Below are 69,073 nucleotides of genomic sequence, written 5' to 3' on the forward strand. Positions count from 1 at the left end.
AACTACCACTGATTTCTGAAATGAGGGAATGCTTCTTCATATGATTAATCAGTAGTGGTGATACAGTGACACCAGTGTGAGGATACATGGTTGCCAAAAGGGCTCACAATGTTGGATGCAATTTGGTTATAGTAACAGCTTTGAGTTCACCACTGCAGTCAGGATGCATGGAACCTGAACATGGGTCATCACTTGTCCTCTAAACATATCAATTGATAAGTCATCAGCAAGGTTTTGGCAGTGCACCCTCCTGTTGGATCAGTGATTTTATGTGGATGGAAATCTCCACATCAGTGGCATCTAGATGTTTTGAATGGACCAGTCTAAGCATCAACATTCATTAGATCACTTGCATCACATGCTGACTGTTTTATTTCATGTAAGTGAGTGAGATTGTCCCTTGTCCAGAGTGCTGTTCCGGACATGGGATGCACCCTGAACCCTGTGTCTGACACTGAGCTTAGATGGCCACTCTAGCAAACCACGGTACCGGTGGCGCGTGGCGAGCTCGAAACACGGCCTTCAATGGCGATGGAAGCGAGTTTATTGTATCATAATCAATATGCTGCAGTAAGTAAAGTGTTTTTGAAAGTGCTTTTATGGAATGCATAGTGGGTGATAAGCAAAGGCTAGGGTCCAGGTAAATTTCAGCTCAAGAGCATGCTGTATGTATGGCAGCACAGAAATCAAGTGTTTGCAAGCGAATGCTAGTGCTGCAAACATTTGCAATCGCATTGCTCACTTCCAGCCATATGGAACGTGACCGTATCGCGAGAGGTTTGTTTTCTGATGTTCCCTTGGTCACACGTGGTCGAGTACCATCTGGTCACGCCTGGTCACACCTGGTCTGATGTTGAACCACCTCCAGGCCACACCTGGTCTAGTACCATCTGGTCACACCTGATCACACCTAGTCTGATGTTCCCTCCTGGAACCTTATCCGGCCCACTCGTGGTCCAGTGTTTAAGTGAAAGCGCCCCGGCCAATGCAGCCCCAAAGAACGTCCAAGACTCCACGATGGTGGCAAAGCACGTCACAACCGTGTATTCTAGAGTGGAGTCGACAGAGAGGAGATTACGGCACGGTGTCATTTACGCCGTATTATATGCAGTTTAACTTCTTGCTGGGACTGTAACCACTGCTCGATAACTGCCATTCCAGTTAAACCAACATGGCGGCTGACATTTCTAGCTGTGCAGGACCGCTAAGAGATCTTTTCGTGGCGCTCAGTGCCACATCGCGACCACACAGAGCCCTAAACCAGGACCATCTCATCTGGCCAGCGTCCAGTCGCCTTTTGTAGGCCGGCCAAGCCCCATACTGGCCGCTTTCTGGGTTTTGCACCAGCGCTGGTTAATCACAGGCTCGACATTTTTCCGCTGGCCTCGGCGATGCCAATCTGTAGTGTCGGCAGATATTGCGTCATGCTCGAGCCTTGGCCTTCTCAGTAGCACTTCCTCGTCTGTCCACGGCCGGCGACGTGCTATTAGTCATTCCTCGAAGCTGAATTAGTGTTGTGTGGAAAGGGTGGCTGCCCAGGTGACGCCCGAGGGGCGTGGCACACGTAGGGCGCCTGCTGGCAGTCCTAGCGCCGGTATCGCCCGCCAGGCCGGCTGCTGTTCAGGGACCTAAAACAACATTACATCCCAAACACAAGCTCTCTCTGAACAGTTCCTGAACGGATGTGCTGTCTGCGCGTTCACGTGTTGGTCGGCGTTCTCCGCGCCGTGTTGACGTACAGAGTGTCGGTACCGGTGGTCTCGCCCTTGGTCTCCGGATGGCCACGACTCGCGCTCGTATTGGGCGGTGGTCCGTGTCCCCAGTCGTGCAATTGTGCTGTCGGGCATCATTGATTAGCCAGTGGCGAAGCGTGTCTGGACGCTTGGCGAGCCATGCACATGTGATCATGGCCACTTGCCTGATAGACAAATGAGTCAACCTGTTTTTATGCTGTTAATTCACAACACTAGTTGAGGTCATCCTCATATGTCGGCTGCCAGCGAACGTGTCACGTTGCCGGGATGGGCGTTTTGTTTGTCAGGACAAAGGATTAGCTGTGGCGACACGAACATTTGCTTTCTGCTGATTGTTGAAAATCGCCCATGCTTGTTTCCCTGCAATCGGCAAGTCTGCGAAACACTGTTCGATCAGACCAAAGTAATATTTATCAGGCAAATGAGCTTGATAGGCTATGAATGGTCATGACCCTGGACCATGTGCTTCACGCTGAAAGGTAGTTTCCTGGAAGCGATCTAGTTTAATGATGCACTTGTCAACGTTGAAGCGGGAACACACGGCATCAGACGCGGCGGCGTACCAGACTATAAGTTCGGTCTCACCGTATGTTATCATTTAACGTCAAGTGGGGTGAATATGCATAGCAATGCATTGCAACAGTAGTAACACGCTAATCCCATCCAAGGCCTAAATAGTAAATATTTCTGCCAAAATATTTTGACCTAATAAAGTAAGCTTGTTCGCCGCTTTAATCATATGGGCCAGATGTATGTTGGTTTGGTTTGGATGGTTTTGATTCACTCCGATTTGATGCACGAGCCGGAGGTGTTTCGGGAGGTCAGGTCGAGATCACAGAATAGATAATACTGCGATTATCCCTGCGTGCTTCAAAGGGAAAGAAACAGATCTGGAGCGGGCCCTGGGATAATTGAGGCTAGCAAAATGGTTTCCTGAGATTGTGGGAATGTGATCACATTTGAGCCTGACATTCTGATGAGACGGCGTGACACGTGCTGTGGAGCACGTGCTGTCGGCTCACGCGCGAACATCAGCAGCATCTGGCGCGCCGGCAGACCTGCTGCTGTACCGCCGCCCGGTGCGCGTGTACGGGCCGACGATGGCTCGCCGGCCGTCCAGTCGCGGCCCCGATCGACACCTACCTGGACACGCTGGGCCTGTACCGGCTCAAGGTGCCGCCGCAGGAGCCGCTCTTTCCGCATCGTGGCCGAACAGTTGAAGCGCTGCCCCGCATTGTGACGATGTTCTCCTTTTGTGTGCGGTACGGCGGGGTACGCGGAGTGTGGCGCGTGTTGTAATCGCAGCCGGCGTGTGAAGAACGACACGTGAGGAGGGGCTTTTCACAATGGATGACAATTGGTCAGTCACACGAGCAGTGTGCTGAGTCGCGGCCCTCGTTCTCTGAGCACCGGTTACGTGTTTTCAGCTGTGTTTTACGCAAACGGAGTATCCCAAGTTTAAGCGGATGACGTGTCAGCGACTTCTGTTGAAGCAGGAAGAGTATGCTCAGGTAAGATGGCCACCCCTTCCGTCATGAGTACGTTAAGGCCTGCTGTGTATCCATAGTGGTTTCCTGGATGTCGCTGGTGGCCAGAAAGTTGTCTCCGGTTTTGTATTTTGAGTGTCCACTGCTAGTGATACTGTTGGGGGTTTAGGGATAGCATGGGGTATGCAGCTGCCGGTCGATCCATCTGATCTGCGTCTTGGCCTCTGCCCCTTGCATTTGCCGTCCCAGCGGCGATAGTTGCTCTTGTCTTTCAAATAACTGTTTGTGTTTTCTTTCATTCTATTCATCCGAATGTTGTGGGGTGATTCGGTGCGTTGCAGATCATCCTGTCCTTGTTAGTCTGTCTGCGGTGAGCCGAGGTCTAAGTGAGATATTACTGTGGCTGCAGTGTTTTTGGCGTCTGACTGTCAGAGGCCACACCCTCTCCCTCACCGCTTCCTCATCACGCTGCTGCGGTAGGAGACTGGGCCGTGAGCCGCGACCGCCACACATCGTGCCATGTGGATATGTCGTACGCTGCACCGTCTCCCGACCGGAAGCCGGCGCAGGCCATGCTCGGATGGGGTCCAGGGGGTGCCGTGCCGGCCTGGCGCTGACTCTTGTGCTCGGCGGCCGGCAGTACACGTCGGAGCCGATGTCGGAGCACGTGGTGAAGCTGCAGGAGGGCCGCCTGACGGCCGGCCTGGTCGAGATGATGGCGCTGGCTGACATCACCAGGTGCGGCGCTGTGACTTCACGGCCGCTGGGGTGGACACGGTGACATCACGGCCGGTGGGGGAGGGACTTGTGACGTCACAGCCGGTCACTTGGGCCGTCACGGCCGGTGACTTGCTGCCGTCACGACCGGTGGAGGAGTGACTTGGTGACGGCTCGCCGGAGGTGCCCTCTCTCCCTCTAACGTCTCGTCGGATGGGGCTAGGTCAAGCGGGGGCCCGGCCATCGGGACGTGCCCAGCAGGTCATCGACACGGGCGGGAGAGCGGTCGGCACGCGTGTGCGGCCGGTTAGTCACGGCCGCAGCTGTCGGGCCCGACACTGTCGTCACAGTTGTGTCGCCTAGCGGGCGGGGCGAGCCACGGCGCTGGCGTGGGGTGTGACGGCGCGCCGCCCGGCTGTCTGCCGCCAGGTACGACTTCTGGGTGTACAAGGACATCGACCAGCCGCCGACCAATGTGACCAACCGCGGCTTTCAGCCGGTGGGATCCAGGTGGCCGGCGGGGATTCGAGCCACTACGATCTGGTCATCAGCAAACAGGAGGCCACCGACCGAGCCATGGGGCAGTGGTGAGCGCACGCAGGCGGCCGCTGCTGCAGCGGCTGGGCATTGTCTGGGGCAGTGCGGCAGGAGAGCTGCGAGGGCGGTGGATAGTGAGTCGTCGTATGTGTAGAGGCGGGGTAACTCAGTGCCGGAGGAAGCGGGCCTTTTTACCGTCCCTGCTTTCACTGCTTGTGAACCGTTTATCATTCAGATATTCAGGCTCTTCCGAAATATGTACTGTCCTTAGCCTCTTTGGAATGTATTTACTTCAGTTTCAGATCAGGGTTGTGCATTGTGTCCTCGTTTGGCAAGTAACCTTTTTGTTTCGTACAGCGATGCTGTACCACACGCTGTACACATCGGTGTACAATCTCCAAAACGTGGAGCACGCGGTGGACAAGATGCTGTACGACAAGGAGTACGCCCGCACGCGCAAGGAGAGCCTGTGCAGCCAGGATGGCACGCTTGCCGCCATGATCGGCAAGATGGCCGACTCGCCGGAGCACGAGAGCTCGAGCGGGTCAGTGCAGCGGCGGGCTGAGGCGTGGGGCCTGGGGAAGGAGGCGACTGGGAGCGACTGCAGTGTCGTCCCTCCCTGCACCATTATGTCGGCTGTTTAGAGGACCAAAACCTGTAATCGACAGTGTTGTTGCAGGCTGTGTGCTTGCTATCGCAGCCGGCGGATTTACCGCATTAATCACGCCCGCGGTCAGATGCTGGCGGTTCGACAGCATTTGGCTCATTTAAGCTATTTACGACACACTTTCCCAGCAAGCGGTCGCGGCACGCCGCGGCTGCACTGCGTCCGTGTCCATGTATTTTAACGACTTCGTCCTTGGTAATGTTTGAGTACGTCGTGGCCACAGTCTGACGGGGTTTGTGTCTCGGAGTCCGAGCACGTACACCTGATTCCGATTGACAATCCGAGGCTGCTTCGCCTCTTCAGGGATGTGCTTTTCACCAAGGAAGCAGAACTTCAACACGGCAATACCGCGACGGAATCTCTTAACACTAAAAACAGTGGGGCGTCATACAAACCCTCAGCGTACTACAAACTGTGTAAAACAAATTCTACAGATGTAACGCCGCGATACACGCGCCTGCGCGACCCCAGGTGGGCGTGGGGGCCGCCGTGTGACGAGCCGGACCGCCGCAGGAGCGCTGGCCTGTACGCCACCTCCGACGAGGAGCCCTGTGACGTGATGGACATCCTCGACCGCAACATGGTGCCGTTCCCGTACAAGACGGCCAAGGCGCTGGACGGCACGCACTACCGCAACCTGCCGCAGGACGTCTGGACGGAGCTCGTCAAAGGTCAGACGAACGGCCGGCAGGGCCGCTGGCCGGTCGGTGACGGGCCAGGGCTCGTGGCGCGGTCACCGGGGATGGCTCGCGCCCTGTGGCACGCAGTGCGAGATCTGCGAGTTCGACAGATGCTCGGACTGCATGGGGACTGTCTGTTCTGACTGACTGGCTGGACTGACCTCGCCTGTTTGAGATTGTCGGTCGGTCCTCGGTTTTGTGCCGTGGAGAATCTGCTGCCTTTCTACTGATGTGATCACTATAAACCTGTTCATCAGCGGTAATGGCTGGTCGGCTCAAGCTATCCTTTCCGCTGCCCAGCTCGGAGTGATCAGATGTCGCGAACTTTAACATGAGTGCAATCCACTCCCATGTTGAGTGCGCGGACGTCGGCGCCGGGAAGTGCCGTCGGGCGTGACTGACCGCAGTCCGGCGGCGGTCGTGACGCCGTCTGACCTCCCCCCTCCCCCCTCCCTGCGCTGTCCCCCAGAGCGGCGGCGCGAGCAGCAGCGGCCCGACTGTAACGGCTTCCTGGCGGGCATCAAGTGCCTGGTGGAGCTGGGGCCGGTGCTGGGCGCCGCCGAGCTGTCGCAGCTGGAGTCGGAGGCGCGGCCCGAGCACCGCCACCTCTCCGAGACGGGCTCCAACCTGTACGTGGCGCACATCCAGGAGATGGCGCCCAACCAGGGGCCCGTCTGCTGCTACGTCGAGCCGCTCGGCAAAAAGTACGTCACGCGCCGGGTGGTGGAGCTGAGGCGCCAAGTGGGCAAGGCGATCGTGGGCGCGGGGGACCTTTTGGCCTACGCATGGTTGGCGTTGCACCTGACAGCCTTGCGGATCACCGGGCAGACTGTTCCGTTTGACCGTCGCTTCCCGTCGCTGAGATTTATCCGCAGTCGTGCGTGTATGAGGCCGTGTACCGTGTCCTGCTCTCCGGCCGTGAGGCCGCGTGCCGTGTCTGTTTGGACTCGCGTTGGCATGTTACGTGATCATCCATGCGTGCCGTGATGGCCATGTAGCATTGATCAAAACGTTCGCGAAGTGGTTGTTCGCCAAGACGATGTCGCACATGTGCTGGGCCTCCTTCAGATTGTTTCTTTATAGAGTTGTCCTGGTGCCCGCCGACCGCATTGCCGCCACGCTTCAGCAACATCATTTCATGGATGGTTGGGAGCGCGGGAGTATACTTTCCTACTCATTTGGGTGGATCTCAGCCCCTTCCTTAACTTTGGGAAGGAATTGGGTCAAATCCGGGAAGGAAACTGGTGTAAATTTTGGGGGTAGGTTTGGTTAACTTTTACTGTTCACCCCCTCCCCCCTCGCAACTCATCTTGCGAAACTACACCCGTGCATTAGCGTGCCGGCCGCCCAGCGCCTGCTGCGAGCCACCCTCCCGTGTTGTTCCGTGCAAACGTGTGGCGGCCGGTGTGTGACCTGTGGGCGGCCGTTTGCAGGCTGACCGTGCCGTACGACAGTCTGCGGCCGCTCTGTTCCACACCGGTTGCCGTGCCCGGTGTCGCCGTCGCCGGCGGGAGCGCGCGCCAGAACTCCCGGTATGTGGGCCGACCCCATCCCGCCGACCCGCCTGACAGTGGCAGTCCGGCTCCCTTGCAATGCCCTGAGTACCATGTATGTCTTTTTCTGGACATTGTCAAACTGTTAAGGCGACTGATTAATGATTTCGTCCATTAGCAGTTCATGCATGGTGTGTGCATTGCTTCGTGAGTAATGTATGCACTGTGACGTTCACCATTATTGCATGGTTCAGTCGTAAGTATAGTCGTGTTTTGCTTTTTTACTCAATTATTACACAGTCAATTCATATCCCTTGTATTTGTGTATGCAATATTTATTCGTGACTCCTCATACATTCAGTGGTGTCTGGATGATTTCCATACCTTATTTATTTATCATTTATCAATCACTTACTTTTTTCAGTCATTCCTATTCGTTCCATTCATTCGTCATCCATTCATTCATACATCCATTCATTCATTCACTTCACTCACCCACCCATTCATCCATCCATCGAAAGAACTCTGGCGGGTTAACATATGGGGTCCCCGGCCATAGCGTTTAGAGCCTTGTGTGCGAATGGGAAGAATTCGTTCCAAGCACCTGCAAAGCAATGAAGGGCAAGCTGGAAGACTCCTTGCGCTCGAATTGCCCCGCAAGTGGATATATGGAGCCCCCGGTAACAGCCAAGGGCCGTGGGATAGCTCGTAATGAGTCTTGATATTTGCAATCACCACCCGCTCACTCAGCGAATTATTATTTTTGTCTACTCATGGATCTTTTACTTTCGCTTGCGACTGATCTAGGCCGCCGGGGGGCCCAAAGGCGTACAATTGTGTTGCGTTTCGTGTTAAAAAAGCTGCGTCTGTGCAGCAGACCATAGATCCATTCTGGTCTAAGGAAGGGAGGCATGGCTCCGTGCCCCCCCCCCCCCCCTCGCTTTGGACCTGCCACTTGTGATGATGAGTTTTGTGCTGAATATAACGAACATGAGTTTGCTGGGAGGCACTGGTTAAAATACATGTAAATCACTGGGGTACATTATGAGAATGCTGGACGTTTTAAGGTAATTCAACCAGTACCTTCCGGCATGTTGGAAGGTCAGTCATTTTCCGCATAGGAACCCACAATCCCGAAAAATCAATAGTTTGAGGCATTTCTCGCCGGTGTGAAGTAACGCTGCACCTTTCATTCGCCCATCAGGCGGTAGATTTTCGGGCTGCATCTGGTACCATTGAGCCACCTCATACTTGCTCCGGTCGCGACTCGACGTGGCCGCGGTATGTTGCGTGTCCTGTGTGTCGTTGTGTGACCACGTGACTATGACCGCCAGGCCGCCGCCGTTCCCGGCACAGCACGTCCGAGCGCTCCTCGTGCGGCGAGCGTCACCTCTCGCACACCGACTCTTCGTGCAGCACACCCCAGGTGAGAGGCGCCGGCCGCCGCACAGCCGCCGGTGAACGGGCGGCGCCGGCCGGTCCAGCCCTGTGAACAGGCACACTCTGCCTGGGAATGTGGCGTCGGGCCATGTGCTGTGTGCGGCAGAATAGAGAACAGTCCTGCCGTGGCCGCCTACGTCTGCGCACACCCGCGCGGCAGTGCTGTGTGCAGGACGGCTGGGCGCAGGGCGGCGCGTCTACGGCGTCCGTTGCGCGCGGCATGGGACCTCTGATGTCTGTTGTGTGCGGTGCAGAGCCTCAGATCGGTGGCCGCTGCGATAGGGATAAGATCTCCCAGCTTTGCACAACATATCTGGGCGGTACCTGCGGTGGGCGGGTTGGGGCCCCTGAACGATACCCACCACGTGCAGGATGAGATACCCCGGCTATGGCTTCTGTGTGCGGCAGAGCACCTCTGAGCGATGTCCCCTGTGTGTGATGCTGAAGCGCCACAGCGGGCCGGCTGCGCTCTGGACGGCACCTCTGAGCGGCGTGTCCTAACACGGAGCACCTCTCGCCAGGAGGTGTGCTGGTCACACGGTGCGGGAGATGTGCTGCTCACATGTTGCGGGAGATGTGCTGGTCACACGGAGCCGGGAGATGTGCTGGTCACACCGGGATTGGCGGGGAGATGTGCTGGTCACACGGGGCGGGAGATGTGCTGGTCACACGGGGCGGGAGATGTGCTTGTTCACACGAGGCGGGAGATATGCTGGTCAACACGGGGCGCCTCCCGCCAGGACATGTGCTGGTCGACACCGAGTTACATGATGAGCGAGCCGCCGGCCGGCATCATGTCGCCGGTGGCGCTGGCGCCGGCCCACTGTGAGCCCTCACTCGCCCAGTCCCCGCTCGTCCAGATGGGCTCGCCCACCGCCGCTCAGCCCTACGGCATGCACCTTGTGGGCTCGCCCATCTTCTCACAGCAGGTGTGTTCAGTAACGCGCTCAGGGAGGCGGCTGTCGCCGGAGCCAGACGATTTTGGTGGAAGGGAAGCCTTGCGGATGCTTTGACGACCGATGTTTTGGACAGACTTCGCGTAGGCTGGACAAGGTACCACCCCTGTATTTCACATGAATAGCCGTATTCGTGTGCGAGAGTATTGAAAGACCTCTTGGTTTACGGTCGAGTGCTATTTTATTCTTTATGAGCATGTGTTTTAGGTATTTTCGGTTGCAAATTGAATGGGATAGCTGCAGCAGCAATTACAGAATACCCTTCAGACGCGTCTCACTCCGGAGCGTACGCCCGTTGTATCCCCACCGGGGAGCACGAGCGGCCTTGTAGTCGTCGCCGTCTGACGTGATTCCGTGCCGTGTCGGCCAGTTTCTGCCGCCGGGCGCCGGGCTCGGTCTGGAGCAGCGGCTGCACTCGCTGGCGCTGGCCGGCTCGCGCGGCTCCGAGACGCCGCCCGTGGCGCCGGTCATCATGAGCCCGTCCGTTCACGGCGCCGCGCCGGGCGCAGTTCGGCGCCGCCGACCCGGCCGAGCTGATGTACCCGCCGGCCGGTGGCTGGCACCTGGTGCCGGGCCCCGGCGGCGGGCCGCCGCTCGTGCTCTCGCCCGGCACGCCGCCCGTGCCGCTGGCCGTCAGCAGCCCCCAGTCGCCGTACGCGCCGGCGGCGGGTCAGCCGTACGGCCCGCCGCCGCCGCCTCCTCCGCCGCCGCCACAGCAGCAGCAGCCGCAGCAGCCGCAGCAGCCGCAGCAGTACTACGCCGGCTACGCCATGCCCGGTCCTTACGAGGTGCGTGGTGACGTCGGTGTGTTTCCAGCCGGGTGTGGCGCGTGGAGGCGTGCCGCGCGCGTGCCCTTTGCCTACACTGGGCTGGCTCGGACGGAAAAGTTTGCGCTGTGTCGGCGGTCGGGGTTTGGGGCGCACGGTGGGCCCACCGACAGATGGTGCGGGTGGTCGGCCGGTGTGCGCGTCACGCGCTGACGGGGCTCCGCCGCGTGTCTGCCGTCGGCTGGCACGGACGTCTGACCAGCCCGAGTTGATTGCAGTTGCAGTTGCAGTGGCGGCGGCAGCAACAGCTCGTGCACCGCCTCCCGTGCGTGACTGCGTCCGCCTGCTTGTGCAAATGCCTGACCACATCCATCGTACCCCTGCAGCAACAGCAGCAGCAACACCACCAGCAGCAGCACCAGCAGCAGCAGCGGATGGGGCGCGGCGCGCCGACCTGCCCGACCGCCATGTACCCGCTGGAGGTGATGCCGCCGGCGCCGGTGTTCGCCGTGGCCGAGTCGCCGGACCCCGGTGGCTTCTACAGCCCCGGCTCGGCCGAGGAGTCCGGCTACCGCTCCCGCAACGCCTCTCACTCGTCCAACAACTCCGGGGACGGCTCGGGTGAGTGGCCGCGTGCGCCGGGGTGACAGACAGCGGCCACGCTGGTGTGCGCTGTGTCGGTGGAGCCGTCGGACTTAATGGTCCCCAGCCGGGGGCAATGCGCTGCGTGGAATTAGTGTGAAAGACGTACTGGTGTACGTGCAGTGCGTGCCTGTTACCTGCTGGTCGTACCGTGTCACGTATGTTCTTGGATGCTGCGCCACAGGGCACCCGTGCGTTTTTCTCGATAATTCATGGGAGTGCGTAATGGGGGTATGTATGCGCTGGTAGACTGCTGTGGACGCGTGGCCGATGTGTGTCTGTGATCTGTTGGCGTGGCCGGTGTGTGCCCTTGACCTGTTGACGTGGCCGGTCTGTGCCCTTGACCTGTCGACGCGCCTGGCGTGTGTCTGTGACCTGTTGGCGTGGCCAGTGTGTGCCCTTGACCTGTTGATGTGGCCAGTGTGTGCCCTTGACCTGTTGATGTGGCCAGTGTGTGCCCTTGACCTGTTGGTGTGGCCGGTGTGTGCTCTTGACCTGTTTGACGTGGCCGGTCTGTGCTCTTGACCTGTTGGCGGGCCCGGCTGACCGACGCCTTTGACGTCTGCCGCAGTCGGCGACGTCAACTCGCCGCACGTCCGCAACGGGGCGCCGCGCCGCTGGCCGTCCCGCCGCGCGTCCGACGAAGGCAGCCGCAGCCGCCGCGCAACCTGCCGCCGCGGCTCAGCAAGTACTCCGGCCCGCCCGCCGCAGCCGCTGCCGCAGCCGCGGCCTCCCGCCGCCGCCGCCGCCGGCCGCGCCGCTGCTGTACGCCATGGCGCCGCCCTTCTTCTACCCGGCAGGCGCGGCCGAGCCTGGCGGCCAACGGCTGCTGCTGGCCGACAATGGCAGCTACTACCTGGCACCGCCGGCCGGGCCGCCGCCGCCGAGCGCCGGCTATTTCTACCTGCCGCCGCAGTACCCGTACCCGGGCTCCGGCCAGTAGGCGCGCGCCGCGCGCCGCCCGCCGCCGCCGCCCGCGCCCGCTTACGGCGGCTGCCTCCCCATCGGCCGATAAGGCCACATCATGTTATTCTTTTTAGGTGGTTTTGGGTGCGCGTATGAGGGACACATGGATCATGAGGTCAGAGCTTACTGTCGCGGCCGGCGTGGTTAGAATTCGACTCAGGTGCCTGTGCTGTTGTGTGCGCAGGCGCGCGCGCGGTCCCCGCCAGGGCTCGCGTCTCCGCTGCCCGCGCCGTCTCGGCCGCCGTTTTAGGGGTAGCTGAGCTCGGCGACAACTGCCACTGCCTTGTAGTTGACGGCGACCTGCCCCGTTCGTCCCGCGTTTGCCGATGTGCTGTGTGCTTCGCGGAGATTTGCGGGCTCATGCAGGTGCAGTTTTAGTGTGCCACTGTGTCTGAAGGTGAGGGACGAAATTGAGTCGCCCGACCCAGTTAAAGTAAACCGGGGGAACACGTTAAAATTTCGCCGTCGTTACCAATATTTTACAGGACTGCTTGAATGAGTTTTAAAAAGCTTCCGGCCCAAATCGCGGATCCCATGCATTTTACGCCGGTTTCTGACGCTTTTTAGCCCGTCAGTATTGGACCACTAGGGAAGCACTAACCCACAATCAAGCATGAACGGAGCGTGGTGTGAGCCGTCCGGCCGTGCACCGCTTTGGCTGACCGCGGCGGCCGACTCCCCTGGCCGCCGCTCACCCAGCCGCCGGCGCCGCGTCTGTCGGCGACCCCTCTGGCCTGGCTCGCGGTGCCCGGTGTCCGATCATGTGGGCTGATTGCTGGCGCGCCACCCGCCTCGCTCCCTGTGGCGGCTTGCTCGGCCGCCCTGCAGGCGGACGTGGTGCCTTACCGGCGCACAGCGGGGCATGTCCAGCGTGGCCCGCTGTGGTCCCGGCGCTGCGGGGTGCGCGGCCAACCAGGCGGCACGCGCAGCTGGTTCTCTTCTTACGTCTCGATCATTTTAGATGATGGTATTTTCCCGTGTTTCACGTCCGTGGGATTTCGCGGAGTCCAATTTGGCTTCCGGCTTGTTGAGACCGCCTCCGCTGGGCCGCGGTGGAAGCTGTGTGGCCCTGCTCAAATAGTGCTCCTCTTTGCAGAAGTAGCGGTATTTTGACAAGTGTCTCATTGTCTGGCTTGCTCGGACGTTGGGGCCGCATCCCACTTCCTGTCCCTCCGGCGAGAGGTGTCCCCCCGCCTGTCCCCACATCAGTGAGCTCACCCAGCGCCGAGCCGCGCGGAAACGTCCACGCACCCACAGCAATCCTGCCGTAGAAGTGACTGGTCTGACCGTCCGGGTGTCCGGCTGGTCACACTTCCGTGACGGTGTAGCCCAGCCCCATGTAAGGTGTCTGCATTCAAGCCTCCTCCCCGGGGGCGTTCCGCGGCGCACGCCATCTGTTGCCGACCGGTGACATTGGATTGGGCCTTTTGTCGCGCGCGCGCGCGCGCGTGTGTGTTAGCTTGTGGTGGCTCACGTTCAGCCAAGTATGTTTGCTATGATCTGGTGGGGCTGTCGGCGGGCGCACTGCCCGTCCCGCAATCAATCAAATGACGCGGCTGGCGGCCGGTCTGAGGGGTCCCAGGCGGCCGGTTCACGGGGTCCCAGGCGGCTGGCGGCCGGTCTGTGGGTCCCAGGCGGCCGGTTCACGGGGTCCCAGGCGGCTGGTGGTCGGTCCGTGGGGTCCCAGGCGGCCGTGGTCGGTTCGTGGGGTCCCAGGCGGCTGGCGGCCGGTCCGTGGGGGTCCCAGGCGGCCGGCGGTCGGTCCGTGGGGCCCGGCGGCCGGCCCCTGTGGTCACAGGCGGCTGGCGGGATCCGCGGAGGCGGCTGCTGGCTGGACTCGCGCGGAGACGGGTCCTCGCTGCGCTGTGTGCAGCCTACCTCAGCGGGGGGATGGGGTGGGGGAGGGGGTGAGCGTGTGCGGGACGCCCGGGTGGCAGGAGCGGGGTGTTGGTCGTGATCTTTCTGCGGCCGGTACATCGCAGTGGCTCGTCGCACACGTTTTTGTCCAGTTCGCTCCGCACGACGTTTGGGTATTTCCGAGACTGTGTCGTTCCTTTGTTTTTTTTTTGTAGTTCTTTAGAGGAAGCATTTATGTTTCGTCCGTGGGCGTGTCTGTGTATATATTCGTATCCCGCTTGGCGTTAAGCCCAGCGCCGTACTTTATCGGCGAACCTTTGCGTGACGTCACTGGGTGTCGGTGGTTGTGTTGCGGCCGTGTGGCTGGGTGCGGGTGACGAGGCGGCTGTGGTTTGTGAGCGGATTGGTCGTGATGTCAGGCTGTAGTGGGGACGTGCTGGTGGGGCGGGATCGACTGGCGCGCGCGGGTGGCGCCTCTGTCGCCGCCCGGCCATCCTGTCAGCGCCGCAATAAAGAACCATGTTTTCTACTGTGGCGTTCGCTATATGTGGTCGCGGCGCGTGACTGGACGGAAGGCGCGAGCGTGACGTCACTTCGCCACAAACTTTCGAAAAGATCAAATGAGTCATCAACTGATGAAAAATGCGAGTCAGTGGATCAGCTTCGTTGCCTTACTCAAGTCAAACCTAGCAATGAACGCCAGGAGCGGATGAGAACCAAAGGAATAGTAGTCACTGTAGATAACTTGGTGGGCCACTAGACATCCGACCAATGCGGCCAGCGTCGGGTCGGGTCGGGTGGGGTCACGTCCCTGAGATCGCCCAGTTGCAACTTGTCAGGGACATACAAACTTTCAACGCATCGTTCAACTGTAATAGCTCTGTTCGGTGCTGGAACACATTCTTCGACAATAAGCTATGTGTGGCAGGCACTGATCCCAGAGCCATCCTTGCCAAATATTTGATTGAGGTTATCTCGCAAAACCGGGTCACGAGCCGACGGAAATGTGCAAAGTCCCGAGCAGGGGCGCTGCAACTGAGGCGTGGATGGCCGTCAGCTGACGTTACGCTCATGTGTGCGGCAGGCTGGCACTCAGCCGGTTCCGTGCCCGACCAACGCTTTCGCCTTAGCGCGCGGGATGTTCACTGCCATCAGAACAGACGGGAGAGGGGGGGGGGGGGGTCAAATTACTTGCGCGTCCGTTAACCCGGCACGAACACAACGGTCTGACTAGAGATAACTCAATGTCAATACTGACGCCGAGGGGTGTGCAGCACAGGCCAAGAAAAGATCCAACAGTGGGAAATGTTGCACATCGAAGGCGCGATATAGCCTAGGATCCAGCGCATTTAAGCCACAAAAAAGATTACAGTATTGGAGCACCCAATTGCTGTGAGAGCACCATGCTGACGAGGAAAACATCAACGGCATCCGTCGATTGGCGCTCATTACGGTGTCCAGGGTGAGACAGTGAGGCAATTTAGGGCCGTGTTACCACACAATCAGCGCGTGATGTTCGTTTTCACACCAGGCACCGCGGCATAAGTTGACGACCTGCCACTCTCGGTATTCCTCAGCTCGACTGGACTGTGGTCTGCATATTTGTAACATAACACTGGTTTCCAAGCGTAACATTGCTCACCTGTAAACATGTGCTCACGATGGCGTAGTGATGCCGTGAAATTAGCACGGGCAACCGGCTGCGGATTGGCGACAACCAGGGAATAATGCTACAAACTATCGCAGGCCTGTTCGAGTGAGTTACGACGAAGTCGTGCGCCGGATGCAGGCTAAGCAAGTCAGTTCTTCGCAGAGCCCGTACCCGGATGTTGTCCGTCAGTCGAGACATACGACTCGCCACGGAGCAGCGTTGGTCGGACCTGCAATCTTCGCATCGCTCTTCCCGCCGTCTCATCCTTCTTTGACATCATATGGTTTGATTTTTCCGGTTGAGAATATTGGAAGGAGCCCAAGCCAGCGTTGGGGGGAGGGAGGGGAGGGGCAACTCAACATTAGGGGCATACGGCCCCACAAATGGATACTTCTTTGTATATACCTAAAAAGTGGCATCACGAAGGAGGTAAAGGTTAACGGCGCATCTGAGACGTATTTTTCGTGCGCAGGTTATTGCCTTGAATGACCTGAATTCGCTTGAGACCAAGGCTTTCATTGAGGCCGTCGATGTGCAGGGCGTGGAATGTCCGGGTTCCTGGAGACGCCACGTCGGGACATGATCTAGATTGAAGCAAAACATGGCAATGCCTGTAGAGAAGGTTTCTGTTCATACGCTGAAGCCTGTGACTAGTGAGGACAGTTTGAATAAAGAAGCGTCCTATCTGCTGTCGTTTGAGGTTAGTCCAGATTATGTTACATATATACCAAAATGTCTTAGACACATACCACATGGTGATTTAGTTAATAGCCAGCCTTCAGTGTGGGGCAGACACTTCACAATATTCTCATGGTACCCAGGCCATGATGTGTCTTGTGACTTTTCAGACCTGAAACCAGGAAATCTGTTAGGTGCTTGTGCTGACCTGACATGATCTTGCAGTTTAAAATTGACCAAAGTATGATTAATTCTAAAAAGATGTTTAAAGATAAAAACTCACAATGTGATCAGCAACACAACTATATCTTAAGTGGTCTGCCAACTGGCATGCAGCACTTCAATCAGAATCATGGGTGTACACTAGGGTGTAACCACTGGAGGTTGGAGACATTCACTCACCCCCATTTTTGTGGAATTGGTTTTTTGTTACCCTTCATGACTCTAGGCCTGACTTTATGAAATTGTCTGATGCTGAACATGCACATCATAATAGTAGCATCCAGCAGTGTTGTGACCACAATTGCAGCACAGGCATGCAGTAAATTGGAGAGCTCTGAGTGTGGCACATGGTTGGTACCAGTTTCAGGACAGCAAGAGGCAGTGTTTCAGGAAATCATGATCTGTCAAAGATAGTCACAGTTAAAAATGCTCAAAATATTTTTGCATTGAAATAATTTGAAAATTCAGCACAATTTAACTCAGCCTGATTTTGGTGCAGGTAAGGGTAAAATTCAGTACACTTATGCTGAGTCAGTGTTATGTGCAGTGGATGCATTTTTGGAGACTGGATTGTAGAATGCAGTTCTTTCATGCCTCAAAATTCACAGATGTAGTTGTGCAGGGTGTGGACAACTGACAACTCATGGGTGTGCGCAACTGATTCCACCTTAAAGTCTGTTGGTTCAGAAAATATATAAGTAGTGAAAAAAGTAAGGAAAGTAAAAGAGAAAAGGAAATCTCAGTAAGCATCAGTAAGCAAGCAAGCAAAGAGCAGGAAGCAGGTAAAGGAAGTAAGTAAGTATGCAAGTAAGCCCAAAGCAAGCAAGCAAGAGAAAAGCAGAATCAGTGAGCAATTAGCAGTGGCATTAGCATTAAGCAGACAAAGAGAGGGCATAAGCGTAAGCAACAGCAATAAGCAGTAAACAAGCAAAAAGAAGGCATCAGTGGAAGAAAGCCCAGAAAAAATTATGCATGACAACCACCTTTTTGTCCTCATATAGATCACCTACATGTCAGAGGCTGCCTTTAATCTTAACACATTCCTGGCAGGTTTTTAAAAGAAATTTATTCTCTCTGATTATGGCACAGGTCACTCTGGATAAACCTTCTCCTGTGAAGTCTGTGTTTGGAAACATTTTCCTAGAAAGATAATATCTGTTTGGCCCATGATTGAGCAGGGAAATGTGAGAGAAAGGCAGACATGCTGCTTTCATTGAGAGAAAGCCAACAGCATCCGGTTTTACAATGTCAAAACATTTTTAAAACTAAGAATTGAAAACCCTCTGGTTTCTGAGCTAGCTGCTCAGGAACTTGTGCAGCCTAATTTTGTTTAGACTCTTCCAATTCACCCTGGCTTGCATGACTATAAGAATGTTATGTGAATACTGCTAGCCTGTTGGGCCATGCTATGCTCGAGACCAATATAAATATAATGGTTAGCTATTTGTGTCTGACATTTTTCCAGCATGATTCAGCACCAGGATGATTTTTGGCGTCAACATAGTTCAGTTGGCTTTAAGCATTGTAATGCATGCAGTGCAAGACCCGACCACGAGTCAGGCTCTGTGCGACATAATACGGGAAGTTGAACATTGGTACTAGTTATGACGGAAGCAAGACCGGGAGTAGATAACTTAAGAAAAGTGCCGCAACGAAGCACGTGATTTCAAGTTAACAACATCAAATCAAGGACGAAAGGAAATGTTCGACATTTGGAGATAGTGAAGTAAACATCAGGCTGGATGAAGGAAGCTTACTTATAATTATTGATGCGCGTAGGTGGAAAAGATCATCCTAGACAACACAGTTCCTTTATTTAGTGAATATGCTTCTCCTATGTCATTGGTGGATTTTCATAGAACATTTTGGATAACGTTGTGGTGTCTTCAAAATAGCGTGTGAAATTGCTGACCTAGCACTCTCGTGTAGTAGCCGCCGGGACACGGCAGTGACGGTGCGGAAAAAACTCGCTGAGCCAAATGTCGTGATTTGCCCGTGTTTTGAGCCTTTTCTTGTGGTGTTTCATCGATATTTACCCATGAGTTTAAGATGTTTCTTGAGTCGCACACTCAGGTGGGCGCAAAATGACCATTGAAATCGACACGACCCCAAAACACCAAGAACAACACACCCGGGTATGGCGCTTTAATCGAAGAAAATCATCAAATATGATGAAATAAACTTACTTATGGCTATTGGTGGTACTTTAAGTGGAAAAGGCCGTTCTGGAAAACACAATTTCTCTGTCTAGTAAAACATGCTCCTCAATGCGTTATTGTTGATTACATCATTGTACCTTGCACAACATTTATTGAGAGCTAAGCGCCGGCCGTTTTGTCCGGAAATTGTGCTCACGAACACCAGATATGAATGAATCGAGTGTATTCGTCCCGGCCTTGATCGCCGTATCGTTAATGGAGTGGCATGATTTATATGACGTTCTTATGGCGTCATGGCAGCCTGGGTGACCTTGAAATAATCTTCCCGAAGGAGTCTTCAGGCTCGCGGGGCGTGTGGTTCAGAAAATAGGGCGGCTTAGATCTCAGGGAGGGCATGGCTGTGAATTGCAATCGTACGACCTTCAAGATAGCGATTTCAGGTCAAAAACCCCCACACAAATGTGGAACACTCCTTTTAAAGGGAGCTAAAGGAACAAACTGGGAGGGATAAAGTCTCGGTTGGGACCATGGACGGCCAGCTGCCGTAAGGTGAAGCGGGATGAAGGTAGCGCTATGCCGCCTGAGAATAGCACATACAGACGCGACTCACAGGTGCTTGTTATGTTGGGAAGGCCGACCACGATGTCTTTGTTGTGGGGAACGTTACGGCGACGGCCGTACTGCATGCGTTGATGGGTTGTACCCACCTCGCTTTGGGAACACATACGTCATTTCGGGCCAGGGTCCGTGCGTCAACGCGCTCAGGTGTCATTGTAGATGACTCGAGTTTGGTAAAGGACGGTCATGTTTTGAGTTTAAATTGAAGCACACTTTATAAATCGGAACCCCCTCCCCACCTTCTAAATTGGGTAGACTCATGCTCGTGAATAGTAGTTTATAGCATTTCATTTGATTTCAGTGATGCCACGTCGTAACATGTTTCCACTTTCCGTGGGATGAATTCCGTTTGAATTCTGTTTCATGGCCTTGCTTGCTAACCACATTCACTCTGTGAATAGTAACCAGTACACAATCCTGAGTTCTGCCCACATTCGATCCGGGACCGTTTGGCAGATGTGCCGATCGCACAGCAGCGCGGCTGGTCATAGCGGCGGCGTCCTGCTGTTACAGCGGCGCCAGTCGGCCGGGCAGCTAGCAGCCTCACCGCTGCTGGTCCAGGTCCCAGCACAGCGGCTGGACGCTCTGATTGGCCAGCTGTCCAGCCTGCGCGAAACCAGCTGGGCGCGCTGGCGAGGCGCTCCTGAGCCGGACACGGCCGCTCGTCGGCCGACCCCACATGGGCCGGCTGCTCCGGGGTCATCTGGGTCAGCCGCCCCTGGCGTCTGGGCCAGCCACACCCTCAGCCCGGCCGCCTCCGCGTCAGCCTGCCTGGAGTCCGTACGCTCCTGAGTTGGCCATCCTTCCGTTCCTGGGTGAGCCGTGGTCTAGCCAGCCGCTTCAGAGCCAGCTGAGGCGACCACTCCAGAGCCAGCTGAGGTGACCCGCTCCTGAGCCAGCTGAGGTGCCCCCAGCCCGCGTCTGAGCCGGCCCGCTCCAGAGCCAGCTGAGGTGGACCAGCTCCTGAGCCAGCTGAGGTGACCGCTCCTGAGCCAGCTGAGGTGACCGCTCCTGGAGCCAGCTGAGGTGACCGCTCCTGAGCCAGCTGAGGTCATCGCCCCTGAGCCAGCTGAGGTCATCGCCCCTGAGCCAGCTGGGGTGGCCGTTCCTGAGCCAGCTGAGGTGACCCTCCAGCCTGCGTCTGAGCCGGCCGCTCCCAGGGTCGCCGGTGCCCATGTCGGGCCACCACCGGAAGCGCGGCCGCTGGGCGGCGGCGGCGGCGGCGGCGGCCGAGCCGGACCACGTGCGCCGCCAGGTGGAGGCGCTGTTTAGCCGCCGGTTCGACTTCTGCGCGGCCGAGCACGACTGGAGGCTGCCGGAGCCGGAGCACATGTTCCCTGATGACGAGTGGCAGGGTGAGGCGCCCTCTCCAGGCGCGGAGGACGCCGGCGGCACGTCGTGGCAGAGAGTCAGAGGTGCTGCAACCACGCGGCCTGAACTGCCGCCAGAGCGTGGCTACCTGTACCTCAGTGAGCAGGCCCTGTATTAGAGAAACGAAGTGTGTAAATGCAGATGTATTTGTGTTTCGAAAGAGGGCTTTTATTTTACGGCGATTTACAGTCCCGAGGATAGCTTGGCTTTTGTGGGTGGTTCAGCCATCTCTCTGCCCGGTTATGTATCACCTCTCACCAGTTCCTGATTTTCACCTCCAGGTGGCAGAGCTGCAGACTATGAAGCACGAGCTGAACGCCGTCAAGGCGCTGCTTAGTGACAAGGACATCTCCACCTGGCACGAGCACACATCGGCCACAAACCGGGCTGGCCTGGTGGTGCCCACAGTCAAGCGTCACATTCGGCCCGAGATGGGCACACAGGTGCGTCGCTGGGCCTCGGCTCGACCTGAGGCCGGCTCGGCTCTGCTCGAGGCCGGCCCGGCCCGGCTCCAGGCCGGCCCGGCCCGGCTCGAGGCCAGCCCGGCCCGGCTCTAGACTGGCTCGGCTCGGCTCGGCTCCGCTCTGCTCGAGGCCGACCCGGCCCTGCTCGGCTCGGCCCGGGGTGGCGGCCATGGGACGGTTGGCTAGAAGCGCGGTCAGGACGCGGTCGGGTCCGCACTCCGAAAACGAAATGGTGACATTACGAGCTTGGGGATCACGGCCTGCAGACGTATGGGCTAGAATGGTTGTATTTTGCCTGATTCTGATTTGTAAATCACGAGCTGCAGCTGTCAGGGGTTTTAAGTCGTCTTTGGAACGTACGCCAGCGGAGCGCGTTTTAGAAGTGCGTAGGCCCACAAATGTTTTTGGGGGTAGATTCGGTCTGGCCCGCCGCGTGAAACGCCTGAAAGTGATCTATACTTATTGTTCCTTTTTGCGGCCAAGAAATGTACTAGGTTCTCAAAAAGGCTTGACAGTTTTTGCCATATGTTATTGAACGATCTCGTTTGTGTAGCATTGCGGCGCCAGTTTTACGTGTGTGCTCTGGCGGCCAGGCGTGGTGCAAGTTTTACGAGCTGCTGAGCCTGGGCTCTGTGCTGCCGCCGGCCTGTGCGGACGGCGGCCGGCTGGTGTCGCTGCATCTCTGCGAGGCTCCCGGCGCCTTCGTCACCGCTCTCAACCACTACTGCATCCTGAACGGTGTCGAGGAGGTCAGTACCGCCCCGTCGCTGCCGGGACCGCTGGTTGTCACGGCTTGTAAAGAGCGCTTGCGTGGTTTCTGTGTGCAGTTGGTTTGAGAGTGGTTGTCAGAAGGAGAATGCCGCATTGGTGTTCATATTTCATTCCATGACAGGTGTCATAAAATACGGTGCTTGGACTATCACATCCACATACGCAACAGAACGGCGAGGTATATGTTTTACACGGCGTTGTTTCCGTGCGCCGCGGAGACCACTCCGGCCCTGAAAAACATGAAACCGTGCCGACTCGAGAGCCCATCGGGGTCAGATCGGAAGGCGCCGGCGCGCGGCAGCGGCCGCTGCCGGATCAAGGCACAGGGTGTGGACGGCTGGTGTCGGCCGCCGCGCTTGGACGGCCGGCCGTCAGCGGTGCCGGGCGGCGTCGCCGCCGCCACTCGGCGCTAGTTGCTGTCGCGCTCGAAGAACATGTAGCCGATGAGGAAGGTGGCGCCGAAGAGCGTCGCCTTGGTGGCCGGGTCGAGGCCGTGCGGGAAGGTGACGCCGAACGTGGAGGCGTCGGTGAACACCTCCTTGGTCATGCCGCCCCACTGCTTGGTGATGGTGCCCACCTGGCGGCTGCCGTCGGCCGACATCACGGGGAAGTCGACGTCCGCGCAGCACTTGCAGACACAGCAGGGGCCGTGGATCTGCAGGCGCACCTGGCCGTCGGGACCGCGCACGCTGAAGCTCGGCTTCATCACCGACCACTCCTGCGTGACGGTGCCCATCGGCATACCGCCGGCGCTCACCTCCAGCTCCTGCAGACAGCAGAAGCAGCAGCAGCACTGGCACCTGCCGGCGGCGGGCGCGGCGTGTCAAGCGGGCGGGCGGCGCGGCGGACGCGCGGCCCTACGGCAGGCTAGGCGAGTGTGCTCGACACGGCGGCCGGTTTGGGTGTGGCAGCGGGTCTGGCTATGTCTGGTTGGTGTGCGTCCAGCAGCTGGGTGAAAGCGGCATGCTTGTTTTTACCTTTGCATAAACAAATTTGGTGGGATAAATTTCGCCCCGGTAAAAAATGTTCTTGAGCTGTGCACATTACGCTGCGTAGTGCTGTAAGAAATAAGCTCCATTGAATGTGGTATCGATGGAGATTGCGGTGCATTATGGTTGCATCAACGCGAGACCTGTGCCGTGAGTTATTACAATGAACAGAAAATCGCCTCTCCTGAGCATTTTTAGTTTGCTAGAACAGGTGAGGTACATAGTTCTACCTTTGCACGGCTTCTGCTGCCGGGTTTACTGTAAAAGAGCATTCTGTCCATGGTTTGCTTCCACTCGCTTACCTCGTTCGGTATCCCAGTGGTGTTGTCGTCTGCCCCCCCCCCCCCCCCCCCACACACACACGCTCCTTCTCTCTGACATCTCGCTCTCTCGCCTCCCATTCCACCACGCTGTCAGACTCTGCACACCTCCACATGCCCGCCACTGCATCAGCCCGGGGCGGCCGTGGTGCCGGCCGCCGCCAGCCGCTGTGCTGCTCGGCGGCGGTCCCTTCACGGCCTCCTGCTTACTTGAGCGGCCGGTCCATGGAGAGCACCTCCACCTGCGCGGCGTCCACGACGCTCATGCGGAACGGTCGGCCGCGGCCGCAGCAGCAGCGCGTGCAGCAGCCGCTCTGTTCGGCCGCGTAGTACACCGCCTGGCCGGTGGACGTCTTGATCACGTACTTGTTGGCCGTCTCAAAGCCGGTGAACGCCTCCAGCAGCTCCATCTGGCGGCGCAGAGCGGAGCGACTGCGGCTCTGACTTGGGGCGACGCTGACGCAAGGGCTCGGACGTGCGGTGGTTGTGCTGGGACGGCGGAGAGGGCGTGGCAAGGGTGTACGACGGGGCGGCTCTGGCTTGGGTCGTGCGACGCTGACGCAAGATTCTGACGCAGGGCTTCAGTATGGGGTAGTTGTGCTGGCATCTGAGAGAGGCCGAGAAGGAAGATGACAAGGCGACTTGGGCTCGGGGGCAAAAGACTCGCCGGTAGGATGTTGGCACTACGGTCCCGTCTGGCTTCCGGCGACTCAGAGAGCCTGGATGCCGGCCCACTCCAGCGCAGGACCTTTACAAACCCGGGCTACGACGGGGCTGGGCAACATCTGTCATTCAGTGCTATCACATACGCGCACTGTTTCCATTAGGTGGTTCACACCTGCCCGGTCGGTTCTGGACCGATGCCGCGGCGCACCCTCCGCCCGTTACCGGGGCTGCTCTGGTCACACAACCAAAGATGAGCACAAGGCTTCGTATGCCCTCGACCAGCAGCGGAGCGGTCCACCCAGGGACTGTGGCGCCATGTAGGCACGCGACGGGGTCACCGCGAAGCTGACCTTTTGTTGGACCACGAGCTGGTCGGCATAGGCCAGCGCCTCCAGACCTGAAATCGACATGTTTGGTGTTGTCACAGATGCAAGCAGCATGTGGCGTCATCAGCAGCATGTGATGCGGTTGTGACGTCACCAGCAGCATGTGACGCGATTCAACGCTTCGTGCGTTTGGGCTGCGTCGACGCTTGAGTGCGTTTGGGCTGCGAAATGATTGTGATGCATTCGAAGAGCCTGTTGCATTGGTCTATTCTACGCGGGACTCTTGGCCCTATGGGAGCGGAGCTTGTTCCACAAGTGCTGCGAATGCGAGCAGGTCACCATGACAGGCGCTGTGACGATCGTATGGGGGCGGAGCTTGTTCCACAAATGTTGCAAGCAGGTCACCATGGCAAGCGTCGCGGCGACTGAACGGCCGTTTGCTTTTCATTATGCCGGGCGTCGCCCGTGGCTCCGTTGCCAACGTTACTGGCTGGTAGTTCGGCATGTCTCGCTGTTTGCAGGTAATTGAGCTCCTGTCAGGGAGTATCGCACATCTAAAAAGAACCCGAAAGCTCAAAACAGTAGCAAGATGATAGAGCTTCACCTGCAGAAGGGTCCAGCAGCACAGAAGAACGCTCTCACCCTTCTGTTCACGGGAAATAAAAGCGACTCTGGAAGGCTAGGCAGATGTAGGGTATCGTCCTTCACTCAGCTCATACTTAACACTGGACACCAGCCTGTCCTCGACACCACAGGTGTAGGAGCAGGGGCGGGGGGGGGGGGCGACGAAGACCACTGACCTCGTGGCCAGCCAGGCGCCGTGGTCTGGAGCGTGCCCTGTTGGGCGACCAGCATTGGCTGTCCGCCGGCCATCACCAGCCCGAGCGGCTGCGGCTGCTGCATGGTCGGAGCCGGCCCCACCTGTGACGGCACCATCATCGCTGCGAGCCGTCCGAAACGTTCGCACGGTCCGCTCCGTCCGCCTCTCCTGAGGTCGTCCGTTCCGCTCGTTTCGTTTGTTCTGTTAGCTCCGCACGTTCCGTCAGCAGCTGCGCCCGTCCGCTGCCGTCCCGTCCGCTCCGCCCGTCCGCTCCGCCCGGGCCGCCGAGTAGCGACTGCCGTTGCCCGCTGCCTGGGTAACGGCGGGCCCGGTATTGACGTTATATCGAGGAGGCGGCGTCGCCGTGTGGTCATTGTCGTGGCCCGGCAGTCACCAACTAGCGGTGTCATTGGGGCTTTCTACGCCTTCAGTAGCTGGGATTATGGTGTCTCTCGCTTACCTCTCACTCTGGCGGAAAGGACGGGAACCGCGCAGAATCGAACCCCGTACCCCCGGTTTCCCAGACTCGCAGGTGAACCGCTAAAAAAAAAACGCCACGAGCGCCCCGTCCGGCCAGCGCGGCGTGTTCCATGATCGGGGCGAAGGAGGGTTACGGCCCGGTGGCGACCGTCATGTGTGCGTAATGGCCAGCATGTGCACTCTGAGCACTTCGCCCTGATCCGATTGCCATTTGACCATTCCTCCTGAGATGCAGACCGGGCGTGTATTTACACTGAACAAGCGCAGGTACTCGGAACAGGTGGATCGATGTGTGCTGACGTCGACTCCACGCTGACGGAACGCGTGCTCCACACCCATTTGCGGACTCACGTGGCTGTTGGCAGTTAATTTGCCCTACATTTACCCGTATCGCGTAAGATTTGTGTTCTGGGGCCAGTTTTATAATAAAAATTTATCACCGCTCCTTGCCAAAAAAAAAATAACTCAACCAAAAAAAATTCCGCCGCTTACGGAGTTTTATTAACGGTCCTGCCACCCAACATTAATTTCTCTGATGAAGGCTTTTCTAAACGCAGTCAGCTGTTGCCTGTCAGAAGTGCCAGATGCTATCGTATCGCAAACAAACATTTGTTTATTTTTGCGACGGTCGATTATGCTCATTGAGAACGACAAATAGTTTTGTTACTTCTTAAGTGAATACTTAACCACAAGCATGCCACAAGTAATTCAATGAAAACATTGACGTGCATACTTTGAATAAATTACCCAGTTATTATATCATTGGCGAAATATTGCACACAAAATTAGGGGAATGGCGTTTGAATTATGGTACCATGTGATAAGGCACCTATCCACTACCATTGACTGAAATCCCATGGCATATGCCCCCCGCCCCCTTGTCCGATCCATCTCCTGGTTTAATGACGCCGCTTGCAGCCCCGCGTATGAATATTTCACTGTTTGGCGCATGCGTGCACGGTACCTACCTACCAAGGAATACACCTGGGTATCCCATCCTCCCCTGATCTCCCCATAACCAACTTACCCTGGTGGCAGAGAAATTGAAAGAAGGTCGTAGAATCTAAGCAAATGGGTGTAGTGGGATGTAGAATACAGGCAGGCGGGTAGGCTTCTGTCCAGGCACACAACCAGGTACAGTTACGCATGTCTTCACTCGAAGCAACGCGAGGCCGTTGGTGTCGCTCTGCCTAGGCGTCCATTATCACGTTCTAAGGAGCTCAGGGTTTTACTGTGGCGAATATTTCCTATTTTTACAACAGTTCAAACCTGACAAGCGTATTATTCCTTTTGTTCGCTTCCATCCTTTTCAGCCCAAATTTTAGCCCGCATTTATCCGTTGCCAATCACAACCCTCAGCTGCAACCCCGCCGCCAAAACTGATACCACCGGCAGCTGCTGTTTCAAGGACGGCGTGCGCCGAATGCGTCAACGACAGGGTTGACAACGACGCTTGGCGCTGGGGAACAGAAACAAAAATTGTACTACTTGGCGCATGGGCACCTAAGGGGTGCCATGGTTAGCGCCGACGGCGGGCCGTTCGAGAGCCAACGCGCGTTTTACAGGTGCCTGAGAGGACAATGCATCCTAGCATGGTCATGTAGGTAGACTTCTAGCTACCTACTACCAATGCATAACGCCTACCTTCCCAATGACACGGTTACCACACAAACTGGTAGCCTTTGCTGAATATGCCAGATATCTACCCTGATTGCGTTACATAGCAATGGTGTCCCACCTCTACTTTCGCAAGCTATTTGAACACAAATTAGGCGGAGGCAGGTCTTTGTTTTTTAGAAAAAAAATGCCGACATGGTAACAGAAAAAAACGCTGTATTTTGCTCACGGCAATGCCAACAACATTTAAAGTTCCAAGCAGTTTGCATGATCTTGCTGTCGCTGCCAGTTGATGGACCTGATGAGGGCGTTCGACACCGGGACCTCGAAATCGGATAGCGTCTGCTGTCTTTGATCTGCAACCAGAGACAGAGCACCAATCATGGAATGCATTGGTTTTACTCATATCGTCATCAGAGTTGCGTATACACTTGCCGGAATATCTGCAGGTCGTTACACTCTACCTACATGTCCAGTTTACATGCGGAATATATATTAGTTGAACACAAGTGCATACAACAGCGATAGGGGAGGGGGTGTTCAACAATCACCTTAAAATGCAAAAACCTTGAGTTCGAAATGGAATAGGAATGATATTAATGGTGGGGACTTATACCCGATTAGATTTAGTACCTCCAAACCCACCAGTGAAAGATAAAATTAAGGTCTCATAAAAATCATGGAACACTGTGTCCTGATCTTCCAGTCCCACGTGCAGCCTCAAGCAATCTGTGGCCCACAACATCGCCGAGGAGCCCACAGCGAACATTAGTTAAAAGTGATGGAAAACAGGGGCGCAGTAGGGTTTCATAGGGGCTGCCCTGTTTAATTATGTGCTGTGGCAATATAATTAACATTGTCAATAGCAAAATATGCTATCAGTCTAATGATTGGGGAACAGTCACAGCCTTAGCCTGTTCTCATTGTATTAGTGTCATTGCATGTATGGGAACTTGACAACGCGGAGGTGTGCATCAACTTAGCTGCTTTGATCCGGAGGGTAGCCTTTGCCCTCCCCTTTTTGTTTGTTATATTGCTATTTCATACCAAAATATAAGCAGTACAGTTATGCATACTTGGACAAGGTACTTAAGCACATGAGGGCAAATCTGAATGAATGCAGCCATTAGTCGCGGTTTCGTCACAACTTAGTCAGCACATGGGTGAGAGAGGCTATCTGGTGCACCAGGGGTTAGGGGGGGGGGGGGGGAGCAACAGGTAACTTCATCATAGAAACTATTGAACCTATGCTGCTGCCAAGGAGTGTAAAGGTGGTGGGCCGGATGTGGAGGGGGGGGGGGGGGCTGCCACTAGATAAATCACTAACTTCACAGAAAGAGGGGCAAGCAATCGCAACCAGGGAAGCAAATAGCAAATGCCATCTAAGTTGCATATAAAAAGAAGACATTTAGTCTACTGTATACATCTAAGATGACTAGTTCAAAGGGCCTTTTAAGATATCTATCCGCTGAAGCATTGTGTTGTTCCCCTTTCCCTAACCACTAGAAATAATACAAATGCTTCAGGTACTCATTCACGACTTCAGACCACTGGTTACCACCCAAGCATGGGCCATGAATGGGGAGGGAGAGGAGGTGGGGGCAGGGAGAACTGTCGCACAAATAAGGGCAAGCTTTGACATAAACTCCCCCTCCCCTCCATCCAGCATCTAGAGAGGTTGCACTGCTACGGCCGCCCCCCCCCCGTGGGGGGGGGGGGGGCGGCGTAGTGTCTGTGTCTTAGCGTGCTACAAGCAGCAAGATGTTGAAATGTGGGTAAAGCTGTGATTTATCCAGCAAAAGCGCAAATATCTATAAATCGAGGCCCACCTGTACGCTGTAGCATGTTCCTGAATCCTGGGCAATGTTTTCAGCGACGTTCCTTGTAGTCTATGCTTGTGCGTCTTACACGCATGGGGTGGAACCAAGGTACCACATAGGCATCTCGGAGCATGATGTACACCGCTGGTCCTCATCAGTAGCCTGTTGCCCTTAGCCTGATGTAGCCTTATTTTGATTTCACCATCAATCGGGTGGGGACAAAACGATACAAGCCAAGCAATGTAGATGCATGCACCCTGAAGCTAGGTTTCTGAGCCATTGCAAACCTACTTAGGGCGCATTTTGATAAAAGTACGTCGGCCTTGATTAAAAAAACGCAGCGACGAGGTTGATTTTTTATCGGCCCATTTTCTACAATAACTGCGCATTTACCATTGCGCTTCTCGCCGCACAATTTGTTTATAAAACTCGATGGTGAAAAAGCGCTTCCGACGACGGAGGATTTTCATGGAGGATAATTTTTTTACTCCGTGCTTTATAAAACTCGGAGGAGGAAGATCTGAGAAAAATTGCCTGCGCTGAGGGTATTCTTTTTATAAAACTGGCCTCTGATCCCTTTTTAGCGGTAGTTTAACCGTTATCACGACATTGATGTTACGGCAAAAACTCCTTCCGACAGGAGTGCCGCACGACAAAATTATGCCTCAGAAGCTTATACACTTCATTACATCTACTGCAAGAACTTATATAGTCTTTACGTGTATTCGACGTTACTTCCACTGCAAAAACTCATGCACGACATGAGTGGTTCACGACCAGACTTATACTGCAAAAAGCTATACCCGTCAATGCTTCTGTAGCAGGCTTATACAACATTCCCTTTACTCACATGTGACGTACTTCTACTCCGAGGAGCTATATGTGACTTTAGTGCTGTACCAGGGACGTAGTTTCACGAAATGAGATGGGTGTAGGTGGTGGCTGAACCGTGAAAAAAATGACCCAACCCACACTTAAAGTATGCCAAGGAGCCGGTTTCTCCCAGATTTGGCCCATTTTCTTCCGAAGGTTTTGGGGCTTCATCCCCTTGCCCCAACTAAAAAGGAAGCTACACCCCTGTGCTACTCAACAGAGCTTGAAAAGCAATCAAAAACTTCTATTAAGAGATTATGGCCTTCATTTTTCCTGTTGCAGAAACCTATACAGTCCTTACGTATGTTCGATATTACTTCTCGCACAAAGACTACGCGATATGGGCGCAAGTTTAACCATCAGTGCTCCAACCCATGAATTAAGCCTGGCCAAAGTTCCGGAGGAAAAGAACTCATCGCAACACTTGGCTGGGCGAAGTCAGGCTGGAGGTGCCCACTCCATGGAATCGAAACATTATTCCTGCCGTAAACATTGCGAGCGCTAAACCTATGACGGCAATTCATCTTTTTTACCGAACAGAGGTGTGGTTCACTGTCGTGGAGTTGCAGAACGAGCGTGGAAGCTGAACAGGGGGAAACAACCAAACCTGCCCCAAAATACGCTATACGCGGTGTTTGCCCCGAATGTGGCACACCTTCATATCACAGATGAATTGTGAATGGGGTCTCCCACTGAATACAAAGCTAAACCACTGATCTGGTCTTCATTGAGGCGTGTCATTACTTCAAATGCAATTATTTATATAATGCTCAAGTACAAGTTTTCTAATAGTGGTACCAAGTTTTGTCGCGTATCATATATCATGCTCCAGTACAGGTTTTCTAGTACTGGTGTCGGGTTTTGTCGCGTAGCATATATAATGCTCCAGTGCAAGTTTTCTAGTACTGGCACCAAGTTTTGTCGCGTAGGACCAATGTGTGTAACTATTGGCAGTAGAAGTTGGGTCGTAGCACAGCTGTCAGAAGTTTTTGCTGCAGCACTAATGTTGTGCAGTCGGTGGCACTGATTTGGAGTCAGTTTAAACACCGCCGCGCAGCGTGATGATGCGCAGATTGGGCAGGTGTCAGATGTTTGGTTCAAGTCCGTCTCTGAAGGATCTCACACTGTTCGGGAGTTGGCAGCACTGAGGAGCGATCGCCTGGACCCGCGATCAACACTGCGCCAACTGCAGCGCCCGCGCCAGCGGGCTCGCGGGTACTGCCGGCCATAAACAGCGCCTTTGGCCCCGGGACGCGTCCTCTGGAAGCGGGCTGACCATGGGTCACAGGAGCGCTCCTTCCCGCCAGGGCTAGGAGATCTGCACCGCCGGCTGCGTGCCAGCCGGCCTTGACGGGCGTCTGGACGGCGGTGTAGTGATCAAGACTGCACCGCAGGGATGCCGAGCACCGCACCGCCGTGCTTGATGGGCCAATGCTGCGACATTAGCCAGATCACCTTTGTGATGTCACCCAGAAATTAGAGTTGTCTAGCTCATGCGCATTACATCAATTGGGAGATGGGCGGATTGCGGTGGGTTGTAATGCTAGGGGCCTTCATCGGCTGTACGGTATTACCTCTGCGATCGGCTGTAGTGTGAGCGGCCTTCAGGGTCTGTACGGTAGTACCTCAGCAATTCGGTTGTAGCATGAGAGGCCCTCAGCGGCTGTACAGTCTTACCTCTACAATTCGGCTGCGCATACATGTGGTGTGCGGGGATGGCTGCTGATCGATATTTGCACGTGCTAGCAAAGCTCTTCGCGCTCAAAATAGTCATTTCAGCGTCCGGAGCCCATCATCAATCGATTTTGTGGATTGATCGGATTTGTCGCACGCGGCCAGGTTTCCGGGCCACCATTGTACCAGTAAGTACCACGTTGAGGCGAAGGAGCTGCGAGGTTCTCAAGTGCGCGCCATGCGGGCGGTTTGGGACCTCTGGCACGGATACTTCGGGAAAGTCCAGCTTGAAGCCGCGCCGCAGAGCCGGCCGGTGGCGAAGGTGTCCTTGACGGCCTCCGTGACGTCCGTCGCGCATCGGTCCAGCTTGAAGCCGCGCCGCAGACCCTGCCGGTGGCGAAGGTGTCGTTGACGGCCTCCGTGACGTCCGTCGCTCATCAGTCCAGCTTGAAGCCGCACCGCAGACCCGGCCGGTGGCGAAGGTGTCCGCGACGTCCGTCACACATGGGTCCACCTTTGCCGACGCCGTTACCACGTCGCCGTTAACTCGATATGCTCAGCATTCAGAGTTCATTGCGGTCGTGTGTATCGGTCGCCAGGCAACAAGGTCAATGGCTCAATACTCTGACGTCCCCGGCTTTCGCGGTCTCTTTCTGTCCCGAGTTTTGTGTGACGAGTCGGGCCGGTCGTCGGACCGGGACAATGCGGCCGTGAATACGCAGCAGCGCATGCGGCAGCCGGGCTCTCGGTTGTATGCTCGCGACATTGGCGAAGGCCGCGGCCGGGAATCGATGACCGTTGTTCTTTGGTGTTGTCGGACGAAAAGGAAGGGGCTCCCGTGGGTCTCGCCTTGGTTATGCAGCATGGTGCAAAGGAGCTCTTGTGATGTTTTTTGTTCGAATGGTGAATTATCAGAAGTCTCGAAACAGCTGCTCATTTGACGTCGGCCTTTGAAGCATGCACTTATGGAGAAGCGCGTAACGTTTCTCAAGATTTCCCCGGACGGGTCATTAGTGTAAGTAAACGAAACCGCTGACACCTCCGTGCAGCTGTGTTCTCCAATATCACACCCGAGAAGCCCGTGAAACCCCGTACTCCGCCCCGTCAACAGTGGGACTGGCATGCTACCCACGCTGAACCCGTACTACGAGGCCAACCCGCTGAGCCGTATGATCTCGGACGACCGGTTCATCCTGCACACCCTGTCACGCTGGCACTTCGGCGCCGACGACACGGGCGACCTGATGAACCCGGCCAACGCCGACCACCTGATCGAGGTCACCGGCGCCGGGGTCAACCTGGTGACGGCCGACGGCAGCGTGGACTGTCAGGTCAGTGGCCGGGGCGCGGGTCAGATGTCAGACGCCGCGGGCTAGCCAGGGCGGGGGAGGGCGGCACGAGATTCACGGGTGAAGGCGGAGGCAGGCTCGGTGACTCGCGACGGGGGAGATAGGCCGTGGGTTAGGGACGGAGAGGAGGCAGAGACCGGCGAGCGTGGCCGGACAGGTAAGCGGGCTCGGGGCCGTGACGTGCGGTTGTACCGGGAAGAGGGTAGAGACCGGTGAGCGTAGCCGAACAGGTAAGCGGGCTCGGGGCCGTGACGTGTGGTTGTACCGGGAAGAGGGTAGAGACCGGTGAGCGTGGCCGAACAGGTAAGCGGGCTCGGGGCCGTGACGTGTGGTTGTACCGGGAAGAGGGCAGAGACCGGTGAGCGTGGCCGGACAGGTAAGCGGGCTCGGGGCCGTGACGTGTGGTTGTACCGGGAAGAGGGTAGAGACCGGTGAGCGTGGCCGGACAGGTAAGCGGGCTCGGGGCCGTGACGTGTGGTTGTACCGGGAAGAGGGTAGAGACCGGTGAGCGTGGCCGGACATGTAAGGAGGCCCGGGGCCGTGACGTGTGGTTGTACCGGGAAGAGGGTAGAGACCGGCGAGCGTAGCCGAACAGGTAAGCGGGCTCGGGGCCGTGACGTTGGGTTGTACCGGGAAGATGGCAGAGACCGGTGAGCGTGGCCGGACATGTAAGGAGGGCCCTGGGCCCCGACGTGGCGGCGTGGCGGGGAAGGGGAGGGGGGGGGGCAAAAAACCGGTGAGCAGGCTCGGAACCCTGGCGTGGCGTTGTACCGGGGAGGGGGGGGGGGGGGGGGGGGGGTGGCAGAGACCGGTGAGCGTAGCCGAGCAGGTGAGCAGGCTCGGAGCCCTGGTGTGGCGTTGGTACCGGGGAGGGGGGGGGGACAGAGACCGGTGAGCGTAGCCGAGCAGGTGAGCAGGCTCGAGCCCTGGCGCGGCGTTGTACCGGGGAGGGGGGGGGGGGACAGAGACCGGTGAGCGTAGCCGAGCAGGTGAGCAGGCTCGGAACCTGGCGTGGCGTTGTACCCTGGAGGGGAGGGGGGGGGGGGGGGGGGCAGAGATCGGTGAGCGTAGCCGAGCAGATGAGCACGCTCGGGGCCCTGACGTGGCGTTGTATCGGGGAGGGGGGGGGGGGGGGCAGAGACCAGTGAGCGTAGCCGAGCAGATGAGCACGCTCGGGGCCCTGACATAGCGTTGTACCGGGGAGGGGGGGGGGGGGCAGAGACCAGTGAGCGTAGCCAAGCAGATGAGCACGCTCGGGGCCCTGACGTGGCGTTGTATCGGGGAGGGAAGGGGTGGGGACCGGCGAGTGTAGCCATGGATGTAAGCAGCCCCGGGGCCCTGACGTGGCGGCGTGTCGGGGAGAGGAGGGGAGAGGACAGAGGCTGGCAAGCGTAGCCGCACATGTAAGAAGGCCCGGGGCCTTGACTTGGCGGCGTGTCGGGGGAGAGGAGGGGTGGAGACCTGTGAGTGAGCCGGTGGGTGACCAGGCCCTGACGTGGCGGCGTGTCGGGGGAGGGGAGGGAGTGGAGACCTGTGAGTGAGCCGGGCGGGTGAGCAGCCCCCGGACCCTGACGTGGCGGCGTGTCGCGGGGAGGGGAGGGGGCAGAGACCGGTGAGTGGGCCGGGCGGGTGAGCAGGCCCCGAGCCCTGACGTGGCGCTACACACCTGTCTTATTCGTGGCTCCCGTGACTCCGGACATGTGTCAGTCGGCTGCAGCTGGGTGGAGTCGTTGGCCAGACTCCAGGCCGCTGAATAGCCCGCTCACAACGGGGCCGACTCATGTGGTGTCTGTTGCGTTATTGGGGGTCGTATGTGCATATTGGGCTGTTTGCTGCGTCTTGGTTCGTAATGAAGCTATGACATATTTTGTGCTCGTTTGCTGCATGTTGCGTGCCTTGTTTTCCTACCAATCTGCTATTGTGATGGCATGAATGAGCCTCATCATAATTTTGTGCGGCTAAATTTGGTCGTGCGTCGTTCTTACATCATCATGGGGATCGCCTCGCCGCGGTAGCAGTGCACATGGTTTTCACGAGTACTCGCTGTCGCGAATAGTAGCTTACATCGATTGTCAGCATCGATACAGTCATCGTGCCATCGCTTCACATTCACTTACACTGTTTGCTGGTAAACCTGCAAGTGTAGCCGCGTGCCATACGGTGCTCGCCCCCATGTCGGAGCGCTTCGGCACAGGAACGTGAGCAAGCTTGATTGCTGATGTACATGTTGCTTGCGTGGCCTATACGCCCGCGGTCATTTGCGTACATGCCTACCGAGTAGCACACAAGTTATGGGCGTTGATGGCCGTCGCTGTCGATGCACCTAAACCTCCACTGGTCGTAATGGCACACATAATTACGTCTTCACCGCTATCTATTTCTTTGCGTGACTGTTAATGATAACATCGATTTCCTGAATGAACAAAGACTGTGGCGCCCCAATTACTGACCCCGCAAATTCCCCTAGGTCCGAACGTTCCTCGCCAGCTCCCCGAGTGGGCATTAAAATACGGAAGTACTGTTACCAAGGACAAGTGGGGTGTTTTTGTTTCGGCTTAGCTTAGCGGCAAAATTTACAGCATGCGGCGCGTGGTCGATCGTGTTTAGACGTTTGGTGGGTAAAGCACATGCGTGGGCAGATGAGTTTGTTTGCATACTGGCGACAAAGCAGGCGCCATCGAACACAGCGAAGTTGCTTGCTTTGAGCTGTACGGGCGACAAACCAGGCGCGACTGAACGCGGCGAAATCGTTTTATTTGAGCGTCACTGGCGACAAACCAGGTGCTATCCAACACGCGAAATTGCTTGATTTGATCGTATGCGCTGGAATAGTACGTTTCTTGGTATTCTGCGTGTCGTTGTGTTGCTATGCTGTGAGGGAAGGCCAGACAGTTTCCGGGATATTTTATTCGAATCTCGCACGACGAGCGGACGCGGCTGGAGGGGGCCAACGTCACTGATGTTTATAGAGCAGCGACAGCAGTGGAACGAAGCCTTCTTCGGTTCTCGGTTTGCGAACCCGCAGTTTTTCCTGCAGTGGTGTCGGCTCGGCTTCGGCTTTTAGCGGATTCTCTCGGCTGACCGGCTTTGGTCTTACCTTTGCGCCAGTTTTCGACGGTCGGCTATGGCTTTATTTTTGTGGTAGTTTTGTGCGCAGGCTTGACTTTCGGCTTCCAAGTTTGTGTTGTTTTAATCGTGGCTCTAGCTTTGGTTTCATGCGATCTTGAATTGCTCGGTGCGCTTTTTCATGATGGTTTTCTTTGCAGTTGCGGCCTTGCTAAAGAATACAGTAAAAGGAAACACAAAAACAGTCGCCTATTCGAGGCTTCGGACCATATATGTCTGAAAGCCAAAAGTACAGCGGAAGACGGCCTGAAAATTGAGGCGTTCGAAACGGTCGGCACAGACTTATCTACAAGACGAGGTTTTTAGTCAGAAAAAATATCACGTCCGTAATGCTAACTCGTCTGTCTCAATCACCCCGCAAGACCCTGGTGACATTTTATGACACCATACATCCATACAGTTTCAGCAAACGGGAGACGCTTTTCGTTAAGGAAAAACATCGTCGTACACTAAAATAACTAGGCCGAAGCCATGTCTTAACTAATGGGGTCAGCTTTGGACTGCCCGTTTCTCAAGTTCGAAACCCTTGACTTCAGGCTTCGGTTTCGTGTTAACGAAATAATTATCACATTTCAAAAATGCATAGCCGCTGGCGTGGGCTTAGGCTTCGGCTCCACGTTCTTGTTCGGCTTCAGGTGGGTCTTTGAAGCCTGGTTTGGTCACGACAGCGTATTTGCCTCCAGAGTCTCTGCCCCGTTCGTACACTGTAGGCCATCCCGCCAGGGAAGCTTCAGCCACACCTGCACACTGTGACCGGGACGGACCTGGCCGCGACGTGTGTCCGGCGCGTGAGCGTGACACGGGACCCGCTGACCTGTGGCAGGGCGAGCCGGCCGAGCAGGAGCGGATAGTGGCCGGCCTGCACCACTGCGAGGTGTGGTGCGCCCTGCGTGCCCTCCAGCCCGGCGGCACGCTGGTCGTCAAGATGTTCACGTTCTACGAGTCCGGCTCCGTGTGCCTGCTGTTCCTGCTCAGCTGCTGCTTCGCCGAGGTGGGTCGGCTGCTGGCCGTCCGCGGCCGCTCCAGCCGCCCCGAAACAGCCGTGCAGCGGCGCCCTGTGCGTGTGCGTGTCCAGGGGTCATGTGGCGGGGTTGCCGCGCTGACCGTAGCGGTCACGCACGCTCGAAGGCGCCTGACGATAAATTTAACATGTTTCACGCCGCCGGAGGGTGCGGTGCTGTTCCAACAGGTTAGCCCGATTAAAGAGCATCCGCGTGACATTTGGAATACTCTGCTGCGTTCACCGTCCTACGCCGCATTGGCAAACGTGGAAAGGGAAAACCGTGTGACAGGTGCTAGCTTTGTCTCAAGTTTAGTTTCGTTTTCATGGATCTGCGCTGTTTTGTACCGATTTCGATAGCCGCTCTCCGGCGGCCAGGCAATTGTCCCCCTGCCCTGACCGTCCCCTGACCCATGTCGGCCAGGTGAGCGTGGTCAAGCCGTCGTGCAGCAAGTCGGGCAACTCGGAGGTGTACGTGGTGTGCCGACGGCTGGCGGCGGGCCCGCTCAGCGGCGGCCACCTGGAGCGGTGGCGGCGGCGCTACGGGGCCGACGGCCGCCAGCCGCTCTTCGCCCGACACCACGTGCCCGACACGTTCATCCAACAGCTTGTGCAGTGCGCCAGGCTGTTCAAGGTTGGTGTTAAAGGCTGTTCACAGCGGCGCCGGCGATGAGAGAAAGTGAGAGACGCTTTGTAGCCGGACCTGCCTTGTTCACATTTCTTTTGCCGTCAGTGCAAAGGTGCAAATACACAAACAATCATGTGGAGAGATCTGGAGTCTTCTTCTTCCTGAAAGAGCGGAGAGAGAGAGAGTGAGAGGTGAGAGAGAGCTGCTTCCAGACAAAGCTTACACTTCATAACTCGGTGTTTTGTTCAGTCCACTGAACTATTCCCTGTCTACTCAGCGTTACGAATAGCAGACGTCGATGGTGCTGACATGCTGTCCGTTTGTTGCCCGTGATGGGAGCCGTCTTCCCCACTGAACCTGACCTGACCTGACCTGACGTGACCCGGCGCCGGCCGTTGATTGCCAGACGTCACAGGAGGCGGAGATCGCTCGGAACCTGCAGCTGCACGAGCGGGCGGATGGCGCCGCCTGGCGCGAGGTGGACGCCGTCAGAGAGGCGGTCGCCGCCCAGTTCCTGCAGCGCTGCCGCCTGGCGCCCATAGATAAGACGCTGAAGCTGAGCCACCCGGTCGATCCCCGGCTCTACACGTCGTTCCAGGTGAGCGGGTGGCCCAGCGCAGGGACGCCCCGATCTGTCCTGAGTGGGGACGGGAGCCGACTGTCGCGCCGCGGCCTTCGGAATGAAGCCGTTCGGTGTCGCGCGGCGAGCAGGAAGACCGGCTCGTGCAACAATGTTAGGTCTCGTCCCGTCGAGGACGATTGATAGCCGGCGGCGGTACTCGCTCTCATTCACCGAGTAGCCCTTCCCGGACTGTTCGTTGTTACTCAGCGTGTGCTGGCGGCCGTCACACAAAGTAGCTTACGGGATTTAAAGCCGGTCCAGGTGTTAAGTTCACTCATGGTATGATACTGTTTGCTGGGTTGTGATTGATGAAAAGAGTACATCACCAGCTATCATGCATAACCTGATCGTTTGTATTAACTATGGGGCTTTTGGTGGATGACCGTGAGGAGTTTTGAAAATATCTCGGAGGCCGCGGTTTCATATCGGGACGTGCGCCATCCTGCAGCCAGCCATGCAGCGCACGCCCGCCGCCGTCTGACATCGCCGCTGTCTCCCAGGTGGAGAACAAGGCCGGCACCGGCACCTACGAGCAGCGCACCGGGCCGCGTTCGGACCGGGACCGGCTGGCGGCGGCCGCCCGGCAGCTGGCCGTGCTGGCCGCGCCGCCGCCGGCCGCCGAGTTGGAGTGGCGGCCAGCGCCGGCCGCCGCCGACTTCCGGCAGGCGGCCAGCCGCGCCGAAGGTCTGCCGCCGGCGCGGCTGCACGCCTGCAAGTTCTGCTCGCTGCGTCTGCTGAAGCTGCACGGTCGCGTGGCGGCGGCGGCGGCGCGGTGCCTGCCGGCCGAGCCCGGCGACGAGCGAGGCGCTCGGGTGGCGCGCGTCGAGGACGGTGTGCTCGTCTCCCTGCCGTGCCGCGCCGAGCCGTGGCCCTGTGACGCCGGCACGGTGACGACGCTGCGCGCGGCGGCGGCGCTGCTGCGGCCGGGCGAGACGCTCGAGCTGCGCGGTCTCTTTCTCTTCCACCGGCTCAACATCGGCCTGCTGCAGCTGGCGGCGGCGCTGTTCGAGCGGGCGGCGCTCCTGCCGCCGCCGGCCGGTCGGCCGCGGCCGTGCGTGGCGCTGCGCGGCGCCCGTGATCCACCGGCGCTGCTGGCGCTGCTGGACGCGGTGCTGCAGGTGCTGACGCCGCGCACGCTGTCGCTGTTGCCGGTCACAGAGCTGTGTCTGCGGCCGGGCGTGGAGCAGCTGGTGGCCTACAATGACAGGCTGCTGCGGCTGATCACGGCTGACCTGCTGGAGCAGGTTGGCGCCGGGCAGACGGCAGCTGAAGAGGAGCCGTCCGGGACCGGGCCGGCCGACCTGCTGGAGCGAGACGGACAGCGGCAGACGCCCAGCGAGCCGTGCGAGGCGGTGAAGCGGACTGAAGAGCGGCAGGCCTTGAGCGGTCAGTGCGATCAGTTGGAGCGAGCTGGAGGCGGACAGGTGGTCAGCGACCAGTGCGATCAGCTGGAGCGGGTTGGAGGCGGACGGGTGATCAGCGATCAGTGTGATCAGTTGGAGCGGACTGGAGGGGGACAGGCGGTGAGCGGGCAGTGTGACGCGTTGCAGCTCACTGGAGCGATGCAGACAGAGACTACCGCGGTGGTTTGAGACGCGACTGTGAAGCCACCTGGCCACAGACTCCCGAGACGCCGTGATGCGGTCGCCGGGGCGAAGTGGGACCCTGACGCGGCACGTGGTGACCGAACGCGCCGGGCTTGGACCGGGAGCGACCGCTCTGCGGCGGCCGACCGCTGCACTCTGTTTTGGGCCGCTGAAAGGGCAGCCCGATGAGTCCTCGCAGGAATGGTAGATCACGGACGGGTTACAGTGTGATCGTATGATGCGAAGAGGATCAGTTTGTTTACTGGAGGTTCCAGCTATTTGACGATCTTTTGGATTGGCTGGCTCGTGGAGGAACTGTGTCGGCCTGCTGTCGTGGCGTGCCTTCCGGGTTGTTGCTTAAGCACGATATGGCTTCGCGATGGCTGGCACCCGGGCCACGCGCCACGTGGAGGCTGCGTCGGCACGGCGGTTTTCATCAATCGACTGATAATGTCGGCTGGCGGGATGGCACGGGGCTGTGTGTATTCCCACATTGTTTCCAATAAACGGGCTGCAATTGCCAATAGTTTTAACACGCATCCTGTGGGCTTGTCAGAATGGGACGATGGGAAGTGTGGGGGGGGGGGGGGGGCGGGGAGCTGCACCTCGCTCTCAGCTCCCGCCGCGTCGGCGCCACGGAAATGTTAACGTGGTGATTTCGAGTTGACTATCTCGTGAACGGAAGCCATGAATGGTTGCCATGACAGTCTCACAGTAGCCGTACGTTAGGGACCAACATGTTACCGCCGTTAAACGGTTAGTAGCCAAATATCGAAAGGAACATGTCGACTGTTGCATGGCAATTGCATATTACATATGTTTTTCGCTGAGCTCGTGGAGTGGGCCGAACCGGCCAAGCTGGGCATATGTTCTACCTTTATGCACACGATAAGTAGAGGCACCTCATGACGTAACTTGGTACCAACGACCATGCACTGAAAGTTCGTAAGTTTTGAACTGAAGAAGTGATGTCCATTTTTGTCGTCAAAGTCGGTATACCGGCTGCTTGGAGGTTTGCTGTGTGGTGTATGGTTGAGACGGGCTACCTGACTCCAGCATTTGTTCATTTGTTTACTTAACTTCATATGCAAGGTCCAGGCTTCATGGTATGTTAGCAAATGTCTAATGCACGTACAGCTCCTTCTGTTAAGAAGTAAACCTCCCATATGTATTTGTATCTGTTTTACGCTCTTCAGAAAGTTCTCGCGACTAGAGCTCAAAGGTGGGCAAAGGCCGTAGAAATATTGAACCTATCATCTGTGCCAGCGTTGGTGCCACGTGGCTGACAGTTTTTACGGTTGCCGTGGCTTTCTCTGAAAGTATTTTACATGAGCATGCTCTTGCCTTAGCATTGAAAATATGATGTGTTACAGCTTTTCTGTCTTAGGAGAAATCCATCGTCGCACATGGAACCAGATATAGTGGAAATTTGTCGGCGGTGCACCCTTCACAGTACCGGACGTGTAACCGTCCCGCCCTAAACTGCAACCGCTGTAGCCGACGCAACCATCCCGCTCATCCTGCTTATGCCGCCTAACGCCATGCGCACAGGACCACCTCAGAAAAGGTGTAACAACAAGACGGCGAAATGGTAAATAAATAACCCTGACAACTATGCAATGTCTGAAGCGAGGGGCATAACATTACGTTTTGGGGCGCCACCGCTGCTGGCTTGGCATCATCTGGCCTCGGTCACGTTACAAGCCCGCCAGCTGACGGCAGCCCCGACTGGTGACGTCACGGCTCGTCAGCTGACAGCAGCCCCGGCTGGTAACGTCACGGTTCGTCAGATGACGGCAGCTGCGACTGGTAACGTCACGATCCGTCAGCTCACGGCAGCCCCGACTGGTGACATCACGGTTGGTCAGCTGACGTCAGCTGCGACTCGTGACTTCGCGATCCGTCAGTTGACGGCAGCTGTGGGTGACGTCACGATCCGTCAGCTGACGCCAGCCCCGCCTGGTGACGTCACGGTTCGCCAGCTGACGGCAGCCCGACTGGTGACGTCGCGATCCGTCAGCTGACGCCAGCCCCGCCTGGTGACGTCACGGTTCGCCAGCTGACGCCAGCCCCGACTGGTGGCGTCGCGATCCGTCAGCTGACGGCAGCCCCGACTGGTGACGTCGCGATCCGCCAGCTGACGGCAGCTGCGGGTGACGTCGCGGAGCAGCTCGCTCGTGTTCCCCTCAGCCCACCACTATTCCAGCGCTCTGCTCGGGGTGGGGAAGTACGACAGCGTACCCCAGATGAGTGATTACGCGCGTTTCATGTGTATGTACTGATCTATTACCAAACGACGGTGAGAATCATCACAATGGAACGGGACCCACCGGTCGCCGGCGGCCCTATGTACACTCACGACACACGCAGACGGCGCGCACGGACGCTCCGGCGCGACAGGGCAGCGGCCGCACGGGACGGCGCGTACGCTTCCCACAAGGCCAGTCGGCACGCCCACTGTCGAACGGTGGCGGTGGCAGTGGCTGAAACACCGGCTGCGCCTTTCACGTCGACAAGTAAAACACAGGAAAACGGACAGTCCACCAATAAATACTCTCTCACACACCCGCAGGCAAACGTGAGCAAATTTTCAGAGTGGTTCCGCACCGTCCCGAGCGATCGCGGATGAAAGAAACCTGCGCAAAACTCTGTCTTTTCTCGGCCAGGGAGGGGAGGGGTGTCGGTCGGGGATGAAATGGGGGCACCACGATGGTGGCGCGGGAGGGGGGGGGGGACGTTCAGAGCGCCGAGACGATAGGGGGACTAGCTACGTTCTACTCTACACTAGGGGCTCCGTCAAGCCCTCCAGAGTCGGGGCCGCTCATTATCCGCCGCCGCTGAGATCATCGGTGAAGGAAAGCGGGGGGGGGGGGGGAGGGGGCATACTGGGAGGCATTACCCACCGATACGCGGAAGAAAAGTGTCGCGTGTCAGCGGATCAAGAGTGGTCAGGCAACTGGGCTATTCAAAATGAATTGAGAAGGTAGAAAACCAGACGGCTTACCAACGACAATTTTCCAGGTGTTACTACTTCAGACCAAGCAAGCGCCGTTAGAAGCAACAAAATCCCCAACATACGAAAATCACGTAAAGGTCTTGTTTGTAGAAACGCAACTTGAGGTAAGGATTTCTGACATACATTTTGGTAAAACCAATCAAAGGCAGTGGGAGCTGTACGCACCACAAAAGTGAAAGACGCGCGGAATCAGTGTGAGGTATTTCGTTGTCGATAGAATGTGAGGAAGAGGATAAACATGCACATGGGATGGGTGCGAGATGTGTGGATGTTGAAGGCGGGGCGCGGCGGACGCGTCCGTGTCCTGCAGTCCCGTGACAGGTGGCAGCGGTCGGACAGTGATCAGTTCGCTCCGGGATATCGCAGTCACTCGGCTTGAATCCATCAACCAGCCACCCATCCACGCACACACACACACACGGTTGGGCCAGCTATGACCGGAAGACAGTGGACATGGGGACACGGGCCAGCTGAACGCCGCCGCTCTGGCTGCCGGCGGCGCTCCTCCCCCCCCCCCCCCCCCCTCAGCTCTCCCGAGACCGATCCGCTCCCGGCTCAACTAAAACACAACAGCGTGCACACAGACAACTCAAACCTGCGGCGTGACAGACGCACTGCCAGACGCCCGGCAGGCAGACACGCACACACACACACGCACACGCACATACGCGCACGCACGCTCGCACGCACGCACACACGCGCGCTCGCGCACGCACGCGCGCTCGCGCACGCACGCGCACACGCATACACACAAGCACACGCACCCGCACGCGCGCACACGCACACACGCACGCGCACGCACACGTACGCGTACGCACGCGCACGCACGCACCTGTCACGCGCCGCGGAGTTATGGTTGACGCAGCCTGATGCGTATGGACTGATGGACTGACTAGGAGTGAGGCCTCGGTGCGCGACAGTAGTTCGCCGGCCCGCCGCCGCGCGGCGCCACCTGTCTGAGCGGAAGCGCCGCCGCCGTCGTGGCGCGCGCCGGCGGCGGTGTGCGCCACGCACGGACCGATTTGCGACGGAACAACACGAGATCGTCTGGCAGGTGACAGTGGGCGCAGCCGCGCCGACGCGACGTCCCGGGACAGCGCGAGATCGGACGCCGGCCTGCCGCGGCCGCCCGCCAATGGCACTCGGGGAGTTGGCAGTGTACGGGCAGTGACGGTATTGTACTACATGACAGTCTGCTTGTCGGCGTGCGCCTATGTACAAAACACTATAAAAATGGACTGGAGACGCCGTGCCTCCGATGCCGCCACGCGAGCGACCATCCTCTTCTACTGGCAGTGCAATTGCTGGTCACTCTCCTCCGGCCCACCGGGCAGCGCCCCTAGGCGGCCGGGGTGAAAAACACGTGATGGCCGGGACGCCCCGGCCGGCCGTGACGCCTCGCTCGCACAACATCGCTAAATTCCAACCATTTGTACTGAGGTCCGCTGGCGGCGGCGCACAGCTGCCTGGAGGGGGCTCGGTAATAGCGCCGGGGGCCGCCGGGGCGGGGCTAAGAGGTCTTGCGTTTGCGCCGGGTGGGCGGCTGCCCCACGGCGCGCGCCAGCCGCTCCCACACGCCGACCGGCAGCTGGCTGCAGGGCACGCGCCGGGTCGACCTGAAGGCGTGCGCCGGTATCCACTCGTCCTCCACACTGTCGGCAGAGTGGCGGGGTGGTCAGACCGAGCCAACAGTGTCGGTGGAGGGGCACCTGGCGCGGACTGAGGCGCGGAGATATAACTCAGGCTGAAAATAACGCAGCACGGCTACAATCTATTTGAACCTCCACAACATGTAGGTGTGCGCTTTCTGTAATTCAACGAACTAGCAATTCGGTATTGCAAAGCCCCATCCAACATGCATCGACTGAGTCTTGGTTACAACTAGTTCTAAGCGCAGAAACCATCAATGAAAACAAACAGTACCGGTCACGTGCGCGTGAATTCCACACAGAGCTCAAGGGAGGGACCGCAGAGACGACTTACACATCCGCCGGCTCCCAGTGCACCAGCACCTCCGGCTTGTTCGTGGTGAGGGTCCGGCGTGCTGTTACCTGTAACAGAGGGCAGCACGTCACATTCGGGACCGACGCCGACGGCGGAGCGCAGGGTGCGAACAGAGGGCAGCACCATCACACCCGGCGCCGATACCGACGGCGGAGGGCAAGTGCAAACAGAGGGCAGCGCTATCACACCGGGGGCCGATACCGACGGCGGAGGGCAGGGTGCAAACAGAGGGCAGCACCATCACAACCGGGGCCGATACCGACGGCGGAGGGCAAGGTGAGAACAGAGGGAAGCACCTCCAGTCACGCCCGCAACAGGACAGCACGGAAGGCTGACGACAGGAGAGGCACGGCAGAGTCAGCATGGCTGAACAGCAACGGGGTTACACATCTGATCAGCCAGGCGGAAACAGCAGACAGACGACGAAACAGGGCCGAGCTGGCGGCACAGGCCGCAGTGCAGGCGGCTCCGCGCGAGACGTCCACAGCAGCTGGCCAGGCAACGGCCCTGCGTGTCCCGCTGAACGTTGCTGGCTGACGCAGTGTGAGTGGTCCACCGGAGCGCGGCGTGAGCACACCATCCCGATGACAGCTTAGTGGCGTGGACCGGAGGCCTGGCGCGGCCTGTGACGCACTATCTGGCCCCACCCGCTGATCGGCTATGTCGTACAAATACCACCCCGTACTATCACGCCTTCCACGTCAGTGACTGCCAGCCAGTCCCCTGAGTGACACGCACGTCATGTCTGTTCCGCCGCCGGGTCTGGATGTTCGCCGCCAGCTCATTAGGTCATCGGAGCTGGCCTACCGGGATGACCGTTCACAAAAGCGTGAGAGATCTATCCACCGGCACCACCGTCGAGACCCAGTACAGGTGCGCGCCGAGCCTCGACACGTGCCCCGCCGGCGGAGCGGGTCAGAGGTCACTGGCCGTCCCCCGGGGTCACTGACCCTGGCCGTCAGCTGGACGGACCGGCTGGCGATGGCCGGCAGCCTGTCCAGCGCGCTGTCCGCCGACACCAGCTGGTACCGCAGCCGCTCCATGGCGCTCGGGTCACAGAAGTCGAAGATGCGAGCTGCCGGCACACGCAGAGGCCACGTCACGCCACATCACGTCACGTCACGACGCGTCGCGCTACGTCACGTCAGGTTAGATATCACAACGTTCAGCGGCAAACCACGCCACCATCGCGCATTAGCCGTGATGGCGGGACGAGCTTCCCGATCAGGGTGCACCGCTAAAGCTCTTAACAAAAAGACCGGCCGACGGAATACAACGAAACGGTTTTAAGACTGGAAGCCGAGGGCCGCTTAAGAGAGCGGAGTGGTAAAACCCAAACCGGAAAAATTCACGGCAAGCCGCGACAGGTACTGTTTGCACACGGTGATGTATGAGAACGGGGTTCGATTATCCGCGATGCCCGCCCTTCTTGCCAGGGTGAGAGGCAGGCGACGCCATACAGCCTCAGCAACTGAGTGTGTTGTAACGCTCCAATGACACACACACGCACGCACGCACACACACACACATGATGACGTAGGAGAGTGTCGTCAGGCATGCCAGGCTCAGGGACATGTTCAGGGACATCGATCCAGGTCGTCGCCCGTCAATATTGCAGGGGTTTCACATTGCGCACTATCGCTAAGTGCATAACGGCACACACTCTGTGCTAACTCCACCGCCCTGCCAACACCACGCCACACACCATACTCACGGTGTATCATATAACATTGATCAAACTCGGTCTGTCAAATGTCAAATGGACGCACAAAGTCAGGCTCATGACGGCCTTGGAGTGAAACTCAGGGGCGCACCAATGCGGCCAACACTCGGTCCAGGGTCGGGCTCTTCGCTGAGTTGAGTAAGAGAGGGCCGGAGCGATGTCCCCAGACCCGAGGCCTGCCCCAGAAGAGGGCGTCGCACGACGCCGAGGGGGCCGGCAGCCCCGAGCCGCCGGCCGCTGCCGCAGACCACTCGGCGCGCCGCTCACCGGAGTAGGGGTGCTGGTCGAGCTGGGCGCGCCGACCGCTGCCGCAGACCGCTCGGCGCGCCACTCACCGGAGTAGGGGTGCTGGTCGAGCTGGGCGCGCCGGCCGCTGCGGCGCGGCGTCTTCACGCTCGAGTCGGTCTTTTTCCCCGGCGCCGGCGGGTTGAAGTGGTGGTTTACGTGCCGCTCCAGCATCGACTGTGGTGGAGGGCGGGCTTTACTCAGAACTTCTCATCAGGGACTCCGGTCACAATCTCTGGTTATGGGCTCCGGTCATGGGTTCCGGTTATGGGCTCCGGTCATGGGCTCAGGTCATGGGCTCAGGTCATAGGATCAGGTCATGGGCTCAGGTCATGGGCTCAGGTCATGGGATCAGGTCATGGGTTCCGCTCATGGGCTCCGGTCATGGGCTCAGGTCATGGGTTCCGGTCATGGGCTCCGGTCATGGGCTCAGGTCATGGGTTCAGGTCATGGGATCAGGTCATGGGCTCAGGTCATGGGATCAGGTCATGGGCTCCAGTTATGAGCTCAGGTCGGGGCTGTGTTCAGGAGGTCAGGGCAGGTAGCGCCGGTCGGAAGACTCGTGTAGACTCAAGCATAACTGACACAGGCTTAAACACGGTCTCCATGAAGTTACTGACTGATCGGAAGGCAACATCGCATAACACCATGCCTAGCTATGCTGGCATGTACGTGAGCTATATACCTACATCACCAATATGCCAGATATCGTATACAATGTGTTATTCGTGTTTAGGTGAAATAGCCGACAAATCCCCTGCCGTCAGGCTACCAGCTGGCATGTCCGCCCCCCACCCCCACCCCCTGACAAAGATCGTTCGCCTCAGCTGATTGCCAAACCCGGCGGGTTCACCCGCCCCGTAACGCGACGGGTCGGGCGGACTGGTCTGGCAACGAGAGGCCAGAGCAGAACGGACAGACTGAGCCCACGCAGGGACAAACAGAAGAACACGCCATGCGGAGGGATCTACGCTTACAGGGGCCGAATAGTGACCATCCCGCCGGCGGGCACCAGAGACCCCACAGCTGGCACGTGGGAGAGAACACACCGCCCGGCACGACCACGAGCAAAGGTCAAAAGTTCAGACAAGCATATGACATGGCCCGGTTTCAGTTGGCTTTTCACATGGCCAGCAGCCGATCACGGCACGTCACTGCGCGCGTGCCGCGCGCAGTGACGTGCCAATATATATATATATATATATATATATATATATATATATATATATATATATATATTTAAGACAACGTAGCCGACCAAAAGACGACGGTGGACCGGAGGCCGACCAGAAGCACGCGGCGCTGGGCCGGCATCGCACTCGCGTCCCCAGGAGGACTCTGTCATCCTGCTATTTTCGTTTTGCGTCCAGTGAATGGGCCGCAGGGGCGTTGACGGCGCCGACTCCCCGGCCGGTGACGTCTGCGTGTCCGTAACTGGTGTCACACCCCGGTGCGGACGCCGATTGCAGTATGAATCATTAATAGGCGGCGGTGGCTGTCGGCTGGCGACGGCGTCTAACGTCACGTTGAGATGATGGCGACCGCTGCCGACCCGGGAGGCACTCCCGGGGTCGAGTACCTGGCGCGCGGCCGCCGGCCCCCGGCGCCGGTCTGCGGCGATCGAGCCGCGCCTCGGGGTGACGCGCCCCGTCCGCCGGTCAGCGGGCACGCCCACAACACGACACGCCCACAACACAGCTGCCGCGGTGTGGCGGCACGCGCTCCGTCAGCCGGCTCGCCGTCCAGACGAAGAGGCTGCGCCGAACGGACCTGGCCCATTTCCGGACGCGAGGAGTGTAGCTGCCACGGCAACCGTCTCCCCTCCCCCCCCCCCCCACACACACGCAATCACACATTCACTCATTCACAGCGCTGCTCGGGTGGCACTGTCCCGGTCAGTCATGGCAGGGGCAGGACGCCGACATACACGGCGGTTTGTACATTAACGAGGAGCCTCACTGGCGGTCTGGCTGTTGCGCTTCTTCCCAATCGTTCACAAGGCCGCGATGCTGATGTTCCAGAGTCGATCGGGATTCATGGACATACGACGCGGCCGGTCCAATGACAGAGGGCCGGGAGCTAAGAAAAGGCAATCATTGAGGGCTCTTTGCTGGCATGTTGTCGCTACGTGCCTCGCGTGTTCGGCGCTGTCTGCCGTTATTCTCACAAGCGTCTCCGACCACGTGATCATTCACGGAACACGCCCGGCCCGAACCTTCCCCAGGCAGCCCGCCTCCGGCACGGATAACGGTGGGGTCGCAGCGACAGCCCCCAGTCACCAGCGGGTGGGTGTCAGCCGCTGCGGGGGGGGGGGAGGGTCCGCGCGGGACTGCCAGGGGCGAAGGGCGGCGGGAGCAAACAGGCAGCGATACGACTTGGTATCAGATTAGTTATCGGTCGGCGGCAAGGTAATGCCAACTCATCTGCCTCAATCTACCGACAGCAAGGTGATTTTTAATGACAGAAGACAGCTGCCGCACACAAAAAGGCCACTTGCAGACAAGCCACCGATGATGTTGCGGAGCCCGTAGCTGAAGATGCAAACGCCATATGTTGTTTCCGAGCCTGGACTAACTGCCATTCGCCCAATCACTGTCACAAACTAGAAGATCGGGCAACCACAATTGTCTCCTTCCATACCAATACAATCCGATGCGGCATCACAAACGACTGCATCTGACACAGCACGGCACGGCCGTCGATTATAAGTGCCTCTCGCTGTCATCGTGCGACACAGCACGCCACCATACGGACGCCCAAAGCCAAAGTCCAACAAACGCCTCCCACCACGACCGACTTCCGCCGCCACACACCAACACAACATACTACAACGGCCGACCGCCAGCGTGACAGCACAGCACAGCACAGCACTCCGGACCTCTCCCATCCACAGCCCTCGCCGCGGAGCGGTGGACACCAGCTCACCTGCGAGGCGAACCGCTGCGAGCAGCCGTTGACGATGCAGCGGAATGGCTTGCTGCCGCCGTGCGTGAGCACGTGCCTCTCCAGCCAGGCGGCCGAGCCGGGCCGGTCGAACACCTTGCAGCCCTGCCAGAGGCAGCGGCGAGAGCGGCCGGCACCAGCACGCTGATCCTGCACATGGCACGTCTGTAGGTGGTCCAGCAGCTGCGTGGGCGAACTTAGCCGGTGGCCGCAGTCGCGCCAGCGGCAGCAGCTGAGCGCGCCGCCGGCGCCAGCGGCCGGCGTCGGCGCGTGCCGCGCCGGGAAGCGCAGCACGGGCGGCGCGACGCTGGCGCCGGCGCCGGCGCCGGCCGAGCCTGGTTCGCTCGGTGTGCCTGGCTCGCTGCAGCGCTCCTTGCCGAGGCCCGAGTCGACGCTGCTCGTCTCGCTCGGCGCGCGGCAGGCGGCTGAGGTGGTGGCGGCGGCCGCCGCCGCCTCGCCGCCGCCGCCGGGCGAGTGGAAGCCGTTGCGCTTCTTGAGCGAGCGAAGCGGCGTCGGGCCGCGCTCCGGCGGCGCAGGGCGGCTATCACAGTCGGCCAGCGGCGCCGGCTCGTCGTCGAGGTCGGCGCGCAGCTGCAGCACGGCGCGCTCGTGCGTCGCGCCACTCAGCTCCTTTTTCATGGTCCGGAACGCCTGCGCTGATATGTGCTTGATCTGTTTGCTGAAGTACTCGGTGATCTTCTCCTGGACGCGCGGCCGGCCGGCGGCCGGCGGCGGAGGAGGCAGTGGGGGCCGCTCACCGGGGGAGGACCGCCGGCGGCCGCTTTGCCGGTCGTCGGTCGGCGGCGGGCGCCGGCGGCGGCGGCGGCGAGGGCGGCGCACCTGCGGCGGGCGGCGCCGCGTCGGCCGGGCCCCGGCTGCGGCCGGCGGGGCGCGCCCACTCGGCGGTCGCCGGCTGGCTGGGGGGCATGGGCGGAGGGCGCGGCTCGCCGCCGTCCGAGCCGGCCGAGCAGCTGGAGAGCGGAGAGCTCGGCTCCAGCGAGGCAACGTCGCTCACGCAGCAGCTGCCCGTCGACGCTATCCCACTGAAACAAGACGCGGAGACGGCGCGTCAGCGGCGGCTGGCTCGCACGTGGGGATGGCAGCCCAGAAGCGGTCACGCGCGCCACGCAGCACGCCACGCGCACCGCGACGATACTGGCGTCGGTGGTAAGCGAAGTAGCGATCTGGCTTCGCGCCTGCCGCGGCCAACACTGAGCGGTTGCCGCATTTGATTGTGGGCGAGGGTTAAAGTTGAACAGGGCAGCCTTTTAACTGATACCGTGGGTGTGTCACAATCTCGAGCGATTTGCGAAGGTGTCGCTGCTATTGGACGTATTAACACGCGCACGGGTGGGGAGGATCAAATTGACCCCCCGAAGGTTTTTCCTGAATGGCTTCCGAACGGCGCGACGTAGCCGCCAAATCTTGCATAGCAGTAGACAATTGAATAGCGGATCGTTTAGCATCAAAATTTTGCGTGTACCTTGTAAGGTTACCGACCTATGGCAGGTCAAAGTCAGGCCATGGTTTCAGCGAAGGCAATTTTTAGTGAATCCTTCAATCTGATCTGACAACGGAGTGTTAGACAAAGCCACACATCTTTGAAATGCTTTCTTGGCAACACAGCAGTTGAATGAGCAAATTACATTGACCTAAGGTCAGGTATAACGGTCCCACCGAGGTCAAAACCAACCTGTTTTGTTACTCTAGCGCTTGCTGCATGGGATAGTTTCTGGTGCTCATTTCGAATTTATTGACAGCAGGGACCGCGTTATACATCTTCCATGAACTTCTTACAGGTCAGAATAGGTCACTGACCTGAAATGACCCAGGTCAACATTTTGTTTTAGGAACATACTGCCTAGCGTAATCTTAGTCACTTAGTTAAATGCCAAATTCAAAGCAATCTTGCATGATTTTGGTCACCTTGACCTTCAAAAGGTCAAAAAAGATCACTGACCCTGAATGAGCATGTAACCTTTTGCATAGAAACGGGTATCTAGGTTCTGGGGGCACTTTGGAAACCAACCTGGAATTTGACCTTGTTTGACCTTTTTTGACCCGAAGACCACGATCTAGCAACCTGAAACTTTGACTTAAGTGAGTTCACGTACACGTCAACGCACCTCGTAAATTTTGCGTTTCTAGCTTTCTTAGTTCCCGAGATTTCAGGGGCGTCAAATTGACCCCTCCCCACCCGAGCGAAGGGTATCTAGCCGGCCGCCCGAGCGCGTGTTCTGGTTCGACCCTGCCTGGTTCAGACAGGGTCGAGATGACTCAGAGAAACAGCTTCCCCTTGCTTGCGTTGTATGAGCTGTTTGGAAGCGCGATTAACGCAGATGAGTGTTAACGTGGCTCTGCCCGATAGCTCCGATGTCTCGACAAGCGCGGGAGACAATACGACTCGGCTGTCAGAAGCGACCGACTGCGGACGGCATACAAGACCTTCCTTCTTGTAGTAAGTTCCTTCATTTGCAGGCAAGATCACAAGATGACGGAGGACCCGGAGCTGACTACGAAGCCGCCTTTCAGACCACCACAATGCGGTATCTGAACACGCCTACCCCCTGTTTGGGATTACACAAGAAGGGATGTGGCCTGCGAGTTTGCGGCGTGTACATGCGACCTTTGAGGATGCAGTTGGAGACGTGTCCATTTCAGAAACAACGCACTTTAGCTGCGGGCGGATCCACCGGCACCCTGCGCATGTTCGCCCCACAATCGGGCACCAGTGGCCGGGCGGGACGCAAGGTGGCCTGCGACTGTATCAGAGCCATGGGCATGATAACAGGGCATCAACATACCTGCGTCAATACCACAAACGCGATAAACCTCACCAGCCACGTCAGAAGGACGGTAATCTTGACCGCGGGGACCGTAAACTGCATCGGGCAGTCACCCCAGAAAGCCAGAGCTGCAGTTTCTCGCCACACCCATGGAGCTTGCAGTTCCCGGTTGAGCAAGAGAATAGATAGAACGATACAACGATACAACGATACAACGATAGAACGATAGAACGATAGAACGATAGAACGATAGAACGATAGAACGATAGAACGATAGAACGATAGACGATAGAACGATAGAACGATGAACGAGAGAGAGAGAGAGAGAGGAAGAGAGAGAGAGAGAGAGAGAGAGATATATATATATTATATATATAATCTATATATATATATATGTATATATATTATATATATGGACCCATGGCCAGAGCTCCAAGTCAAGCTAGGCTAGGTTAAATATTGCGCGGTGTTACACTCTTCTTGTCTAGGACCTACAAGCATTCCAGAACTATCACAATCAGGAGCACAAGATGGTCAAGAATTGGCTGTAATAGGACCGGGTTTTTTCATGCATACGTTTTTGGTTCTGTTCATGCAACACGCCCAAAAGAGCCCTGTGTTCAATTCCGTGGACTCGTGAGCTTGTCCTACTCCTGAAACGAGGCCTCAATGTAAGAAACAACAGGGAAGAAGGGGGAGAGATCGAGACCAAAACTCCCAGCCTAGTGCCACCTGATGCCACAAATCTGCCATGTCATGCTCCCATCATCTGACCAACAGCGCTCCGCGCCTTTCATCCTATCGAAAGCAGCGCTATCACACAACGTGAGCACCGTAACATTAATTCATTTGCAGGTAACGGCCGTTAATGCAGTCGTGGTAAACATGTTAGTTACGGGGTGCGGCATGTGCAGGCAGTTATTGTGTTGTAAACTCATCAGTGCTCAGTCAGGTGATTGCAGGACTATCGGAAGAGTCTGGGTCCTATACAGCGTCGTGTAATGGTGCGTATGGATATGCTACAGTTAATAGAGCTGCCAACACCGTCAGGTTTTGTGTCTTCCCGTATGCATCATAACTGCTACTTCAGTAACACAAAACAAAAGCTAGGTGTCAAAAAGAACGATGTCACTCATGTGATCACGCAGATTTCAGACGGAATGGTCAGCCAAGATGGCGCAGAAAATGGGGAACCGCAGCGGACTCAAACTTGGGCAAAAACAGCATTAGTTCCCTCGGCATTGCATCGCAACACAGGTGCAGCACAATGTGGCTCCCCTCCTCCCCCGTCTTGCAAGTCCTTCGCCACTGGCCATCCACGACACGTGGTTAATGAAGCCCCTTTTCAACATATCAGGCGCGTTGCGTGATCGCATTTATCAACAGCTTCCCCGCAAAGGTTAAGCGACTGTCAACATTTACGGCGGTGCTCTGTTGTATATCCTGCAATGGAGTTTCATTTTGATGAAATATGACATCCTGCAGTCAGACCATTATAAGGTCATCGACTCCGAGAGCATGCAAACTGAAGAAGGAGCATTCCTTCGATCAATTTTCATAAAGGTGGAGTCGTTACCCGTAGAAGCGGCCCCGCCCCAGTGCCGCTACATCTGGCAGTGCCACTCTCCCCCGACTGACAAGTCGTGCGTCCATGCCACCGATCAGCCTCGTCAACACCAGGGAGGTCAACACGCCCTCAGCTCCCGCTCACTCACCGAGACTCCCGGCCACTGTTGCCGAAACACGCAACAGCGGCACTACAGCGCCGCCACCGCCCGGAAATACTGCGTCCCACGGTCGGGAATGCTTCGCCACGGAGCGTCCGCTTCACGCACCCCTGCTAGGGCCACGTCTACAGCTGGCCACGTCCCTGACGTGCTCTGTCAGGGTGGGAAGGACAGGCGTCCTCCTCCTCCTCTTGACCGTCCTCCGCGGAGGCGGCCGGGCGGCGCGGCCGTCAGCTGGCCGGCCCGTCTGACTACGGGCAGGGCGGCGGCGGCGGGTGGTGGCGGCGGCCGGAGAGGGGAGCCGCCGCCGCCGCTCGGCCCCGGGGGCGCCGGGGAGATCCGGACCGGATCGATGGCGGGAGGGAGGGCGGCCGCGTGCCGCCGGCCGGCCCGCCGCCGCAGGTGCCGGCCGGCCACCTCCGGCGCCGGTCACCGGCCGCCCGACCGCTGGGGACGGAGAGCCGGCAGGCAGAAAGCTCCCTGCGACAGGTCAGCGGCCGGTCAAGCGCCGCCCTCCAGACGAGAGACGAGACCCCTGCGGCCGAGTGCACTGGTGATCGCTAGGCAACGATCGTCGCCCAGCGCGCTGATGCTGCGAGGGTGCCTGATCCACCGAGCAACGCGCATGCGCGCCGGAGAGCTCCCGACGGCCAGGCGGTGGACACGCGAAGGTGACAAGTGGGTCTCGGGCGGGCCAGACGCGCCAATTAGCGGGCCGCGTCGGGCCGGGCCGCCCGGGGCTTCGTGACGTCACCGGCGCGAGATGACGCGTCGCCGGGTCAGCGACCCGTTGGCGCGCAGAAAAACAAACTGGCCCGCCGTCGGCGGCCGGCGTGTTTGAGACGGCCGCGCGAGGTGGCCCGGCCCGGCCCGCGCACGCCTCCGCGCGCGCCGGCCGACTGGCGGGAAGGTTCGCTGAGCCGCCCGCCTCCCGCCGGCACCGTGCAACCGTGCACGGTGCACTGCAGAGGTCACAGTGCAGAGCCCGGCGCGCGGCAGTGCGTGAGGCGGCGGCCAACTCAAGGACACGCATTCACCTGTCTGGACCCGCCCACCGCGCGGCTCGCCGTCCATCAGAGGCGCGGCGTGCGTGCGTGGGGCGCCTTGGAGCGGAGCTGGGTCAGCGAACAGATCCAGCGCGGTCCCAGTCGCTGGACAGGTGGCACAGGCCCGCTAGCTCACTAGAGAATGCAGCCCCAGCCACTTAACTGACAGAACATTGTTGTTGCGTAAGAGCCACGCGTAGGGGTCAGTGGACAGTCCCTCGAGGCACTGGCCAGACAGAACACCTGAGGCCACCGCAGCGGGCAAAGTTACGGGACAGGCAGCGACGCCCAGCGTCCTGAGCCCTCCCCACACACCCACAGGACGGGCGGAGGTCAGGCCCGGCTGAGGTCGTGAGACGTCGGCTGGCGGCCGCGGTCCACGGCACTCGCCGAAGCCACCGAAATCCACGGCGCACTGCCGCCCGCTCCAGGCCGCTGACACCGTACAACGCTTCACCACAGAGTACTGCAAAAGTGTTTTTCAAAGTATTGCTTCTTTCGTGAAAACTGAAAAAATGAAAATGTCTTGGATGCGTGTGCCGGATTTGGGAATTCGGTAGCATTTTCTCAGAGGGTAGCAGTCTGCACTCCGGGATGGGGATTCTGCGCTCCGGGATGGGAAGTCTGCACTAAGAGATGGGGAGTCTGTACTCCGAGATGAGGAGTCTGCACCCCGAGATGGGGAGACTGTACTTCGGGATGGGGAGGCTGTACTCCGGGATGGCGAGGCTGTACTCCGGGATGGGGAGGCCGCACTCCGAGCTGGGGAGGCTGCACCCCGGGATGGCGAGTCTGCACTACGGGATGGGGAGCCTGTACTCCGAGATGGGAAGGCTGCCTCCGGGATGGGGAGGCTGTGTACTCCGAGATGAGGAGTCTTGCACTCCGAGATGGGGAGGCTGTACTTCGGGATGAGGAGGCTGTACTCCCGGGATGGCGAGGCTGTACTCCGGGGATAGGGAGTCTGCACTCCGAGATGGGGAGGCTGTGTACTTCGGGATGGGGAGGCTGTACTCCGGGATGGCGAGGCTGTACCTCCGAGATGGGAAGGCTGCACTCCGGGATGGAGAGGCTGTACTCCGGGATGGCGAGGCTGTACTCCGAGATGGGGAGGCTATTTGTGCAGGCACCAGGCCACCCACCCAGCCCTGGGGCAAAGTAAATGCTGGACCCACCAGAGCCGCCGGCGACGCCCATTCAGGGCCGACGAAATCAAACAGCTCTCGCACCAACACACGGATGACTATGAGAGACGCATGGCCTAGACAAAGCAGAGAGAACGTACAAATATTTTTTGGGGCGTAGAAAATAGACAGCCGGAGCGATGAGGCGCAGCAGCGAGACGACGAGAAGTAATAGGGAAAGCATGCCGTCTAAAAGACGACGACGTACTTGGAAAGCCCACTGTATGTGACATAAGCTTGCATAAGCACGTGCGTGTCAGATACAGTCACTGACAAATTGCTTAGCGCCCATAAAATGAAAACCTTTGTAAGTAATGAGCCTATGAGGAACAGCCTCTGTACCCGCAAGGAATTTCAACAGGACATTGGCCTTCCGCGACTCAACGACCCGACAGTTAGGAATTTGCACGACAAGGAAAGTCAGCACGGGCGACTAATTGTTTTACGCTCCTCGGTGGACGCAAACGTTCCACAAGGGCACCGTACATGCTGTACATGCGCACGGTACATGCCGTACATGTGCGTCGTACATGCATGCCTGCGCACGGCGGTGCTCAACACCGGCCGCGACCATCGTGCCAAGTGAACGCAACACCGGCGTGCCATCACTTGAGCGTGCATAGTCTCTTAAGCAGTAGTCTCGAACACCGACCACACTGTGTCCGTGTCCCAGCTGGGTGGCTTGGACCGCACTTCGGAGCGTGACCCTTTAGTTCGCGGCGCGTCCGCCGCGTGGCGCTGCTGGCGCCGACGCGGGGAGCCACGCGCGGAATGCAGCGTCGCCGCCGCCCGCACGCCGCCGTAAATAGTCAACAGGCTGCCCAGGGAGCGGGGAAGCGGGCAGCCGAGAGTGACGGCACGGGGCCAGGTCAGCGCCGAGACGTGCCGCCCGGCCAGCCACCACGACGCCGCCGGTGCCGGAAGTCAGCTGGTGACGCCCGGAAGCGGCGCCGGCAGCGCCGCACGGCGGCGGTCGGCCGGACCCACGCGGCAGCCGGCCTGTCGCCGCATTCTGCCGCGATGCGGCCCGCGGGAGGTGGGCGCGCGCTGGGGTGTCGGCGGCGAGCGGCGGCGCGGCGCTGACGATGGTTGCCATCGGTAGTCCGGGGCGCGGCACGAACGCCGCGCCCGCGGCGATCGATCTGAACGTCGGCAAAACACAACTGGGTCAAATCGACAAAGACGAACGAGCGCTTTTTCGGCCGGCGCTGTGCAAAACCTGGAAAGCGCCCGAACACAGGCGCGGCGGCGGCGGACAAAGGCGGCCCGCCGCCCCGAGCCGGGATAATCGCCGACCGCCGTAAAAACTGACCGGCCCTCGGCCGCCGTGGCGCATCGCGTCCGTCGAACCGGCCGGGCCGGCCTGTTCTGCTCGCCTCCATGCACCGCGCCGGGCGCGGTCAGGCGGAGCCTGCACAGAGCTGGCGCAGGGAGCGATGCGTTCACTACGTGCCGCCGCCCGGACGTAAAGTTTTAGAAGTTGGCTGTCGGCCTTCCGCTTCACCGGCTCCGTCGTGACAATGTGCGAGACACTGCGACGCCGATGGGCTGGACGGTGGAAATGATGCCGATGGGCTGGATAGCCAGCGCTGAAAACAATGTTCTAGCGGGTTGCGCTCTGCCTATTGCTGGCAACAAGTCATCCGGGAGCAGCGCCGACGACCGTCCGGTCAATGGAAGAGGAGCACAGGCACGCTCCCATCAGATGAGTCTCCAGCGGAGACGGAGCACAGGCACGCTCCCATCAACGAGTCTCCTATGAAGACGGAGTGCGGACACGGTTCCCGCCAGACGAGTTTCCAATGGAGGCGGATTACAGACACGCTCCCATTACATGAGTCTCTAATGGAGACGGAGCACAGACGCGCTCCTATCAGGCGAGGCTCCGATGGAGGCGGAGCACAGACACGCTCCCATCAGACGAGTCTCCAATGGAGGCGGAGCACAGGCAGGCTCCCATTAGACGAGTCTCCAATGGAGGCGGAGCACAGGCAGGCTCCCATCAACGAGTCTCCAATGGAGGCGGACCAGGCAGGCTCCCATTAGACGAGTCCCCAATGGAGGCGGAGCACAGGCTCCCATCAGACGAGTCTCCAATGGAGGCGGAGCACACGCACGCTCCCATTAGACGAGTCTCCAATGGAGAGGAGCGGACTGCATTCACGACACATCAAAACCGCGAGCGAAACGAATACGAAAATGAAGAGACAGCCGAACCAGCAGTCATCAGAACAATATCGATTACACAACTGCACATCAAAAAGGAGCTTCTGTGACGCACCGAACTTACTTGAAATCGTTCAGCGATGAGACCTCTAAGCCATGGTTTTACGCACAGCACGCAGCAGCACATCAACCCTAGCGTTCGTATCCTGTGTAGAACGGTTTTACACTACTATTACCGGGCGTAATCTACCGTCAGCTAATTTACATAAATGACAAGCCGATAGTTAGAGACTGCCTGATCCCAAAGTTAAGCTTGTTCCTCCGTAGAGGCGCCACCGAAACGTCGGCAAACCAGTTAACGCTACCAAAGGCCAATACCAATACAAAGAAACGACGTAAAGAGCACACATGTGCCTGTGTTTCAGTAATCGATACTGTGATACATAATGATCTTTAATCCGGGATGCCATATCTGACGGAATCCAGGATCCATAGTAAATTCTGCAGGATCTGTTGGGATTTGGCTGTGATGATTTTGGCACATACAGTATACATTTTCAGAACCCATTAACACTATATTGACCATGAACGAGCCACGACCTTTTTCAAGAGAAGGATTCCAAAAATTTTGGAATCCATTTTGAGATAGTCATTGTACGATAACTTTCATCGACCTGGAGTTATGTTGAGCTGTCGCATACCAAAGCTGCAAATCTGAAAGTTACTAGAGGCTGCCCAAATTCGGTTCGCAACTATTCTGTCGGAATTTTGCCCCATCATCAAAGCCTAACAGGCATCTTCTTCGTGGCTACTTAGAGCTGTGCATCCCGTTTAAATTTCCTTCCTACATGGCAACTTAACGAGATCAGATTGTACTCACTGCGCAAAACGCACAGGATCCTCTACGGGCAAAAATTATCTTCAAGTAAAGCAGCGTTTGGATCCTCCGGCATCCCATTTTCCCCTATCGCATTGTACCCACTTTAAAATCCGTTAAAGGAGTGCTGTGATTCACTATTTTGCATGCATTTGCCGATCTTTGAAATTTATGGCCTTGTCGGAGTTTGCTGGGAATCTTCCAGGATACAGACTCATTGCATAAAGTCGGAGATATCATCGCACGATCCAGCATTCAGCCACAGTTTTCTTCTGATTCACTGTAATCTGGAATCCTTTTTTGGATTATACTGTACACGTCAGTGGTGTTACATTTTTACGCCGCAAAGCACCGTGACGCAACAGGAGGCGCTTCGATTTCTTTGAAAACTGCTGAGACGTTCTGAAAAACTTAACTGCACGGGACTGCGCTGCAGTCAAACGAGATGTTGCATGAGACAGTTGGAAAACATCAATTTCATCTGCAAGGGGTAGGGGATATGGGGAATTAACACATCACAAGGACATTTTCACCTGGAGATAAAATAACAAATTCAGCATACCAAAAGGCCTATTTTTCAGTACCGCCCGTTGCTGAGCGTTGCTTTGGAAACGGACATCATTGATAGTACGAGGCCCAATATAAATTACGTACCACTTTGGGGGCTACACCCGATGCCCAGGCGGTGTACTCGGTAAAGTTGCATCAGTTAAGTTTAACAATGCTGCAGAGCATACCAGACCGGATGTACATCTGATGATATCAGAGTAAACTGGAAACAGGCGTCCCAGACGTTGAACCAGCATCAGGACCATCAGAACCCTCCTCGCGGTCTGTTCCGGATGGAACTTCACTGTCACGCCGGGTCTCGACAAGACCAACAATGGCACGACCGCCTCACGCATCGTATGACACCACCCGAAACATCGGCTACCACCTCCGGATCGTGCACCCGTCCGGCAGCCCTCGCCACCCACCAGTTTGCATCAGTTGTCCCGCACCAGAGCCTTGCCTTCTCCTCGTCGCTCAGCAGCCCGAACCCTGCACCGATCGAGCATCCGTCGTCTCCCCCAGCTCCGAGCTCCGCGTCTACACGGCCGAGTCCGGCAGACACCAGCTCCGGATCCTCCGGACCCTCCGGACCCCGCACCTACCCGGCCGAGTCCGGCAAACACCAGCTCCGGACCCTCCGGACCCTGCACCTACCCGGCCGAGTCCGGGCAAACTACCAGCTCCGGACCCTCCGGACCCCTGCACCTACCCAGGCCGAGTCCGGCAAACACCAGCTCCGGACCCTCCGGACCCTGCACCTACCCGGCCGAGTCCGGGCAAATACCAGCTCCGGACCCTCCAGGACCCTGCACCTACCCGGCAGAGTCCGGCAAACATCAGCTCCGGACCCTCCGGACCCGCACCTACCCGGTCCGAGTCCGGCAAACACCAGCTCCGGACCCTCCGGACCCCTGCACCTACCCGGTAGGGTCCGGCAAACACCAGCTCCGGACCCTCCGGACCCCGCACCTACCCTGGCCGAGTCCGGCAAGCACCAGCTCCGGACCCTCCCGGACCCTGCACCTACCCGGCAGAGTCCGGCAAACACCAGCTCCGGACCCTCCGGACCCCTGCACCTACCCGGCAGAGTCCGGCAGACACCAGCTCCGGACCCTCCCGGACCCCTGCACCTACCCTGGCCGAGTCCGGCAGACACCAGCTCCGGACCCTCCGGACCCCCTGGACCCCGCACCTACCCGGCCGAGTCCGGCAGACACCAGCTCCGGACCCTCCGGACCCTCCGACCCCGCACCTACCTGGCCGAGTCCGGCAGACACCAGCTCCGGACCCTCCGGACCCTCCCGACCCCGCACCTACCCGGCCGAGTCCGGCAGACACCAGCTCCAGACCCTCCGGACCCTCCCGACCCCGCACCTACCCGGCCGAGTCCGGCAGACACCAGCCACACATTGGTAGGCGGGTGCGGGCTGGGCGCCGCCGCGGCCCGGCCCGCCTCCGCTGATCGACTGACGGCGGCCGGCGGGTCGGCACGCACCGCGCCGCGCCGAGCCCACCCGCCCATCGACCGCTCCCCCTCCCTCCCTCCCCCTCACACCCTCACCACCCCCAGCACAGCGGCGGCGTGACGGCCCGTGACCCGGGGGTCAGTCGCCGGAGGTCGCTCGGTCCCGGCACGGCCGCCGGAGCCGCCGCGAACTGCGCGTGAGGGAGAACGAGGGCCGACGTGGGACCGCAACCTAACTCGCGCCGGGGTATGGCAGGGTGTGTGGAAGCCTCCTTCCACGGCAGGGCGCTCCAGCGCACGAGCTGCGACTGTTTCAACTTGAACGGGATCGATAGTGCAGTATCGTGAGGTCGGACGGCGGCGCAGACGGCGGCGGCGCTGCTGCCGTCTGGACTCACCCCTGGCCCGACGGTGCCGCGGTGGTGACACCAGCCGACGTCCGCAGCGCACCGCCACCATTGGACTCACCTGGAACAGGACAAACGACAGCGGTTAGAGAGAACGTTCCCGTGGCCAGGACAGTAACCGCAGGCTGGCTCCGTCATCCCTCGGCTTCCACGATTGCCGGAGTCATGCACGTTGGGCAGTGCAGCGGGGACCGCATTGCTGGCATTTTCTCCCCAAAACGGGTTGATGAGTCCAGGGCTAGCGAGGTTGCCTTAGAAATCTGCTGATACCGGCCAGCGGGGGCGGTTTAAGGGGGGGGGGGGGGTGAGGGGCAGAGGTGCTACTGCCTCCTGAACTTTGGGAAAATTTAAAGTTTTTCCAGTAGCACCGCAGGACACCAACCGACTTAGAATTAACTTGGCTTTGCCAAACATAGCGAAGTTCTGCTGCCACTGCCCGCCACTAATCGGTGCATTGCAGTCTCCGCCTAGTCAAACGGCGTTATGGCGCCGTGGGTTGAACCGGCAGCCATAAATGAAGACCATTGGTCACCAGCAGCCGTAAATGAAGCCCACTGGCCGTCGGTAGACATAAGTGAAGACTATATATAGGTCGCCGACAGTCATAAGCGAAGACCACCAGGCGCCGGCAGCCATCAGTGAAGATCACCGGTCACCGGCAGCCATAAGTGAGGACCACTGGCTGCCGGTCGCCATAAGTGAAGACCATCGGTCGGCAGCAGCCATAAATAAGGACCATCGGCCGCCAGTGGAACACCAACCAGCAACCGTCACCGCCACCGTCACCGCCCACGCCAACACCACCGCCACCGCCACCGCCACCGCCATCGCCACCGCCGCCATCGCCACCGCCACCGCACCGCCACCGCCGACCCGCCATCGCCACGCCGCCAGCGCCCACCGCGCCATCGCCCCGCACGCCACCGCCACCGCCGCCATCGCCAACCGCCACCCGCCAGGGGATCGGGTCGCCCCGTCGGCCGAAGCGCGTGTCATAGAGCTAGACCGCCCTAGATCATGCGCGCGGCGATTACGCTATTTCAGCGTGTGGCGACTGCAAACAGGAGTTGCCGGTCATTGGCCGATGTTCGCGCTACGCGAAGAGGGCGTCTCAATCGGACAGGAAATCAAGTGCGGCGTCAGCGCGCGCGACCCGGAATGTTCTGTTCCGTTTGGAATGGTCTCGGAAAGCCATGCTGCCGCCCACCCCCCAGACGCGTTACCGCCTTCTCTGCGCGTGATCCATGACCTCCGGAACTTATCAGGGCATCGATGTCCTGCTTCGTCCAGATAAGCTCTTTACAGGGTTTGCGATCGTGGCGGTTTTCCAGACCGGTCACCGCGGACATGATATGCTCATTAGTTTTGCCCGTAAGGGTAAGCTAGTGATATGCGATATGGCACTTTCTTGAGATTGTCGGAAAGAACCGTTTTGCAAAGACAAGACCGAGCGTCACGCAAGATAATTGAAGGTCTGTATGCTGCATGTGACGATGGCGGCGGCACGAAGCCGGATACCAACGGTAGGGCGTACAGCTCCTAGCGGGCATTACTGACACATTTCTTTCTTGAAGGTATTGATAGTGCGCAACCAAAACCAATATGTTCATTGCAGCATACGCAATCAACTCGCTACTTCGATGCCACTTTGAAAATGATCGGTAAGATACTTCGATGGTTGGTAAAATGCATTGGTTTGATGTCATATGGCTCGCCATCAACTCAACTCGCTCGCCAACAAGGCTCAAACAACTTGTTCAATGAGTGGGGTTCCCCGGACCGAACAAAACCCTGGAGTCAGCGACCAGAAGAACTTAACATTGGGACAGAAACGCGACTTAATTTCACCAATAAACCTCGGCATCCTCTGGAAATGTGACAATCACCTGAGATTACCAGAGGGCGTCTCGCCCATACATCACCTCTCAGGTCTGCAATGCCGCCCGCCCTCCCATTTAGCACATCCGCGGCACGGGACCGACACGCCGCCGCCCGTGCACACTCATGCCGTGTATCAGTCACCGGGGCCGGGCGCGTCTGCTCACCACCTGTGGCAGCTGGGGCTGCTAGCGCGGGCGGGGGGGGGGGGGGGACCGCTTAACAAGACAGACGCTGAGGCGCCGGCACAGGGTGCGGCGACTGACGATGCAGTCCGGAGAGGTGGCTGGCGAGGGCTGGGAGGACAGCTGGTCAGCGGGCCGGCCGCGGCGCCGCTCGCTCCTCTGCCGGAGAGCTTCCCGAGGAGCATGGGAAGTCCACTTCCGAAAGTGAGCAACGGGAAGCGCGTACTTACGCCGTATTCGCATGGTCCTCGTCAGCACGTGGAAGGCCTCTGAACCCGAGCTCAGACTTCAAAAGGCACTGCAGTTACAGAGGATGGCGCCGGGCAGGTCACCATCCACCACTCCCACGCCACCACACGCGAGTCCACATGAGCCACTTCGCACTCGTCCACATCCGTCACCTAGCACTCGTCCATATCCACCTCAGCCACTCGTCCACACGCGCTTGGCACGAGGAATGCACGAGTTCACTTGGTCCCAACCAAACCTACACTACTCTAAGCGAGCAAAACGCACTACATGACTAAATCCTACTCCTACAAGCGGCTAGAAAAGTAGAAAACCCGCTCCGTCTCCCACCCGCCTCCCCCCGCTCCGCCTCCGCGCACCAGTCTGAGCCTGCGGCCGGTTGCCGCCGCCGTATATGCGTGCGTCCCACGCGCGTGGAGCCCGGGTGGGGGTGGGGAGGGGCGGTGAACCCGCCCGGCACGTGGCCGGGGGGGGGGGGGGGCGGCAGCGTGCGGCGCGGCCCGTCAGCCGACGACAGCCGCCAGCCCCACCCGTTCGGTCAGCCGGCGCCGGCGGCACACGCATCTGGCGTTGGCCCCGGCCCAGCGCCGCCGCCCGCCAGCCGCCACGCGTCGGGTTTACGGAAGTGGCCGAGCGGGCCTAGTTCGCGTTACGGCGCGGAGGGGTAGCGACAGAACCGCATCAAAACCAGCCAGAGCCTCGTCGGGGTTCGGCACGGCGGCGCGTGATGGCGGAGGGCTTGCAGCGACAATGTAGCACATTACCCGTTGGTAATGAGTGGTTACAGGTAATCCAGACCTGGCCGGTGGAGCGACTCAGGGCCGGGTTTCGGTGCTGGGCTTCTTTTGCAGATTCCCCGCGTGGGAGGTGGTAATCGGCGGAGCAAATGGGACTGGTCGGGGGGGGGGGGGGGAGGGGGCTTTAGGAATCGCACTGGCCGGGACGGTGGCCGCATCGTGTAATTTACATTGGACCTGAACATTAATTTTGGAAACGCATTCAGTAGGCCACTTTTTTACTGTCACGGGATGTCGATATGCTGTCGATAATTGTGTTATACGCATTATACGTGACTGCTTAACTCTGCTGTCAATCAGTTAAATGGCCCACCAAGAACGCAAGCAATGAAAATATATTTCGTTATCGAGCACAGCATTAAGGGGAGAGTTCGCCTTCGCGAGCGTCACAAAAGGACATCCTTAAGGGTGGTCAGGGTAATTAACAACTGCATGTCCGTGATGTGACATGACACATGACGATAACACGTGCACCTGGTCACTCAAAGCAGCCGATGGGCGACTGGGTGTGAATTAATGCATGTACAGCATATTAAAGCCGCAGACAACACTACGCTTCTTCCGGCATGACCACGACCATATCAGTTTGCGGACGGCTAGGAAGCTAGTTCAAACTTCCCGCTGATTTCACAGCCCTCGTGTGTTCGAGTTAGGTTGCCGCTGACGGTCAGCAGGGTTTGTTCGGCGCCGACACCTGTGTTGAGGGTGTGTTACAAATGGCAAGGTCAGGCAGGGTTTGTTTCGGCGCCGATCACCTGTGTCCAGGTTGTGTTGTCGCTGACGGTCAGCAGTGTCTGTTCGGCGCCGACACCTGTGTCCAGGTTGTGTTGTCGCTGACGGTCAGCAGGGCTTGTTCGGCACTGACACCTGTGTCCAGGTTGTGTTGCCACTGACGGTCAGCAGGATCTGTTCCACGCCGACACCTCCGTCGCCACGTGTCCGATAGACCCAGCCGTTTGAATTTTAAACTTATGAATACAGTGAATCAAAGATGTTATTCCTGGCATGAGTGAAGCAACTTGGTCAAAAATGTAGCAAATAAGTACTAAATCCGAGGTTTGGTGAAATCAAAAGTTTTTCAGCATATACTGTTCGTTTTGGTAGCAGTTAGCAGCGAGACCAAGAAAGGGATTTTGCAAAACGATTCGTATCAGGCGGAAAATCCTAGCTATCAGGTCCGAATTGCTCTCATCTCATCTGGACACGCACGCGAACAGTTTACTTACGCCCAACCCGTGCCGATCCTCCTTCACGGTGATCAGAGCTGACTGATTCCAATCATTTTACCCGCATACGTATTAACTGCCGCCAAGACTTTTTCTGGAGCCAACGCAGTAACGGATGACTTCCATGCTCAATCAAAGGAGCATTTCTATCACTGACGACTGCCATCCAACGCTTACGATTCCAGCAAATATCCCGACCGGCTCCACGGCCGCGAATACTTGCTGAATGCCTGCTGTTGCCTCTGGATAAAAACAGGGAATCGCAAGCTTTCGGGTGACTTGGATTACTGCTGATACCGCCAGCCGCTTCCGCGCCCACGTGCCACACAGCTGCCTCCCGCCCCTCCCCCTCCTCCGACCAGCCGACGCCGGCGGGCCGGGTCCGTACCTCGGGTTCATCGTGGGCCGGTGACCGTCGTCGGCGTCGACGTCGACGACCCGGGCGGCGGTGGCACGTGTCGGCGCCGATCGGCTGCGACTGAGGCGGCGCCGGGTCCGCGCCCCCTGCGCGGCTCTCCCCCGGCCAACCCCCCTGGGCGGCCCGAGATAGCCCGCCGTGCTCTACCACCCCGCCGCCGCGCACAGCCGACAGCGGCGAGTACGACGGCTGCTCTGGGTCGTCCGTGACGAGCTCTGACCGATTGTTCTCGCGCGCCAAAGCTTCCCTGTATTTGTGTCGCTGTCGGTGATGTGTCGCCGCATGGCGCGGTCGGTTTACCCTGAATACGTCATCGCCTGTGATGTCACGGCTCGGCGACCGGTCGGGTTTAGCCCCCTCGCCGCCCCACCCCCTCTGAGTGCGCCCCTGACGACGCCTCCCAGGGGCGCACGTGTCGCTCGGCCGGGGGTGACCACCCGGGTCACGGCCCATCGGCAGGCCAGGAGTCAGTGGCGGATCCTGCACACAGCTGGAGGAAAACCAGGCCCGCTCTGAAGTCCCGACGATTCACCCCGCCGAAGGAAAAATGGGGGTGGGGGTGAGGGGGGGGGGGATGGGAGGAGGTGCAAACGTCGCATGCCGGAGGTATTCATGCCGATGGATGAGTAAGCGGCCTATGACTGAGTGCGACATACCCGGCGCGTTGCCGCAAGCCGATACATTCCTTGCGCTCCGGGAGACCAATTAATCTCATCAGCGGCAGCTTTCAGCCCCCTCAGCCGACAGCGGATCCCATTGTGCATGGATATTACATGTGATGTAGGAATCTGAATCAGCATGAGTGCATTAACGACAAGATAACTGTAAATATATATACATATATATATATATATATATATATATATATATATATATACATATATATATATATATATATATATATATATTTACATATATCTACATAATACAGATATATGTATATAAATATATATACATATGTGTATCCAAGTTAAACCTTTTGATTGTGTAGATATCTGAGATCAGAACCTAGGTCCAGCAGCACTTATGAGATGTGCTTGTGAACATCCGGGTATATGTCCCGATACACGTCCTTGTGAACGTCGTCAGGAGTGTGCATCGGCCGCCAAGCTTCAGGCGCGGGAGCCCAGGAGCCAGGCGCAGGAGTCCAGGAGCCAGGCACAGGAGCCCAGGAGCAGAGCTGGTGCAGGAGCCCTTACTATCGCCCATGGGCAACGATGCAGTCCGCAAGCGGTCAGGACAGCGCAGCGTAAGGGTCTCCGTCAAATCAACCGATTGCCTGGAATTAAACCAGACGGAACTTCTACGAGACGTGGAATATTTTCACCTTCCAGTGTGGCGCTTGCAGAAAGCCAGGAAACGACAGCGGATGCGTCACGCCGTCGTTCGTGTCCGTACCGTCCAGCATCCGCATCAAAGCCGTGTTGGAAAATGCGGATCACAACTGCGCACATACGACGCCACACACTGCGCTCATAGCTGAGCCATTCCAGCTCAAGCTGCCAAGTAAAGAGCAGAGATGCTGTTTTCTGGATTATCTTGTCAAAAGTCCGATCCGGAGCTCATGGATGGACCAGCTGTCTGTCCCAAAGTGTCTAGAAAATTAGGTTGCTCAAACAGTTTTCAAGTTTGATATCAAATCGCTACTACCAACAACCAAAAAATACCAGTCGCGGCTCGCGTCGCTTCATTCGCTCGCTCGAATCCAATGGGAGTCGAGAAAATGATCGTAGGTAAGTGATGTGCATCACAGGCTATCGTGAAAGCATCCACAATCCACCATGCACGTCGATATCCGCAAAGTTAAAATATCGCTAAGCTCGACGACGGCAGCTTATTCGGATGGTAAGTGGAGGCGAATCGTAACTAAGTAAATAATGAGCATCACAAGCTCTCCCGAAGACATTAACATTGTCTTTTCTATCGAAGCCATGTATATTCTCAGCTTTCTACCTCGTGTTGCAAAGAGTAGTATTTTCTCTGGTGCTCCATCAACAAGCTGTTTGTGGTCCAGAATCAAATTAAATTACACAACATAATCATATCAGTTGTCCGGCATCATATCCGATATGCTATAAAAGTCCGACGATTTTTTATCCCGACTGTCTTATTTCCAACACGGACTTAGGAAATGTTTGGAATTCCAAAAAAAGTGGAACACAATCGGCACTGCTCGTAAAGAAGAGTGGCATTGCCCGCAGACTGAGCGGCGGTGGAAGTCAGGCGCGACAGGCGCAACAGGCAGGCCGACGGGACGGACCGCGCTGTTCGGTCCGAGCGCCAGGGACCGGCGCGACGGACCGCACTGTTCGGTCCGAACGCCAGGGCCGGCGGACGGACCGCGCT

At 58.0% G+C, this 69,073-nt stretch overlaps 4 protein-coding genes and 1 long non-coding RNA gene across 5 annotated transcripts; 3 read left to right on the forward strand and 2 right to left on the reverse strand.

Annotated features, from left to right (window-relative positions):
• Positions 1 to 3,178: 3,178 nt before the first annotated feature.
• On the forward strand, positions 3,179 to 4,446 carry LOC119108551 (uncharacterized). The gene is made up of 3 exons (XR_005095308.1): positions 3,179 to 3,265; positions 3,882 to 3,979; positions 4,388 to 4,446. It is a non-coding gene; the product is annotated as an uncharacterized LOC119108551 (long non-coding RNA).
• A 25-nt stretch (positions 4,447 to 4,471) lies between these two features.
• Positions 4,472 to 12,083, forward strand: LOC119108250 (uncharacterized). The gene is made up of 10 exons (XM_037231829.1): positions 4,472 to 4,544; positions 4,853 to 5,039; positions 5,676 to 5,833; positions 6,312 to 6,546; positions 7,276 to 7,374; positions 8,692 to 8,761; positions 9,636 to 9,704; positions 10,981 to 11,119; positions 11,712 to 11,763; positions 11,990 to 12,083. The coding sequence occupies exons 1-10, from the start codon at positions 4,535 to 4,537 to the stop codon at positions 12,081 to 12,083; spliced, it is 1,113 nt and encodes a 370-aa protein (XP_037087724.1). The 5' UTR covers positions 4,472 to 4,534.
• Positions 12,084 to 22,143: 10,060 nt separating this feature from the next.
• LOC119108728 (phospholipid scramblase 1-like) lies at positions 22,144 to 25,176 on the reverse strand. Its single transcript, XM_037232359.1, has 4 exons — positions 24,999 to 25,176; positions 24,223 to 24,269; positions 23,417 to 23,616; positions 22,144 to 22,697 (listed from the first exon to the last, which is right to left on the reverse strand). Exons 1-4 carry the CDS (start codon positions 25,135 to 25,137, stop codon positions 22,307 to 22,309), a joined length of 777 nt encoding a protein of 258 aa, XP_037088254.1. The 5' UTR covers positions 25,138 to 25,176; the 3' UTR covers positions 22,144 to 22,306.
• LOC119108251 (cap-specific mRNA (nucleoside-2'-O-)-methyltransferase 2) lies at positions 22,341 to 39,846 on the forward strand. The gene is made up of 8 exons (XM_037231830.1): positions 22,341 to 22,642; positions 32,594 to 32,813; positions 36,781 to 36,948; positions 37,382 to 37,591; positions 37,992 to 38,183; positions 38,708 to 38,788; positions 39,326 to 39,433; positions 39,829 to 39,846. Exons 1-8 carry the CDS (start codon positions 22,341 to 22,343, stop codon positions 39,844 to 39,846), a joined length of 1,299 nt encoding a protein of 432 aa, XP_037087725.1.
• A 4,188-nt stretch (positions 39,847 to 44,034) lies between these two features.
• On the reverse strand, positions 44,035 to 50,403 carry LOC119108252 (zinc finger protein jing homolog). The gene is made up of 6 exons (XM_037231831.1): positions 50,378 to 50,403; positions 49,747 to 49,996; positions 46,872 to 46,998; positions 45,764 to 45,888; positions 44,793 to 44,860; positions 44,035 to 44,461 (listed from the first exon to the last, which is right to left on the reverse strand). Exons 1-6 carry the CDS (start codon positions 50,401 to 50,403, stop codon positions 44,320 to 44,322), a joined length of 738 nt encoding a protein of 245 aa, XP_037087726.1. The 3' UTR covers positions 44,035 to 44,319.
• Positions 50,404 to 69,073: the final 18,670 nt, after the last annotated feature.

Source organism: Pollicipes pollicipes, unplaced genomic scaffold, assembly GCF_011947565.3.
Source record: "Pollicipes pollicipes isolate AB1234 unplaced genomic scaffold, Ppol_2.1 Scaffold_6686;HRSCAF=7923_pilon_pilon_pilon, whole genome shotgun sequence".
In the NCBI taxonomy this organism is placed as follows: Eukaryota; Metazoa; Arthropoda; class Thecostraca; order Pollicipedomorpha; family Pollicipedidae; genus Pollicipes; species Pollicipes pollicipes.

What these genes read in the sequence shown, in the direction of transcription:
- LOC119108250 (XM_037231829.1), top strand. An exon ending in CAACTCCGGGGACGGCTCGG is followed by an intron (nt 11,120 to 11,711) that starts GTGAGTGGCCGC and finishes CGTCTGCCGCAG; the next exon opens with TCGGCGACGTCAACTCGCCG. An exon ending in GGGGCGCCGCGCCGCTGGCC is followed by an intron (nt 11,764 to 11,989) that starts GTCCCGCCGCGC and finishes CGACAATGGCAG; the next exon opens with CTACTACCTGGCACCGCCGG.
- LOC119108251 (XM_037231830.1), top strand. Translation starts at nt 22,341, where the DNA reads ATGAGGAAGGTGGCGCCGAAGAGCGTCGCCTTGGTGGCCGGGTCGAGG. An exon ending in ACGGCAGCGTGGACTGTCAG is followed by an intron (nt 32,814 to 36,780) that starts GTCAGTGGCCGG and finishes GACCTGTGGCAG; the next exon opens with GGCGAGCCGGCCGAGCAGGA. An exon ending in GGCTCTACACGTCGTTCCAG is followed by an intron (nt 38,184 to 38,707) that starts GTGAGCGGGTGG and finishes GCTGTCTCCCAG; the next exon opens with GTGGAGAACAAGGCCGGCAC.
- LOC119108728 (XM_037232359.1), bottom strand. Translation starts at nt 25,137, where the DNA reads ATGATGGTGCCGTCACAGGTGGGGCCGGCTCCGACCATGCAGCAGCCG. An exon ending in GGCGCCTGGCTGGCCACGAG is followed by an intron (nt 24,270 to 24,998) that starts GTCAGTGGTCTT and finishes TGTCGATTTCAG; the next exon opens with GTCTGGAGGCGCTGGCCTAT. An exon ending in TCCATGGACCGGCCGCTCAA is followed by an intron (nt 22,698 to 23,416) that starts GTAAGCAGGAGG and finishes CGCCGCCGGCAG; the next exon opens with GTGCCAGTGCTGCTGCTGCT.
- LOC119108252 (XM_037231831.1), bottom strand. Translation starts at nt 50,403, where the DNA reads ATGAAAAAGGAGCTGAGTGGCGCGAC. An exon ending in AAGGAGCTGAGTGGCGCGAC is followed by an intron (nt 49,997 to 50,377) that starts GCACGAGCGCGC and finishes CGGCGCGCTCAG; the next exon opens with CTGCTGCCGCTGGCGCGACT. An exon ending in CGCAGCGGTTCGCCTCGCAG is followed by an intron (nt 46,999 to 49,746) that starts GTGAGCTGGTGT and finishes CCTCCACCACAG; the next exon opens with TCGATGCTGGAGCGGCACGT.